The 72,089-nt window shown below is 43.6% G+C and overlaps 1 protein-coding gene across 3 annotated transcripts; it reads right to left on the minus strand.

Annotated features, from left to right (window-relative positions):
* Positions 1 to 26,068: 26,068 nt before the first annotated feature.
* Positions 26,069 to 58,017, minus strand: GPATCH2L (G-patch domain containing 2 like). 3 transcript variants are annotated; one of them, XM_059819774.1, is made up of 9 exons: positions 57,359 to 58,017; positions 50,943 to 51,007; positions 47,389 to 47,565; positions 45,609 to 45,688; positions 43,524 to 43,591; positions 42,567 to 42,621; positions 40,480 to 40,565; positions 31,447 to 31,538; positions 26,069 to 26,245 (listed from the first exon to the last, which is right to left on the minus strand). In XM_059819774.1, the coding sequence occupies exons 1-9, from the start codon at positions 58,015 to 58,017 to the stop codon at positions 26,073 to 26,075; spliced, it is 1,455 nt and encodes a 484-aa protein (XP_059675757.1). In that variant the 3' UTR covers positions 26,069 to 26,072. The 3 variants fall into 3 exon arrangements, with proteins under 3 accessions (XP_059675757.1, XP_059675756.1, XP_059675758.1); XM_059819773.1 differs by lacking the exon at positions 42,567 to 42,621 and adding an exon at positions 42,674 to 42,713; XM_059819775.1 differs by lacking the exon at positions 26,069 to 26,245 and adding an exon at positions 29,031 to 29,152.
* Between the last annotated feature and the right edge of the window lie 14,072 nt (positions 58,018 to 72,089).

A 72,089-nucleotide genomic window follows, 5' to 3' on the forward strand; every position in this document is an offset into this window, starting at 1 on the left:
TTGGTGCAGAGGGGAATGGCATGTGAGAGCAGGCAGGGGATACTGGGCCAAAACCTCATAGACACTACTGAGAAACATGAGTATGTTCATCTCTGCCCTGTCACAAAACTGACCTGCCCCATGGTTAAGCAGGCTCAGAGATGACTAACCTTGCTGACCGTGACAGACAGGTTTCTGTCTGTAACAACCAAGAGCCAAAGGGCAGTTTAAGTCTCAGCCATACCATGCTTGCTTGTATGATACATGCTCCAAAGTCATCTCCTCCTTTACCATGTTCTTTCACCAGCCATTTCTGGAGCAGCAGGGCAGAGCCCTGCGCTGGGCTGCAGGAGCTGGCCGCACCAAGAGTTAACCAGCTGTGGCTGCTCACTTACAGGTTAAAGAGGAGACCACCAGCACAGGCAGGAGGAAGAGCAGCAGGGAGGGGAGGGGAGGCAGTGGAGACCTGGCGAAGCACTCTCCTCTCTGCTCTCTCTCTAGCGGTTCTGCGGGCGATTACTCCGGAGCACCCAGCCATACCAAAATCAATAAACAATTTCTACGCAGCCCAGGGAACTTTGCCACACTTAATAAAAGTCTCCAGTCACAGTTATGGCTTCATTTCACCTTAACGTCTTCTTTAACTGTCCCTTCTTTTCAAGATCAATTAGAGGCACGTGCAATGAGAATAAAAAACAAAACAAACAACAACAGGGGAAAAACCTAAAAAGCAAGGTCAAACTAAGCAGCCCAGCTTTCTCCCTCCCCTCACCACTCTCCTGAGGTGAACATGGAAATACAGGGACTGACAAGTAACACATTGGGACACCTTGTTTACACATGCTTATGCCAGCCTCTGGTTCTGGGCACAGATCAGCAAGACACTAGCCTTATTTAGGAGAGCTGGAGTATTTGGCAAGACTCAATTGAGCCTGTAGAAGACACCTTTGTTCCCTGCAATTTCAATGCAAATTCAGCACCCCTGAAAAATTCCAAATACAGACCGTGAAACTCTACCTATCCTCAAAAGGGATACAGCACAGGCACCTTTAAGCAGATCTTCATCTTGTGCTGGGATGATCCAGCTTCTCTGTCCCAATCATGCCTTGGCTTCTGACGAGTCATCCAGAACCCTGCCACATCCTCTATACTCCAGTGATTTATGAGAGGAAAGGAGTAATGAAGGAGGGTAACTTCTGTCAATAGCAATTGGGGGCAAATACCTTTTGGTCTCTTGTCCCACTTTGTGAATTGAGGTGTTACTATCACTTTGATGTTGTGTATTCACAGAATCACAGCAATGATAGGGGTTGGAAGGGACCTCTGGAGATCATCTAGTCCAACCCCCCCGCCAGAGCAGGTTCACCTAAAGCGGGTTGCACAAGAATGCATCCAGGAGAGTTTTGAGTATCTCCAGAGAAGGAGACTCCACAACCTCTCTGGGCAGCTTGTTCCAGTGCTCTACCACCCTCACAGTAAAGAAGTTCCTCCTCATCTTTAGATGGGACTTCCTATGACCAAGTTTGTGCCCGTTACCTCTTGTCCTGTCACTGGGCACCACTAAAAAAAGACTGGCCCCATCCTCCTGGCACCCACCCCTTAAGTATTTACAAGCATTAATAAGATGGCCCCTCAGTCTTCTCTTCTCCAGACTAAAAAGACCCAAGTCCCTCAGCCTTTCCTCATAAGAAAGATGTTCCAGTCCCCCAATCATCTTTGTAGCCCTTTGCTGTACCTTCTCCAGCAGCTCCCTGTCCTTCTTGAACCAGGGAGCCCAGAACTGGACACAGTACTCCAGATGCGGCCTCACGAGGGCAGAGTAGAGGGGGAGGATAACCTCTCTCAACCTGCTTGCCACACTCTTCTTGATGCACCCCAGGGTGCCATTGGCCTTCTTGGCCACAAGGGCACATTGGTGGCTCATGGTCATCCTGTTGTCCCCCAGGATTCCCAGGTCCCTTTCCACAGAGCTGCTCTCCAGCAGGTCAGCCCCTAACCTGTACTGATGCATGGGGTTATTCCACCCCAGGTGCAGTACCCTACACTTGCCTTTGCTGAATTTCATATGGTTCCTCTCCGCCCAACTCTCCAGCCTGTCCAGGTCACGCTGAATGGCAGCACAGCCTTCCGGTGTGTCTGCCACTCTTCCCAGTTTTGTGTGATCAGCAAACTTGCTGAGGGCACACTCCATCCCTTCATCCAGGTCATTGATGAATATATTGAGCAGGACTGGAGCCGGTACTGACCCCTGGGGAACACCACTTGTTACAGACCTCCAACTAGACTCTGTGCCACTGATCACAACCATCTGAGCTCTATCTACCAGCCAGTTTTCAATCCACCCACTGTCCATTCATCTAACCCACACGTCCTAAGCTTGCCTATGAGGATGATGTGGGAGATGGTGTCGAAAGCCTTGCTGAAGTCAAGGTAGACAACATCTACTGCCCTCCCCTCGTCTATCCATCCAGTCATGCCATCGTAGAAGGCTATCCAATTGGTCAGACATGACTTCCCCTTGGTGAATCCATATTGACTACTTCTGATAACCTTCTTTTCCTCCAGATGCTTTGAGATGATGCCTAGAATGAGCTGTTCCATCATCTTTCCAGGGATGGAGGTGAGGCTGACTGGCCTGTAGTTTCCTGGGTCTTCCTTCTTGCCCTTTTTGAAGACTGGAGTGACACTGGCTTTCCTCCAGTCCTCAGGCACCTTGCCTGTTCTCCAGGACCTTTCAGAGATGATGGAGAGTGGCCCAGCAATGACTTCTGCCAACTCCCTCAGCACTCGTGCGTGCATCCCATCAGGACCCATGGACTTGTGCATGTCCAGTTTACTTAATTGGTCTCTAACCTGATCCTCCTCAACCAAGGGAAAGTCTTCCTTCTTCCTTCTTCTGTTACCTCCAAAGTCTGGGACTCCTGAGGGCTGGCTGGAGCAGTGAAGACTGAAGCAAAGAAGGCATTCAGTAACTCAGCCTCCTCTGCATCATATGTCACCATGGCACCTGCCTCATTCAACAGCGGGCCCACATTTTCTCTAGTTTTCCTTTTGCCTCCGATGTACTTGAAGAAACCCTTCCTGTTGACCTTGACATCCCTTGCCAGGTTTAACTCCAAGGAGGCCTTGGCTTTCCTTGTTTCATCCCTGCATACTCTGACAGCATTCTTCTAATCTTCCCAAGTGGTCAGTCCCTTCTTCCACGTACTGTAAATTCAGATTGAAAAGTATTAGAAAAGTTGTCTGTGGTTTTTTAGTAACTTGTCTGAAATAGCTGGCTCTGCACCTGAGACATCTGCTCTTGAACAAAATATGTGACAGTCACTTTGTGGAGGGCCTGGCCCATATGCCAGACCTTCAGTCCTTAAGAGGCTTCCTGAATTCAAATGCTTCCTCAGAACCCAGAGTCTCTGCCCTAGCTGAGCTGAGCCCACAGGCCACCAGAGCTATTACAGACACTAACAGCTGAACAAACTCTTTCATTGTTTTGCAATGTTTTAGACCTGTGCAAAGTAAGATTCAACAACTCTATGCCCCTGATGCCACCACTGCCTTTAGGTGCTTAATCAGAACTGTATAATGGAAACAGACTGAAATACTACAACTCCTCAATTCTTCTTACTGCTGCAGGAATCAGCAAGGGAAGATCCACTTTGCATTCATCCCATCAGACATGGGAAGGAGTCACCAGAGAACAACCCAAGGGGAAAGAGCAGCTGGGGGGACTGCCCTGTCCAGGGAAGACTGCTGAACTGCTGCCACTTGGTAGCTTTGGTCCAGGAAATACTACTCCCACAGGTAATAGTTTGGCCTCTTAGATTTCTCTTAGAAAATGGATCCTCCCACTGAAAACATCGCTTTGAAGCACAAAGCATGGGGACTGCAGAAAGCAGCACAACACTTACCACCATGCCACTGTCACAAACAAAATATCTCCCCAACTCAGGCCTCAAATCAGAAGGGCATCTGTACTGAGCCTGGGTCTCTTCTTGTGTCTCCTTCACTGGAAAAAAGAGCACAAGGGAGGAAGTTTGGGGATAGGCAGACACCATTTCTCTAGCTGGCTCCCACTGCTTTGGTAGGGCACATGGAGAACTAAATGCATGCACACGGTCAGCAGGGCAGTCTGGCTTTTGAAATTAAAATATCCAAAACAGGTGAACAATAGGGTAAGATATAATGAACAAAAATTTGCTCAGTCTTCAATCCAAATCATATTTCTCTGATAATCTCTCCTAAGTGTGGGTTTTGCTCCCCAGCTAGATCTCCATTCCAAACACATATACCTCTTATCTTGGTTCCTCTTCTTCCTGCCTATACATGCTTTCATATATGTATCTTCCCTGGTGACTTTCAATGTGCTTTAGCTGGTATCCTGATGCCCTGGCTCAGGTCCTGAAAATTAAGGACAATTAATTCAGCAATCTCTCTTTTTTGCCATTTTATTTCACACTGATGTCATCACAGATCGTGTATCATTCTGCCCTTCCTCTCCTTTACTGCTTGTGGCCTACACCCACATATTTCCCTGTTTGGACAGTACATTCTCTGGACAGTAAATGCTCCTACTTGAAGTCTGTAAAGCCTCAGGGTCAGCTGGACTTCAGTATTGACCAGAACATTCTAGGGACTATAGTAGTACAGAAAGTGAGGAAAGCCTGAGTTTACAATGATGCCACAGGCTACAGAAGTTGCTCAGGGCATCACCTTGGTCCATGGATTACTTTGCTGAAAGAACACTTCTTACAACTCCCAGATAGAAGTACTAGTTTTCCAGAAGGCCACCCAGGGACTTTTCTTCGCATGACCTTTACTGGAGGAGTTTAAAGCTCTTCAGCCACTACTCACTGGACACTGTGCAGGTTTTTCAGCATGCTCACACCATGGCAACTCTAAAATAACCCAAGGATGCATTGGATGGAGTGAAGCATTTCAAAGCAGGTTATGCAAACCTGCGCCTGGTTATATCCTCATAATTTGAGGCCTCTCAGGGAACATTGAGATCACCAATATATTAAAGAACACATCAGAAACTAATAGGGTGTTAAATACTTCCAACTGAGAAGAGCCTACATGGCTGGGAGGAGACAGCTCCAGTAAAAGACTGTATGCTGCTGCATCACAAGCCTTCAGCAAGAGCAATGATTTTTTTGCTTGCAATATTTTACAGACTGTTTGAGGGTAAAGAAAATCTACCCTTGTTATTTAAATGCAAAATATCTCAGTGATACCCTGTGATAGGGAATTGGTCATCATCTTTCATATTTAATCTTGTGCCGTGGTTCTGCTGCCTGTATGAGTGGGTACACATCAAGGCCTAGAAACTGCGACCTACAACAGAATGCAGTGACAACCACCCCATCTGTAAAATAATAGAAAAATACTGTTTGAGTAGCTCCTGGTTTGGTTGGGAGTGTTTGGAGGAAGAGAAGGGGGCTAGACCAAATAGACATGGAGGACAAATAATGAAAGCCCTAAATTAGTCGCTGCATGGAGCCACTAAAAACATCACTTGAAACAAAAGAATTCAGTGAAAGTATCACTGGGACAAAGGTGACTGGAGGGATGAGATCTCAAAAAACCATCTGCTGGTTGGAGTCAGAAGAGAAATTTCTCCTCCACTGACATGTTACTACACATTTATTACACGTCAAGTTTATATCTACCTTGAAAGCACCAGTTAGAAGCAAAACAGTCTCTCAGGCTGTGAGAAAGCAAGCTTTTCATTAATAATCCACAATGCCACCAAGAAAAAAAAAAAGAAGAGGCACACAGCATTTTCAGAATTGCGCATGATTCTCACCTGCCCATTCAACCCAGTTTTGTAAGCCTACACTACAGGTGCAAGTAAGCTGATTTCCCCTCCCCCGCCCCCGATGTCCAAGCACTTGGGTACATCCAAGCAAGGTCAGGAGATGACCATTAGCATTAACAGTGTCTCATCTCCATAGAAGCAAAACCACCTTCAGGGACTTGATTCTATGGTTTCTATAAAAGAAAGATCCTCCAGGAGAAAGGTAAGAAGCCATTAACCACAGGCTGTATAAGAACCAACTTCTGCAGTTGTTTAATGATGAGATCTATCGTGGCTGAAGCAATTTTTCTTTTTTGGAAAAAAACAAGCACTTTATATAGACGATTCTTCCTATGGTACCTCCCGAACACTTGATGGTTTCCTTATTCATCAGAAAACCTGTCTCTGTGCTGAGCAACTAAGGGTCCTTATCTAGGGATGGGAACGGAGACCTAGTAGGAAGCATAGAGCTGGATCATGTAGCCAAACTGAATAACATCCAGTTCATAATGACCTATCATAATCCTGTGCCAGGATATGGGGAAATGGACCAAATGGTTTCCCAAAGGGAAATATACATTGGAGGGGGAATGGTAAAAAAGCTCAGACTGATTCCAAGCTTCTGAGCATTGCATTGCATCCCCTGGGTCCCCAAGAGGGAAATGAAGGGGCAGCTTGAGAAACAGATCCCTTTTCCCTGATCCCTCCACTGCTGGCAAGGCAGGGAAAAAAAAAGAGAGCACTAGAAAGGTCTGGAATAGGAAAGATCACAGCTCTTTTTCCCCCTGCCAAAGTGACAGCCCTAAGGACCCGACAAAGCAACATATCTGCTTGCCTTACTCTTTCAAGGATCACTTCAGCTGTGGCATTGTACTGGGCATCCAACTGGGATCACCTCCAGTGGCACTTATGCTTCAACTGAGAGAAGGAAGGACTTAACACAGGAATGCCCTGATGCTAATGCTTTGCCAGAGGTGCATTAAGAACTCCAGGTTGCCAGGAGGCCTGACAAACATAAAGTCCTTTGGGACAAGGTCTTTTGTGCTTTTTATGGGCTGATGCACTCTCACAGCTAGAAGTGGAACTGATAACCAGCAACACAGGTCATTGCAGCACCTGAAAATGAGACCCATCCAGCTCTTTAAACCAACCTGCTTTAGTGCTTTCCTAGATGGAAAAATAGTCCAATGTCATGCTCTTTCCTCAAACCCCAGGAGCAGACAGAGGAACTGTATTTCTGCATCTGAGAATTACTCAGCACAGCCCACCTCTGCCTTGGATGGCAACAGCATTGCCTGGATCGCCTCCCCACAAGCACAAGAGGGCTGGAGAGTCAGAGTCTCTCTTCAGCTGTGGGGGAACATAACCACTACATCTGTGTGCACCTAGGCATGCAGAGCTCAAACAGTACTGAAGCATTAGCACTGCCCTCACAGGATCCGCAGGGCCTGGCTCCCCTGGACCTGGCAGATAAAAGACAGACCTTTTTGGATCTGAGTGCACACCTCAATCAACCAGGCCTATTTTGGCCTTCTTTTTTTCTTTCTTTCTTTTTCCTTTTTAAATGGCAGTTCTTTCCCTTCTGGCTTCACAGAGAACTTCAGGACTCCAGAATCCTTCAGCACTCCCTATCTGACAAATTTTCACCCACCTTACCTACTAAAAGTGGACAACAAGAACAAAGCATCTGTGTTCAACAGGGCAGACAGATTTGTAAAGCTAGATGGGGCAGGGCAAGCTGAGAGTTGTTTGTTTGTTGACATGACAGTGAACTTGAGGGTGGGCTCAAGAGACAAAAAGGTGAGAAAGAGTGACCCCTGCATTGCCCAGTGTGTCCCTCATTCCTTCTGAGACAAGTTTATCACTCCTTTGAGATCCTCAGTTGGCCATCTCATCCTTCTTTAGTGATTCAACTGCTTAGCAAGTGTTCCCATTAGCAAACCCTAAGCCTCCCGTTCGCAAGTGGCAGCCTGCTGCAGAAGGCAGCTACTTCACCAGGCACTAACACCTGACGGAGAGAAAATTCCTGTAAGCAGATTCCTGCGACTCAAGCAGCAACCTTGACCAGTCACTTGAGAGCCTTGTTACATCCATAATGATACTGTCTCCACCTTTCCCTTCCCCCCAGCATGAAAGATGAGTGGTTGTGTGGAACGAGTCCCCGAGCTGTGATGGGAATCCGTCTCGCTTGGCTGCAAAAAATATATATATCCTGGTATGGCTGTGATGAATCCTTTCATTATTCATCTGCAATTGCCCTGCTACTGCTGCTGTTCCATTCTCACTCTCCCTCTTTCTTTTATAAATAAAAATGGAAACAGATTAATGACAAATGTTGACAGTGATTGCCTTTAAACAGCCACACCTGAATGTGGGCTATGGGGGAGGAGCAGTGGCAGAGCAGCATCAGAAGGACAGGAAGACCAGGAAAGACTAAGAGATGGGAAAAGGTAAAAAAGGTAAAGATGCTCACTCCAACTGGGCTAGATGAGCAGTGACTGGAGCAAGATATCTTTCCGGTGATGTGGACCTCAATTTGCTCCAAAAAATGAGCTCTGGATTAACAGAGCTATGTATCCAAAATATTTGAAATAACTAGCAGTAATCAGTTGTGTTGTCAAAGATACCCTGGAGAGAAGTTTGCAGAGACTCCAGCAAAATATTCTGAGGATGAAATGGCCACTCACAGAGGAACAGTTACATGCAGCAGTCCCCAGTGATGAATAAATAGTACCTGATAATGCTGCTCATCCCACTCCACTGCTGGAGAGCAGTAAACATCAAGGCTCTAGTTTGTGCAACTGCCAAAACCACTTGTATTTTGGGATTGTGGCTTAGATGGGCAAAGACAGTCTGTGACCAGTAAGGCCACAGCTTGACACAGTGAGTGCATGCAATGGAGGCAAATCTGGCCTCATGACACCCTTCTCTGTTCATTCCTGCTGCATGAAAAAAGAGGACAAGCGTTTTACTGTTACCACTTCTCTATGTGCCTCTATGGTCATACCAGTGACTGTAGTCTCCTCCTCTAGGTCCCATGCTTCCTACCTCAAGCACTGCCTATCCACCTGAAGATACCACGTCTGCTAAAATCACCCTCTACCTAACCATTTCCAAGGCTATCTCACCTTTCTGCCATTGGTTACACCTTCTAGCTAGCTCCTCATTCCCATCAAACTGTTTGGCATTGCATTTGAGAGCAGAGATGTGCATGGTCTCATTGCTGCTTGCTCCTTGCCAGACTCCCACTTAACTAAACCCATTTCATCCTTCCCTCAGAATTGCTCCTGCTCTTTTGGTGCCAAGCCACTCTCCTGTCCTCCTCAAAGCACACTGCTCCTTGGACTCCTTTCAGCAGCACAGAAGCCTGTGCCAACATCCAGTGCATAAACAAAGATCAGATACATGAGAGGAGAGAACACACTGTCAGCGTTTAATAACAAACACTAATTGCAAATAGGGGAATGGAGTTCTCCATCCCTGTTCTCTCAGCAGCCAAAAGCCATCTGAGCCAGGAGACACGGCCATTCACAAACAGGATCCGTTCATCGCTGAATGGCCCCCTGCTCAGTATCTGACTGACTGCCACCAGCCTGCTTGGTGTCTGACTGATCCACTGAATGGACAGACAGCCTCTTAGAATGTCCCTCAGCAGTGCAGAACTGTAAGGCCTTTAGGGACGCAATCTCAAATGCCTTTCGCGCCTGCCACAGATTTGCCCTATAACCCTTGCAAAGCTTTTACCTTCTCTCTGTGCCTCTTGTTTTCCTGAGAAAATTGCCTTACATCCCAACCCAGAAGGCTGTGAAGCATGCTGTTTGTGGGCCTCAGCATTTCAGTACTTCTATTGAAAGCTGTTGCAAAGGACAGATGGCTTTTTTAGTAACATTCTCATTCACCAGAAAGGCTGGTTCTCATCACACGCAACATGGTGCGGAGATACTTAGTATTTTCCATCATTTTGCTCCATCATCCATTATTCCGTCTAGGTAAACAAATCAGCCCCCTGAACAGAAGAGATCCACATGATAGACATTTTGGGTTCTCTAAAGCAGGTAAGTCCCCTCCAGACATAATCCCTTTTTAGGATGCATATGCAGTTATGTCACAGGAAATGTCCCTTCTCACCTCGGCTAAAGGTGGTGTCAAAACCCCTAAAGAGCACCTGGGACAAAAGGAGCTCGCAGTTCTTGGGGAAGCAATTCCACATGACTTTACAACCCCTCGAAGTACCTCTTGCAGCTTTGGATTGAGTGGAGTTCCTATGAGCTGCTGAATCCCTGGAGAACATGGGGTAGTGGGTACAGGTCTGTAAGCAATTGAGCCCAAGTTAAAAGCTTGGTGCTGCCAGTTGGGTGAGTCTCTCCCTTATTCAAACCATTATTCCCCAGGACTTTCTCCCCAGCCCCAGTCCTGCCCTTATACCTTGGGCTGCCTCTGGCACTTCTCACACACATCAATTGAACCAAATCAACTGATTAAACTAGCAGAAATCAAGTAATTTTTTGTAGTTAAGGGGGCTGACATGACTCCAAGGGGTCCAAGGAGTGAAAGGTAAGCAGCAGAAGCTTACAGCCAGGCATGGGGAGATGATGGGGTGGAGATGGAAGGAGTCAGCCCAGGCAGCCTGGTCCAGTGTCTCACCACTCTCTCAGTAAAGAAATTTTTCCTAATATCCAGCCTGAACCTCCCCTGGCGCAACTTGAGGCCATTTCCTCTTGTCCTGTCACTAGTCACTTGGGAGAAGAGACCAACGCCCACCTCTCTGCAACCCCCTTTCAGGTAATTGCAGAGAGCAATAAGGTCTCCCCTCAGCCTCCTCTTCTCCAGACAAAACAACCCCAGTTCCCTCAGCCGCGCCTCATAAAACTTGTGCTCCAGACCCCTCACCAGCTTCATCGCCCTTCTCTGGACACGCTCCAGCACCTCAATGTCCTTTTTGTAGTGAGGGGCCCAAAACTGTACTTTGTTGATTTTAACCTACACAGCCCTTCAGGGTTCAGAGTCTCAGTTCCCCCAGTATCGAGCCCTCTCCTCAGGCTCTGGGGCCAGTAGTTGCATAGTTACCTGTATAGTTACTTAGGACAGACTCATGAGAGAGTTCCAGCTGTTGCCTTGTAAACTTTATTAGCTTTGATGTTGTTTGTTGTTTTCCAAATGAATACCCCGCATTAACCCACATGAAGTTTTAGCCCTCCCAACACTGAGCAGATTTGAACCCTGTGGAAAGTCAGAAGATTTGGAGTCTATTGACCTTCATACACCATTGCAAAGTCCACCTTTCACTCAAGCTTATGTTTAATGAGATGACATGAAGTGCCTAAGTAATGGGATATAGTATTCATATGGATATAAACTGCCCAAGAAAAGGCCTAGTCCAGCCTGTCTCTTTTTCCTCCTTTATACTGCCCCTTGTGTCTCACAGCTTTGCCCCTTTGCCCTTGTTCTGACTCTTTCCTGATCCTCCCATCAGGTGACAATTTGAATTTTAAAGCCATTTACACCCCAAAAGGTGCATAATCAGATTTTTATCCTGTACTTTTCTGATGTGACTTTTTTATTATGACATCAAGTACTGACCCATAATAAGGATGTAAATGCCCACTTTAATGTCTATTACCAGTATCTGCAGATGCATATAAAATTATAGTATCATCACATAACTACATATTAACCTCTTGAGCTCCATGACAGACAAACTCTCCAGGGAACACTGTATTCCAATTTTCAATTACCAGCAGTAGTTCAGTGACAAGCAGTAGGAGTTGTACTCATCCATATCCTAAACACTCAAGGTACTTGCAGAATGATAGAGAGTAGCCACGTTCTGAATACAGCAGTTCTGGTGCTTCCAGTTGCCAGCTATTTGTGACAAGCCTTTGGGTCCTTCCGAGGAACAAATGCACAGTTACATTTAAGTATACATACAGGTGGGATGTAGCTTACCTGAAAGAAATTTGTGGTTTTCAGCAAGGTTGTTTCTCACTCACATGGTAGTGCATAATCATCACTTTACCCATAGCAATTAGCAGAGAGAAGATAAGGTGTACAGCAGTATATGGCGTGTCATCTTTTATGCTTCTGTTGAGCAAACAATGTGCTTTGCTCAGAAAATACCCATTTAGCACAGGTGTAAAGGTGCAACGCATGAGCAAGGAATGATGTGGTCCACAATAGTTTACTGCAAGGATAAGGATACCACAACTGCAGCTACCTGCCCAATATCAAGATGGTATTCGTAGAAATTCAAACATTCTGATTCTCATCTTTCAGATTAATAGCATCTGTTACATCAGAAATCAAGTATTCAGCTGTGAACAGAGCCTGCCAACCCACGTTTGACACAAGAATCCTACAAAAACTTGGAGAGGGAGGTGGTTTGGGTTTTGTTGTTTGTTTTTTTTTTTAAATGCAGTAATTTCTCTAGAAGATCTAGACCTGAGAGTCAATGGAGAGAACAGAACAAAAAGTAGGATAAGAAAGACAAAAGATAACAATATTTTTTCTTCATACTTTTCCCCTTCTTTCTGATACAGCTCAGTCAGATGATTGATTCTGGTTCCACAGAGGGTCTCTGACCCAAGGGCATTCTTCCCAAAATATACACTAAGATTTCTGATACTTTAAAACTCTGCTGAATTGGCCATTAACAGGCAGCCTATCATTTGTTAAATAACAGCCAGGTTTTCTACACTGGACAGTCATTACTTTGGAGTTTAGGGAAGAGAATCAGAGGACAACACTTGAAACATCAGTGCAAGACACGAGTCAACAGTCATATCGTCCTATGATGTTCAGGTAAAAGTACGTAAAGTATAACTGCTCAAGAGCAAGTTTTCACCTACCTATTGCTCTTTCTCGAGTTGCAGTGGACAAGCTATTTCACAGCAGATCCTCTGTGATACTATGCGTTTGGGCTGCTCTTCCACTTTCAATTCCTTTGAACTCCAGGAATCATAGATACTTCGAGAGATAAAGCATATTTTTGGAAGCTAAAATACCATATAAGGAAACCCCAAAGTGAATACATACCAAAAATTCCTAGCTCAAAAATAAATAAAATCTATCTAGCTATATATACACACATATCTGGTTACCGACAAAAAGACTCAAAAGTGAAGAAATGAACTGCTATCCTACTTTGTCCCTCTGTGCATACACATTACAGTAATGCCAAAGCAAATGATCACACAGTTTATTTACTATGAGACTCCAGCTTTGTACAGAGCACAGAACACACACCTCTGGAGAGGTGAGGGCCAGGAACTGAAGGAGATTGGGTCTGACTCATTTGCTGCTAAAGACAGAAAGGACAAAGCAGGAAACTGTCAAGGCAAAGTTCTTGCGATGAAAACATTTGACCAGCAGCCCTGGAGAGATGCCTGCTTGGTGCAAACTCTCTGGTATCTAAGAAGCCACAGACAGACTTCAGCAATGAGGACAGTGCTCCTCACCTCATCAGTAATTGTGGCTGGATTTGCAGGGGCTCTGAGCACTCATAGCTGCTATGAAACTTTGTAGGAAATGTGCTCTGAACCTATGAAAGGCTACAAAGTAAGTCACCCCAAATTGCCAGTGCCGGGGTATCTCACCTTGGGCCCCCCAAATTCAGAGATAACTCCTAGTTTTTGCTTCAGTCATTCTGACTTAAACTCCCCATCTATAAAATAAGGGTGACAATAACATCCAAATTCTCGGCACATAAATAAATTCATTAACATTCTACACTGCCATAGCAGGAGGTACCCTGAAGACACTAACAAGGAAATTACTTCTTCCCTCTTTAGAGTGGAGCCTGGATGGTGTGCAGTAAATAAAGCTTGAAGTCAGTCTAAATGAGGAAAAAAAAAAAAACCCCAAACCCAAGCAGCTGCACATTCAGAGAGCCTCAACCCTCCTACACTGACTGAGGCAGGAACCTAGTGTGAAAGGGGGCAGGGCGGGGGAACAGGACCTGACACACAACCCTCAAACCCAACAACAAATCATGCAACTACTTGACTGCATTGTACTGTGCATGCAGAAGGGCACTGATTACAGCAACACTGGCCACTTGAATTGTAGCCTTGTTTGTCACAGAAGCACAAATTTTCCAGTTTTCTTTTTTATTGGGGGCGGGGTTTTAAAGAAAGTACTTGTTTAAATGTCTGAATAAATATGTAAACACAGGAAGCCTGTGGCTTAGAGTCATGCAGCCTACCACTGTGGTCAGGAGGGTGGGAAATGCCACCTGCCCCAGGGTAGCCCTGTGGTAGCCCCTGCACTGCCAGAGTGCAGGGCAATGGCCATACCTCAAGGTCCCTCTCCTCTGTCCTGGGAATCAGACCCTGCACTCCTCACTCCCACTCCTTGCTGTCTCCACAGTACCTGAAAGGACCAGCATGGGATAAAAGGTTCACAAAAGCTCCCCTTGCTGCTCTTGTTTGTATAGGCTCCTTTCACGGGGACACTGGACAGCCAGGAAAGAAAACACAGGACTCGCCATACAACACTCACCATTAAAAGCATCTTCACCTCTGGCTTTCTCAAAGCGGGGATGCATGTTTCCCCATGGTAGGGGGCTGGGTGAGTCCAAGCACTTGCAAATTGTGTGGTGAAGCAGGATGAAGAGTTGTCCTGAGGCAATGTTGGTGAACCTCTTGGGAAGGGAAGCTGGTGCCAAAACTACTAGAAAAACCATCAGTGTCAGTGCTGGCGCTAGTTTAGCAGAACCACTGGTTTGCCACCACTGCCCCTGCAGGCAGCCTGTGAGGAAGAAGCTATGACACTTCTCAAACTAAGATTTCTCCAACTAGGTGCAATTTTAAAAGTGTATTTTGCAAAATCCATGTGTCTCATCTGCCTAATAGCAACAACTCCTGACTAAGATCTGCTCTTGTTCTCATCTTTAGATACCTCCCTGTTGCTCCCCCACTAGAAATCAATGAAATTAATGTCCTTTAGTATTTTGAAACTCTATACTATGTTTCATTAAAAAACTATTATCAAGTATCTGCTTTTACTGGAAATTGCTTTACTTCAGCAGAAAACAAATCTTGTACCCCCCGATTTGAAATACCCTTATTAGATGTGAGAAATCCTCCGTCAGTACATAGCAAGTCTATTTGTATTCATTTGTAGTTTCAGTTGATTCTCTGATCTGGAAAAGTATGAAGCAAGCATAGTCTGAAAAACATCCGAATAGATAAAAGCCACCACAGTCAGCCTTGTTACTGAACTTACCACCAGTTATTCAAACTGAACTGAGAAAATTCTCAGTCCTTGAGTGTAAAATTAAGGACATGTGAACAAGAACCATTCAGCCTTTTTTTTTTTTTTTTTTTTTAATAGAAATGCCTCCAATTATCAAATTAAATGCTTCATTCCTCAGGAAAAAAAAATTCAAATAGGTGGAAGACTGAACCAGCTCATAACAATTTTTAGCTATCTGACATTTTTGACTGTTACCCATAGTTGATCATGTTTGCCAAATCTGGGCACTTCCCATAAGAGAATCTATTGTTAAGAGCTCTTTTCTCCTTGCTCCCAACAAAAATCAGCACATTTCACCAGGAACACTTCCCAGTTCTCACAGGCGCAGCTTGCAGATGAGAGGGGAAAATCATCACTTTTTAAAATTGGACCCCCTTCTTCCCTCCAATATAATGTTGAGAACTGGAAGCAATTTCCAAAGGATCTTGATCTTTTTATTTAAAAGCATTCAATCAACTTGGGATCTAATTTTTTACAATTTATTCCTTGGAACAGTTAATGTTGAGGGAGTCCTGTTTTGTTCCTTCCACCAGTGTGCATAGCTATCAATACTGGGACACAAATATATGCAAAAGAAAATTCAAAGTCCACTGCTCATTTGATCTTTGAAGCCACTGCTATTGTGGTAAAAAAGAATGATGCCAATCTGTCTTAAAACTATGTTAGCATTGGCAAAATGACTAGATATCCATTAAACTATCAATTGAGACTGACCTGCTCATTTAAATGAAATCCCTTTTGGGACTTAGCAGATCTGAAGCAGTGACTTGGAAGTGAAAGGCTACTTAAGAAACACTGGAATTGTTTCAAATTCCAAACAGGGAGCATCTTGCTTGTCTAGAGACAACATCATGACAAACTGAGAAACAAACAAAATCATTGCAAAAAACCAAAGAATGGACATGATAAATCACCTCAAATCCTTCACTCAAGTTTGCAATTCAAAGGAAGAAAAGCATAGTAACCCCCTATAGACCTTCAGGTTACAGTTTATACTTAAGGAAACGGTCAAGGAAGTATGCAGATTATGGACATTCCAATACTCTAAATCTAGTTAGATGTCAGTGAAGCATCTCTTCTCCCACTCTCAACTCAGTTTGCTTTATATCAGATAAACGCTTCTTTCACATATTGATTTATTTCCAGTTTTTATAATCAGAACAAAGATTCTGCAAGAGCCTCGTTCAGAGAATATGCATCATGTTTAAGACAGAGGAATACAGGCAAGAATCTTCCTTATTTACATGTTACCCCCCAAAACAGAGTCCTAGGAACCCAGAGTCCAATCCCTATCACAGTTAAATCTTATGACCACATAAAATATTTGCGACATGCACAACATAGCTTTTTAAAGATTTTGAGTACACCTGTTCGTGAACTATCTCTAGGTAAGCCCTCTGGGACAGGAGGAGTAAGCTAGAATGCAATTGATAGTAGCTTTGGCTAACTGTCTGGTGTTGCTAAACTTGAGAGAAAATTCAATCGCTTCTGCAGTGCCCAGAGGCTCTGGTCAGGCCAGACCAGTCTCAGTTCATGGCACTCTTAGAAGAGCTTCCAGCAATGAGGTCTCACGTACACCAATCTGGGCAACAAAAACAAATGCTAGCATGGGACATTAACACTATGTCCAGGACTTCAGATCTGAAGCAACAATTCAAATGTGGCATTATTCCATCAATGGAATTTTGCATTCATTTTGAAACAAAGGTACAGCGTAACATATTTTAAAGTTGAAAAAGCTGAACAAGTCACTGCTCCCTAATGTTAGAGAACACACTACCAGAAAACTGCTTCTGCCAGTCACACCATCTCCTCTCAGATGAGTGCAGAAGAGCTCTTCCACTTGGAGAAACCTACTATCTGCTCCTTTGGTGTTATAGTGAAGGGTACAGGCTACCAAAAGGGCTCTCCTACAAGGAGGCATCTTCCTTATATGCCATGAGAGAGAACAGCAGAAGCAACTGCTATAGTGATTAAGAAAGATATTGCATACTTTTTTGGCAAGTATCCTATCAAGGTAATAAGCCCATCGATGCTCTCCCTCATTTGTTTCTGATTTCAGTGCAATGTGCAGGCAGTTCATACAGCTGAGCAAATGAAGTGAGACAGAGCTGCTGAAGCTGGAAACACTACCCCAAGACAGCAGAACTCTAGCTGCCAGTACAGCAAGAAAGGGGGAATCCTCACCAAGGATGCTTTTCAACTGAGTGATCGTGTAGGCTGTGAAGACTACATACTCGTATGTCATTATACTACTCACAAATAAACTGGCATGCAGAAATGATGCTTCATTTCAGTTGGCACATGTAGATTTTTTCTCATCTCACCTTCCCATGCAAATTTCATAACAATCTTTTGGTGCCACTATAAAACTTCCATCACCATGACTTTTCCCTATATTTGCCAAAACACTTCCCATTTTTCAGCAAGTCTCTATACTGTAGAAAAAAAGTCCTCTGTCTTCTCCAAGGTTCTAAACCTGAAGCAACTGTCATTTTGCGTAGATTGACCTTCATTATAAAATTCACCATTCAATGTCTTTTACATGCCTCTATATTTATTTCAATGGCTTATATTTGCCTACAACATTCCTTCCATAAAGCTGTTGTCTTCAAATTGAAGCCTCAAGATACACAGAAGCTACCGCTTCCCACAGTATTGTTCCAATGATTAATCTGTCCTCACTGTTAAAAGATCACACCCTATTTCTAAGTTGTCTTTAGCTTCAAGTTCATTTTTATGCCCATCTGCTCAAGACAAGAGACACTTTATTACCTAGTATTCTCATTTCCATGAAGGACTTTCTACCACACAGGCAAGACATCTCTGATCCTCTTCTGATAAAACTAAGCAGACTGAGCTCTTAAGTATTCCAAATTATAAAAATGGTCAGTCCAAAATACTGCTAATGGAAATGCAATGCATTTTGGAATAATAAAAAAGAAGATTATTCTTACTTTCTAGGATCTTGTGCATTGAAAAACAGTGAAAAGAACTTTAGATTCAGAGTCGACTGCCTGAATATAATTTTTATGGTAGTGTTACAGCAGTGTTTGGGCAGCCAGGGCTAGCATCATGTTTGGATACACGAGTATATGAAGCCTGCATAGCAATAGGGAAGCAAGTGTTCCTGCTTCTGTAAAGAATACTCTAAGTGTACACACCAGAACTGAATGCAGATGGATGTGGAATACTGAAGATTTTCATGCAGGAGCATAATTAAAGGTTAAATGACAAGTTTTACAGTGTGAAGCTTATGAACAATGATTTATATGGATTAGTGGATTACATAAGACTTATTGACTAGATATAGGTAGTTATACATGACAAAGAAGCCTAATTGTAAAGGAAGAATAGGACTTTTCAACCTTGCTGAAAAAAAGTATAGCGAGAAACAGTGTCACGATGTTGATACTAGGAAAAAACTATTCCAAAAGAAGATGCAATCTCCTTATAAAGAGGGTAATTAATATGAAAACTGATTACCAAGAACGATGAGCTAATCCTTACTTGATGTTTTTAAAGTCAGATTACATGCCTTTCTAAAAATATAATTCAATCCAGTCGCAGAATATATACTATAGCCAAAAGATTCGCAAAAGTTTTCTCCAGCCTTGAAGAAAGAGTTTGTAAATCTTTTTGAGACAGGACACTGGGCTAAGAGAAGGTAAAAGGAAAGTATCGCTATATAACTACTTTGTCCTTACAGTACAGATGCTTTGGTATAATTAAGACATTATGTTCTCTATGCTGAGTTCAATCCTTGTACTGGGTAAAATTTAATGGCCTAAGATAATCTTGTCTTGCCTTCTGTATAGCAAATGGCCCCTTATGCTTTATATGCCTTAAGAAGCATTGCTGTAAAGTATTTTTCCCATATTTGATGGTACAAAAGCAAGATGTCTCAAGCACAAAACACAAACCGGAATAGAACGCAGGTGACAAAGACACAGTAATGCAGTATCACAATGAGAACAGAAGTTTGTCCTCCTTTTCCTACCAGACTATTAAAATACATTTTCTGAACAAATGACTGGTAGTGTCCTTCACTTTTGCTCCACTGAAGCGTTCTCTGGTTATGAAACTGTTCCTCAAGACAACTAAGCAAAGTTCTTATCCACTTTACATAATTCCTTTTTGGTACCCAGGCACACACGTTGTTTTTTGTAGCAGCATCTTTCTTCAGCGCAGAAGGGGTTACAATAAAAGAGGCACTCAACCACCCTTCTTGTTGCCCTTCCTCCAATTTCCCTTCTCATCCTCTGCCCACTGAGCAGGTCTCTGCAACAGGCATAAAGTAATAGCATGAACTTCTACAGTTCGAAGGACAGCACTAACCGTGTCAATGTCATTACTCAGGAATGCTGGCAAGACACACCACTGCATGCCACAATCATGAAGCTAATCTATCATTCAGTAGCACTAGTCCCAGCCTCTTATGAGTTTCTCTCCAGCTACTGTTTTGTTGCCTTCTTCACTCTTTACTGTACCTTACCTTAAAATCATAAAACCATAAGGCTAGAAACTACATTCTTTTAATTTGCACTTCTCCAGCACCTACCAAAATTGGCATTAAGCCTCACTAAAGCTCACTGGAACTACTGGAAATGTGTAAAGAACAACTACTAAATGTACTCCTCCCAGCTCTCGATTTCTCATTCGCTCAATGTCCATCTTCTCCCTGTACATAAAGACACACTTTTGCAAACAGGGCTTTGTAAGACTGGTCTCTGTCATCTGTGAAAAATTGTGGCAATTGCATGAAGTCACTAATGACAGGAAGGGGTATGTATCATGTCACCTTTCAAAAACAGCAGGAAGGAGGATCTGGGGAATGACAGGCTAGTCAGCTCTACCTCAGTCCCTTGTAGCTTTATGGAGCAAATTCTGGAAGCCATTTCCAGGCACCTAAAGGACAAGAAGGTGACTAGGAACAGGCAGCCAGATTAAATGAGGGAAAAATCATGCCTATGAACCTGACCGCCTTCTACGATGAAATGACAGACTCTGTGGATGTGTACAGGGCAGTGGATGCTGTTTACATTAACTTCAGCAAGCCTCTTGATGCAGTCCCTCATAGCATCCTTATAGCCAAATGGGGGAGCTATGGACTGGATGCCTTCCAGTAAGAAAGGTCAGTGAGAAACTGGCTGAATTGTCAGGCTCAAAGAATAATGATCAAAGCTTTGCAATCTGTGTGATGGCCAGTTATGAAAAGCATGCCTTAGAAGAAAATGCTGGGATCAATACTGTTCAGTGATCATTAGTGATCTCCTGGAAAGAGACAGAACATATTATCAGCAAGATCAGAAATGATGGCATGTTGGGGAGGGGAGCCACTGATATGCTGGAGAGTGGGGGTACCACCCAGAGGGACCTTGACAGATTGGAGGAATGAAGAGACAGAAACCTCATGAAGTTAATGAATAGAATAGAATATTTCAGTTGGAATGGACCTACAACAATCATCTAGTCCAACTGCCTGACCACTTCAGGGCTAACCAAAAGTTAAAGTATATTATTATTAAGGGCATGGTCCAAATGCCTCTTAAACACCGACAGGCATGGGGCATTGATCACCTCTCTAGCAAGCCTGCTCCAGTGTTTGACGACTCTCTATAAAAATGTTTCCTAATGTCAAGTCTGAACCTCCCCTGACTGATGCTGCTTTGAACCATTCCCATGCATCCTGACACTGGATACCAAGGAGAAGAAATCAGCACCTCCCTCTCTACAGCTTCCTGAGGAGGGGAAGTAGAGAGCAATAAGGTTGCCCCTCAGCCTCCTTTTCTCCAAACTAGACAAACCCAGAGTCCTTAGCCACTCCTCATAGGACATGCCTTCCAGCTCTTTCACCAGTTTGGTTGCTCTCCTCTGGACGCATTCAATTACCTTCACATCCTTTGTAAATTGTGGGGCCTAGAACTGCACACAATACTTAATGTGGGGCCGCACGGACACTAAATACAGTGGGATAATCGCCTCTTTTGACCAGCTGGTTATACTGTGTTTGATGCACCCCAGGATGTGGTTTGCCCTCTTGGCTGCCAGGGCACACTGCTGACTCATACTAAGCCCACTGTCAACCAGCACCCTCAGATCCCTTTCTGCAGGGCTGTTCTCCAGCCACCCCTCTCCCAATTTACACTTGTGTCCAGTGTTACTCTGTCCCAGGTGCAGAATCCAGCATTTATTCTTGTTAAATTTCATGCCATTGATGATTGCCCAATGCTCCAAACTATCTAGATCCCTCTGCAAAGCCTCTTGTCCCTTGAGAGGGTCAACAGCACCTCACAGTTTACTATCATCAGCAAACTTGCTAATGGTGCGCTCAACTCCTGCATCCAGATCATTGATAAATATATTGAACAAAACTGTCCCTACAATTGAGCCCTGAGGAACACTGCTGGTGACTGGTCATCAGCCAGAGGAAGCCCTTTGAGCCCTGCCAGCCAGCCAGTTCTTCACCCAGTGCACCATGTACTTGCTCATCTCACAGCTGGACAACTTGTCCAGAAGGATGCTGTGAGGGACAGCATCAAGAGGCCTTACTAAAATCCAGAAAAACTACATCCACCACCTTCCCCTCATCCACTAGGTGGGTGACCTTATCATAGAAGGTTATCAGTTAGACAAGACTTTCGAACCCATGTTGACTGTGCCTGATGATTGCATTGTCCTTTAAATGCCTTTCAATAGCACCCAGTATGATCTTCTCCATAATTTTTCCAGGTACTGAAGTTAGACTAACAGGTCTGTAGTTTCTTGGGTCTTCCCTCACGCCTTTCTTGTAAATTGGAACAACACTGGCTAGCTTCCAGTCAGCAGGGACCTCCCCAAACTCTCAAGACCCTTGGTAGGTGATTGAGAGGGTTCCAACTGTAACATCCACTAGCACCTTCAGTACTCTGGGATGAATCCCATCTGGCCTCACGGACTTACAAACATTCAACTGATACAACTGGTCCCTTACAATTTCGGTGTCCACAAATGGAAAGTCACTGTTCCTGCAGTTGTGCTCCTCCAACTCAGAGGACCGGGCAGCCCAAGGACTATCAGTATTATTAGAGACTGAGGCAAAAAAAAAGCATTGAATGCATCTACTTTTCTTCACCCCAATTTGTCAGGTGACCATCTTCAACAAGTATTGGTCCAATGTTTTCCTAGATCTCCTCTTGCTGTTAATGTACTTCAAAAAGCCTTTCTTCTTGGCTGACACAACACTGGCCAGTTTCAAACCTAATTAAGCTTTGGCCTTTCATGTTTTCTCCCTGCATATGCAAAACACAGCTCTGTAATCTTCCTGCAAAGCCTGACCTTGCTTCCAGAGATCATACAATTTCCTTTTCCTCCTGAGTTCCAAGAGGAGTCCCCTGTTCAGCCAAACTGGTTTTCTGCACCTCTTGCTTGACTTTCAACACAATGGGATTGCCTCCTCTTGTGCCTTTAAAAGGTGGTTCTTAAAAACCGACCAGCACTTATGGACCCATAAGCCCTCAAAAGCAGATTCCCAGGGGACACTGCTAAATAGTTCGCCAAATAGTTTAAAGTTAGCTTTCTTGAAATCCAGGGCAGCAACTCTGCTGACCAATTTTAAACCATTCAGTCATTAAACCAAATTCATTCATTCAACCATTTCATGATCACTGTGGCCAAGACAGCCACCTACCATCACATCTCCCACAAGTCCTTCTCTATTCACAAATAGAGTCTAGGAGGGCATCTTTCCTAGTTGTCTCACTGACTATGTGTGACAAGAAGTGATCTTCAACATACTTCAGGAATTTCCCAGACTTGCTTGTCACAGCAGTATGGTATTCCCAGTTGAAGTCTGAGAAGTTGAAGTCTCCCATAAGGAGAAGGAGAGAAGACAACTGGAAAGAAGACAAACCTGGAAAAAGACTGGGGCGTCCTGGTGGACAAGAAGTGGAATATGAGTGAGCTGTGTATCTTTGAAGCAATAATCACATACTGGACAGCCTTAGTAGAAGCACAGCTACCAAATCAAGGCACATTATTATTCCTTTCTACTCAAGCAAACCACATCTGAAGCACTGTGTCCTTCAATGTGAGTACTCTGTGAGTACTATGTAAATTAAGGAATCTGCCTTAGAAGAAAAGAGACAAAACAATGCACCTAGTTCATTCATCTAAGAATGCTGCAAATATTCAAATCTGTATCAAGCTACTGAAGTCTGAAAAGGAATTTTTATAAATACCCTGGAGTAACAAGTTAAATAATTCATTTAGCTTGTCTACCACTCAGGAGAATCAAATTTGGTTGAGAGCCTGACTGACCTGCAAATGGATTCTAACCTAGAAATAGGAAAGACAGGGCAACTGCAAGAACTTGAATCTCCTGGCACTTCCAGAAAGTTGTCATGGCAGGAAGTATGGCTTACCAAGATAAGGTCTGCCACAGTTACTCCTCAGTAATGCCACCGGTACATTCAACCTTTAAAGGCAGGAAGGCCTCCTAGGAGCTTACAACCTAAGTAAGGGCTTAACCAGATGAACAGTGTTACTGACCTCAATAGGAAAATCTGATAAATTCTCTTTCCCTGCCCCCAGAGAAAAATCATGTGAAGTCTGGCAACACCCCCCACCGCCTCAATGAATGAGATTAAGGCCACCGATTCCCTAACACCTCAAACACTGCTCTTACAGAAGTTTTAAAACTGTCCTGAGACCACAGAAGAAACAGAACTACTCTGAACAATACTTAGAATGTAGCAACATAGATCAGAATTGGTTTTAAAAAGGGGAACACAATGGACAAAATTTAAGATTTTAGCTGAATGCTGAGTAATCTGAGTAAGTCTGTTGAATAGACTCAAACCAAGAGAGGTTGTGGAGGATCCTTCATGAGGTTAAAAACACTCAATTGCACAAATGCTTTTTTAGGGAACCACTCCCTGTCACTGAAACAGCACGCAAGTTAGGTTACAAGGCTTCCAATCGTAAAATATATCTGCAGGTTGTCAGGAGGATGTGATCACCTTTCCCTTTCACTGCGTTCATGAGTACTAGTCAAGCTACTGCTCTTCAGGTTTACCTTCTCTTTGTATGTTCTAGATTACAGGCCCTCCAGTGCTGAGACTTCCTGTGCTACTTCTTAAGTACCATTGCTCAAAATAAGTACAAAATAAGACAATCCAATTACTACTTTAAAACAGAAACACTCCTCTCTCCACAAAACCCTTACAGCATGTCCCGTAATCCAAACTGACCTCTGTACTCCTTCAGCAAGGTAAAAAGCCTTTCCCTGTTCTAATTAGTTCTAAAATGTACCACTACCACCAAAAAAAAAAAAGTTTTTGAGAGGGATTTACATAGACAGATCTGACAGTTTGCTTGGGCTGCGAAATATAAATCCAATTTGGATCTCTCCCCAAGAATAAGTAGGTATTAGGGGATCAGACACGGACAGTGTGTCTGTAATATAACTGTATTCGTCAATCATGATTTAGTGAGTCATTCAATTTTTGTTTTGTATATGTTATGATCATTTAACATTTTAATACAGAGTTAAATATAAATCACTGCTTTATATTCTCACAATCAAATCTGTCCCTCAGCTATTTGATTTATAAGGAAAGCAGAACACTGCAAAACCACTAAAACCATGCAAATTTTGTTACCTACTTAAGAGTACTAACTGCACCTCCGCATTCAAAATGAATTTTACAAGTTTAAACAGTCCTGTCTGAAAGCTTCACCCAGTGAGGAAAGCAAAAAAGAGTTCTATGCATAGAAATATATCCTATTTTTAAAGGACTTCAGAAACCATGAGGCCACCTGTTCCTTGACACATGCTATGTAGGTATATATTCTAAAAACATAGCCAAAAAATAAGCTCCAGACAGAGTAATTCAAGAAAAGTAAGTGGAGTGTGATCAAGAATTCAGGAAAAGAGAGAGAAGAAATCACTCTCCATATATTCTGCAACACAGAAGGTAACAGTGGACCAAGTAGAAGCGCTATGAAAAGAGAATCTCTCGTGTGTGCTGCAGAGTGAAGTACAATCGTCAGTAGGTGGAGCCTACTGGAGCTATATCCAGTAGATATAGCAGACAATACTTTCTTAAGGGCGGGAAAACATGAGACAGAAGTGGTCTGCTCTGAAGTCAGGTGATACTTTAAATGGCTTTTTTGTTCAGTGGCACATTAACTTCAATGGCAAGCATACTTTAAAAAAATTACTGTTAGCATTTCTAACTCATACACCAAGAAATGGAAGTTTTGTATATCCTCTACCATACTCCAAGGATATTCAAAGGCCCAGTTTCCTTTCCAGGACACCAGCTTGCACATTTATGTCCAAGTAGTTCTCCCAAATCCTTATCCAGTAGGAGATTTAGGAAAGAACATGCAATACACAAGCAAGACTAAAGACATTCAGAACAAGGGAGAAGGAAAAGGTCTAATGGACCATGCTGCCAGTGAGTCAACAGCAATTTCGGAATGGACAAGCACCGTATTTGCTTCACTAGAAGCAACATGATTCGAGTCCATTAGCACAGGGCCTGAAAACATTTTGCTAATACAGAATTAGGTTCCAAGTTTCAACTTGTTTTTATTCCCTCCTTGTGCCCCAGCCAAGAAATCCTCCTGGTCTGGAAGAAAGCAGAGGGAGACTTTCGCCTCCCTGAGAGGTAATGGGACTTTCACCCAAAAAATGCCAAATGCACAAACAAGCAACATGTCCAGGGGGTGAATAAAGATTTGAAAACCCAAAAGAATCTGTACATGACCCAGCACATCTGAGCTGGCATCAGGGAAGGAGATGAATGCATAATAAATACAGCAATAGCAAGAACATTTTTAAAAGCCACTGCAGTTCCAACACTGATTACCTTTTTTTTAAACATAGATTCACAAACATGATTTAGGTATGCGGGGCACGCAGATCAGCCTGGATGATGGCACGCATCATGCACCAATACTGAAGATGTCACTACCGCCACACAAGACGTTTGGTGAAGACATACACCAGAGTCAAAGACTTCCAAAATCCAGCAAGCTTTTACAGTTGCAATGCTTCCTTTTAGCTGTATCCAGGGCTCTTCTCTGGTGGCATTTTAAAAAAGTTACTGGAGGCAGAAATAGTGGCTTTCTCGGCTGCTGGTGTTTTCCCTGTCCACTCAGAGTTCTGGGATCTCAGGGATGGTGTTGCTGTTAGCTCTGACTCTGCTGCATCCATGTGGACAGATACAGTTGCTGGAATATAAAATTGCAGGAAAGGGGGAACAGAGGAAGAGAGTAGAAAAGGGCAATAAAAAAAAAAGTTAGAACAAGTGACTTCATGGCAAATGCCTCATATATTATTTCTGATTTATGAGTTCCTACAAGTTCCCTCTCCAAATTCCTTTGAAATAAAGGTTCCTGATAGCATTAACACCTTTGCTCTAATGATTCTCACATTCAGAACTCCAAGTTCCCAGTCTACCAACTAGTTCCCTTAGTTAAAGTTCCTACTGAAGATCAAGAGCTTTAGCTGTCCCATATTTAAACTGAATCAATTCATAATCACTCAACTGAAGATAACTTGATCTCACCACAAAGACTCAATTAACCCTGTATCTGAGAATTTTGAAGTCTCTGAAGGCTTGGCAAATTTCAGGTTGCAAAGCCCAGTTAAAGAGGAAAATATACCTCTCCTCTTTACCCAGTAAAGGCAGTACCATGAACCTCCACATATATCCAATATAGTAAATCAGCATATTATAACAAGAAGCTACTTGCTAAGCTAGGTTGGAATCCATTCTCATTTTCTCAGTACAACCATTGCTTCAAAATGGGACAGGCTATAATTAGCAAGAGAGATTTGCAGATCCATAGCTCAACCTAACAGTCACCCAAATTTCCAGAAGGATTGTCAGAAACCTAGAGATATGAGAGCTTAATCCCATTCTCAGTATTCTGAATCACTCAATCCTCACAAGCAGAACAGGGCAGGATAAAAAAAGAGTAACTGCCACAGGAGTCTTTGGGGCAACCAGAATTTTTCTGAACAAGTAACTGCTTCAGTACAAAACATCTCTTTTTCATTGTATTCTCACAACAGATAATAGTTGTTTATGTGTTTTTATTACAAGTTGTGTCTGCTGTTCTGTAGTGGATGAAGGATAAAGAGGCCACAACAAGCCTCAACTAGAGGACTGACTGCTTTGAAGTTTAAATAAAAAGCTGGTTCAATGCTTGAGGTTCCACACTCCAGTAGATCTGGAACCCCAAGAATCCTGTTCCTGTACATCCAAAGCAGTGAGTCATTCCCATACAACCACAACACAGCTGATAACAGTACATTGCATATTTTACCTCTAGCCCATCAACTTCCTCCATCTGAAGGTCATACGAAACATGCAAAAAAATAAAAGTAAGTCAAAGTCCTTAAACTGGTAATCACCACCAATACTACACTATGAGACCCTCACTAGCAGCCTCCCCACTCAGGCTCTCCATCTTTGCTCACAAAAAGAAAAAAAAGGACTGAACCAGGCTTCTTGCTACGGGGTACCATCACACCATGACAAAGAGCGGATGCATTAGCAAGAAACAGGAGAGGGAAAATTCACCAAATTTCTACTACTCAGACTGTTCTCTAATAACCAGTTTCAGAGGCTGCTAACTGGCACCATTTAGAAATAACTATTTTTCACAAGCTGAGTGTAAATAACATGCCAAGGCAGACAAAAATCTATTTATGCAGATTTTTACCCCAGACTCACTGTAATACCTGAATAGGATGCCAGTTACCATGTGCACTGCTACATATATAGGGGACTGGACCACATAAACACTAAAAACGTCAATGTAAAGCTGTACAATTGTTCACCATTTATTTCACAACCATCTATACTTATGGCCTATTCCAACTAACAGCAGACATGACAGTTTTCATCAGATCCCTTTCAAACCAGAGAATAACTACCATGAGAATAACATTTTTAACAGTATTTCTCAGTAAAGCTCTACTGTGCTACTGGGGACATTATTCCAAATCTATTGCACTGCAACAGAAAGTAACTAAACACAAGGATACTACCTATGCCTTTTGAAGCTCCTAAGTATTAGACCACTGAAAGTTCGAAGGACCTTTATCACTATAGACTTTCTTCTCCCTAGGCACTGGCTGTTGGTCACTGAGTTGGATTAACTTCCAGTCTAATCTAGTACAGCCAGTCTTACTTCCTCCAGATTTCCTTATTCGACTGACAAACTACACCAGCCATATTTTCGTTCTTACCTGGTGAAAGCCTCGTGCTTTAGGGCTCACAAACCGCTCAACTGTCAGAAAGCACTAACTTTAATTTTCAGTCTCTCAACATTTGCATAACTTTGCCCAACTTAATTTTGATAACAGTCACCTCCTGAAGTGCAAATGAATTCTGAATTTTCTACCTACTTTTTGTTGCTCTGAACAGCCATGCCTTTTTCCAAAATGCTATTCTTTAACAGCTATCTCAGTTATGGTATCTAGGCCAGTTAGCCTCAAAGGGCAAGACTAATACCAGAAGTTTAAAGCTATAACAATACAATAGAGACCTAGGCACTTTTGCTACAGTAATGCACGTTTTTTGATGTTCATACAAGGGTCTCTGACAAAAGATGCTTTACCAGAACCCATAAATACAGTCACAAAAGTACGTGAGAAGACATGAAATAAACTTAGTTGGCTTGGCTCCCAAATAAACATATCTCTAGTTCCCTTCTCTCATTCCTGCAGCTAGAAGGGAGATAGCATCCACATCTCATATGCCTTTTAATAGCATCTTCTGATTTCGGCCAAATTCAACTCCAAATTTTGTGTGGATGGCAGCGGGGGGGGGTGTGTGTGTGTGTGTGAAGAGACAGCGGAAGATTTGTAGCTGCATGTTTAAGGAAGAAGCTAAATTCATCACAATGACAGGGGAGAGTGTTGGCAGAGATTTGAGCTATTTATTCTTTTAGGAAAATCCTATAAAGAATGACACGAGGAAGCCTCTATCTGCAGTCTTGTTCATCACACCAGTGAGGAGTCCGATAACAGATGTATGCAGTAGTGTGATTTAGTGCCGGGAGCTGGCCCCTGATGTGTATTAATACAGCAGCAAAGCGGAACGAGCCCCTCTTCATCACTCATCTCTATAAAAGAGGTGGAATCCTAGATGGCCCGATGTTCGGCAGAGCAAGCCCATTTGTTCTGCTGACTGATGGAGCCAGCTCAGGCTGTGTCCTTCACCTCCATGGGGCACTCAGGTTGCAAAAAAGGAGATCACTGAAGCAGGACCTGGTCAACAAGTGAGACGAGAGCAGCTGGACTCAGCTAAGGAGCTACTTAAAGGTGAAGAAATCCAGCACCCTGTGTGCCTGCGTTCTGATTCACCTGTTTTTCACCTTTTGCAGAAGTAAAATACCACAAACATAAAAAGCCTCTGTAGTGAGAAAATGAGGCTGCCATGATTCCTCAGGTACAGGGGAACCCCAGTATAACACATCTATGTAGGGGCGAGTAGATGCATGGCAAGGGAGAAAAATCTCTCTCTCTCATCAATGTCTAACAAGCATAAGAGTCTTCAGTTAATTCCACAATATTGCCATGTAATCCTATGTATTTCTTTAGGCATTAGTAATTCCACAGTCAGATCACCTTTAACAGAAATAATATTAGATTTCAGAAGATTCCAAGTTACATACCCAGGTTGTGCTCCAGCTGCAATTGGGAGACTGCTGTAGAAAGTCAGCTAGGACACAGCTTCAGTTACCCAATCATAAAAGTTTCTTTCCGCAAGTCAGTATTGTAGCAAACCCTGCCCCATAGCTGTTAACTTTGCTGGGGATATTTCCAAACAGGGACTAAGGAAGAGATCCTAAGGAAGAGATCTTTACCACTTCTGACCCTTAAAGACATTGCAGCACTTTTCTCTTAATGATCAGCACCAACAGCCTGTCCAGATTCCAGTAACTATACTCTCCTTCCTTATTTTGTAATGCATACACTAAATTTTCTCTCCCTCATCCCTTAAAAAAAATAATCAAAAAACCCCTTTCAAACCTCTGTGCTATTTTCCAGTGCTGAGTTCCACTCCAGATGCAGATTCAACTCTTCAAAAAGTGTTCACTACACAATTTGCCTAGTCAGGCAAGTACAATTTACATAGTATTTTGGAACATGTAGGCACAGAAATAGAAGCTCTGCCTGTAGAAAGCGACCAGCAATGCAGTACAGAATACACTCTGAACAATAAATAAATGGACAGGTAACAAGGGACACTATCATTCATACCAAGAAAACCTAGTATCCCAGAATTAAAATTCTGTGGCTACGTATGTATGATTTTACTAACCTTCTCACTACAGAAGTTTGAATATCCTAGCATGGAATACTCAAAAGCCAGGAAAGAATATCCTCAATAAACAGTCAATAACAGATGACACTTTTGCTGAGCAACAGATTCTTAATTTAACAGGTCTTTATCTTCTTTTTAATACAGAACCTTTCAGACAGTCTGTAATCCAGATCTGTGGCCTGGAGAGCTAGCACAGCTTTCTTCCCTACTTCATTATTCAACTGTCTATCCACCAGCCCAAGGAAGAAATCAGAACTTCATTCCTCCTATTCATCATCAGTTCCTTTGGCCTCCCCCAATGTTTTCACATCACTATTTTTCCTATCATTTTACCCACTGCCTTGTCACTGGACTACAACAATAGTTTGTTTAATAAACTGGTTGGAAGAACATGCATCGCTTGATAGTAGGCAAAATATTTCAAGAGGGCATAGGGTGAGAGGCCAGAAAGAAGTCTCCTAAACCCCTCTGTGTTCTGCAAATTAAAACTTTTTCAGATTCTGATGAGTAATCAGTCACTTTCCAGAAATATGCCACATGAAAATAAAACAGCATTTTAATCACTACATCCCCAGAGCAAGAAAAAGAAAAAAAGTTACTATTTTCGTGCACAAGAGAGTAAGACAACTACCAGGGAACACATGGTCTCACCCAGTGATGATACAAAAATTGCCAGATTTCTGCTCCTGCGAAAGTGTCTAGAAACACCCTGAAAAAGGGCACCAGAGCCACCAGCTAATGTCAGCCCAACACTGAAGGAACACACTGTTTATACTGATCACCCCCTTATTACCATGTACTGCATAAATTTAGGAACAGTGGAAATAACACCTTATGAAGAAACAGATTATTGCACACTGTACAGTGAAGCACTGTAAATTATATTAACTTACCATAGCTGCATCATCAAAGAAGATTTGTTTAGTAGGCAGCTTTTGATGCTGTGCAACCCCACGTGATATTCTCGCTCACACACATTTCATTAGTTTCAAATCAAGGTAATGCTATTTTTGACTACTGTGACTCTGGCACTCTGCTCAAGAGGGACACGACTTTAGAAATGCTGGCACACAGGTAAATGCAGGTTACCTGATGTTGGGCTGGACACAGAGGCTGCAGCTGGCTTTCGTTTCCTCTTGATGTCTCTTGAACATGGTGGTCCCAGGTGTACATTTGCTTGCCTATAGAGAAATTAAAACAAATCAAACTCTATTCCAGTATCACTTTCCCTTAAGACTCTGGCCAATCACCCCCCAACTCCCACCTTCCCATCAGCTTTTTAACTAGTAGGCAGCGCAAATCAAAAGCCTCTCATGGAAGTTTTGCTCACATTCTTTGTTAATATACCATTATGCTCCCATTTCTTTTAAGAGCTCACACACATAAACTGCTCAGAAGAATAATTATTTCTTAGCCTTTAAAGGATCTGGTTTTGTATTAACTTTAAAATAACTCTTTGCATAAGTAAAGATGTGATCAAGCAGTGATATGACACATGTCCTACCATTACTTCTATAAAGCGTAACAAATGTCTGCAAGATTGCTCTTCAAAGAAATTGCATGATATTTGCTTCCTTATTCAGAAACTATTTTGCAACCTATTTAGTATTGTAGAGTCATCTTAGAACGTACCTATATTCCAAATATCCATGCACATTGTTTCCACTACAGTAGTAAGTTCATAAAGTTAGGAATGCAAAACTGTCTCATGCATTTTCAAAATTATGATTTCCTTATTCAAGTGCTGTGAAAACAGCTGAATCTGGCTTATGGTAATACAGCCTTTCTGCACCCGTAAACTGGCTGAAAGACATAATCTATACTGGTAATATCAGCTGTTAAGTCTGAAGCCTACTGATGACCACTTAAGTTCAAGCATTCGCCAATTAAGAAGAATCCTGCATTATTGGGACTGACTGAAACTGAGCACTCCTCCAAGTTCTAGACATAGGAAGAAGAGGATTTTAATTCAGAGAAGACAGACTTGGCAGCAGACCGGAGAATTTTCTCAAATACAATCCATAATGAATACAAATGCATAACTTAATAATGATGTTGGGTTCAAATCCCTGCTTTGTCCAAGACAACAGAGTTTCTTTGGCAAGTTCCTTGGTTACTCTCTGCATCAGATCTGACAGGCAAAATGCAGAACTAAAGTGCAAATAAAATCCATTAGAGATTGTGAGGTGCTTACATGGCGTAAAGATTAGAACCATATAAATGTTGATGATTAAGTGATGAAAAGTTTCTGTGTATTTAAAGCTTGTTATTTTGATTTAAAAAAAAATCCAGAAAGTTTAACAAACACATTTATCAAGTACTGAAATCTTTTACAGATAACAAGAGTTCATGGCTTCATATTTCCATGCCAAAATCCATTTTAAAAAAAAACCAGCATATTTATAATATATACAATTTCAGATGCTGAATTTATGCAAAACCAAAGTTTGCTGTTGTAGCTATACAGAACAGTGTAGGGAGAACAAAAAATTTCCTATACCAGCCAAGACTATAAATTGTTTGACTGCTACTAGGTCTACCTACTTACCTGTAACAAATGCGCAACCACAAAATAAGAAAGAAGTATCTACCATTCTGTCTTCTCAACTAAAATTCAAAAGTTCTCCAGAAGAAGTCTACAAGATCTCTCATCTAAATCTGACATTAAGGAATAGTTTCAAAAAATTTTGAATTGTGCGAAGTTTCACTGACAGTAAATTTTTCAAATCTGGGAATGCATATTAATATAACCAGACACAGAAGTCTCCTGAAAACATGAACTAAAGGCTTTCAAAAATACCAGCACACCTATAGATTGCATATTCAAATCTTGTGTTTGTACACGTAAGTGACCAACCTCTAAGTGACTTCACATATGCCAAAAACTGCTTTTGTACATGATTATGATAGTGGCTATATATCATTTTAGCACAGTTCTACCATGTATTCTGAAATATGCAGGCACACATAGCCCAAGGAAAAGATAATCTCAGTCAAGTGGAACTTCAGTTTTTTATTTTGCATCAGCGACACAGTATTAGATTACTAACTAGATGACTATATAATTATATATAATAATCCAACTCATTTTATCACATAATAATAAGGTTCCCTTTTTAATTTTATGAACTTACACCAACAATGGACTATGAAATAAGTTGGTACTATCATTTCCAAGAAACTTTATGCAATTTTTCCCAGTTCACAAATGTTACAGCTGGATTTCAAGTAAGAGCTCCTGACTCTCAGCTCTATGCTCAAACCTCATCTACCTTTACCTCACAATTACACAGAGGGTAAAAAATAAGAAAAATGAAAACAGAATATGAGAATCTCAGAATCCCTTCTTGTAGTGAAAGTAAAGGCAAATCATACTCCAGCTGGAGACTAATAGCAAGGACGCTGCATCTAGCCGCCCTGCCTTTAACACACAAAGGCTCAGAGGTCATAAATTGTCTCTGTAACATGTATTTCATTCAGGTTTATCCCTTATTGATCACCCACACTTCAGTTAGTAAATCAGGAACCTATTGATTACTCACTGGCTCTGACTGACCTGGTGGTAAAAGTGTCAGTTTCAAGTGGCTGGTGCACTTTACAGGCACCATAAATCTGCATAGAAGGAATCTCCAGGTGGTAGGTACCTTGGGAGAGAGAGGAGCAGAAGAATGCACAGAAGGATGATAGTCCTCATTAAGACATAGACAGAAAGGGTGCCTGAGGTATAATTTATGAAATATGCATTTTTGTAGATACCACACTTTTCAATCTAAGTTTCTAATCAGTAGCTCACATACAGGTGCTATACCTGTAAGCAAACAGAACTGGTGAATCCCAGTTTAACAGCAGACTCCTAGAAACACTACCACCAGGAAAGTCAGGTCATGGGTATGCGCAGCACACAACATTGCAGTGGACAGGGTGGACTATAAATTGTGAAAGTCTCACTGACAGGCTGCAAGCATGAAGTAGTTTTTCTGCCAAAGTTGAATTTTAACAACTCTTCTGAACAGTTTAAAAATTACTCTGAAGTAGAATAGAACAGGGCTGAGAGGAAAGGCTGACAGAAAATGCACATTCATGCATTGTCACAAGCCCCCCCTGAAGAAATCTGAAGCACAGAGCTTTGTGGGATGAAATATCTGGGCCTAAACTGAGAAACTAGAATGGTACTTGCTCTGTCCTTACTGGCTTTCAATCTCTTCTGCTAGGCTTCTATACTTTCTTCAGTGTTGTCCAAACAGTAATGAGAAAATAATTGCCTGGTTACTTTTGGACTATAGCTGGTTGATCGTAAGAAAAAAAAAAACAAAGTCGCAGTGCTCAGTCACAGTTGGATCTGCTAGGTGACCAGAGACTAACATGAAAACCTAGTTTACAGTCTAGGAGGACTGAAATTCTAACATAGGAAGAGAAAAAGCAGAACACATCTGGAGAGAGAAAGCAGGATCCAAACTGCAGCTATGCTGATGGCTGCAATATATCCAACTCACACTGCAGCTTCTCACTGCCAGGAGTTACTGAATGAAAAATTACATATGTATAGAAAAAATGGTTTTATATGAAAAAAGTCTATACTGTCTTTCTGATAGTGATGATTTTTTTTTTAATCACAAGCCAAAGGAATTATCCAGGAAATATGGATTTGTCTCTTGTTCTTAACATAGTACTTAAGGTACCTGATTCTGCATGCAGGTCATGCTGGAGAAAAAGCGGGCTTTGCTATGCAGAAAGCTCAGATTCATTGCTGTCTCTAATGTGTCAGAAGTAATGCTTCCTTTCTTTCCTTATCCACATATTTATTCTATGACTTTACTTATTTATTTTAAAATGAACTGTAATTGCATGAACCAGACTCCTATTTCACTCCTACAGTTTGAGGTGACCATGTGCTGGACTATAGGGTCACAGGAGCTTGCCAGTATTTTACATCTACCACAGGGTTTCAAGAGAAAATTAGGATTGGCAGTACAATCTGTGGGAGACAATACAGAGCACAAGCAGACACCAGCCCACAAAGAACCTTACTGATCAGCATTAGGCCCCTGAAACCTTCACTATCTGTGAAGAAAAGTCTAGATTGTAAAGTGATGTCTACTCTCTCAAAATTCAGGGTAAAAACCACCTCAATCTCACAAAGGAGGTCTCTGAGAGGACCCTAGAGAGCTAACGGTCACAGTCTGTGGCCTTCTTGGAGGCAGGGGGCACATGACACACTTGGGGGTGTATGCCTCTCACTGTAATGTCACATCACCCAGCTTCTCTGCTGAGAATCTTTATTCTAACCCTATCCTTGGAGAAAGCAAAGCACTTGGATTACGTAGTGAGAGGCAGCCATTAATCTACTGTCATACAAACAACGGATGCTATTATCCTCATGTTAAAGTAAATGCTCAACAGAGACAGCCTTCTAATAAGGATACTACTACTAAAACTCCACACAACCCAGCTGTTGCTATATTCCCAGTGAACACAGGCCAAATGTAAAGCTTGCTCTCTAGGCCCTGAAGTGTTACCTGAGGCTGTTGATGGTGGCTTCACAAAATTAAGAGTAAAAACAGAGTTCGTCCTCCTCTTTGATTACAGAGCCAGCTGTGCACCAAAGTCTGATGGGCATGTAACAGGTGTAAATCAATACAAGTTGCTCATCCAATCTGCACGCAAAACTCCTGTGCATGCCAGTAGTTCTCGCTATCACATCACACCGCAGATATTTCCTGTGCATAGCCCTGCAGAGCCTCATGGGAGAGCTTCTAGAGCACATTTTCGGATTCCAAAAATCACTAACACGTCAGCTCATTTCTTAAATCATCCAAATCTCATAGGTCTTCACAGCAGCAGTCTGTTCCCCAAGTAAGCATTCTAATGACGTAGCAATTCCATTCCTAAAAGTCTGTGTGTGGCAAATGCAAGTGAACACATTTTCTTCAAGTTTTCCAGGTAAGCATTCTAAGCAGAGACGATGTGATCCCATATATTGCATTCTCTATTTTCATACTGAATCACATTATATCTGTGCCAGAAAGAGTCCTAATATTTGCCAGACCTGCTGAGTACACAGATTTGATAATGGCAACATGCTTTATAGGCAAAGCAAGCAATAGCAAGTAAACAAAATTCTGAAGCCAAGGGGAATTTATTTTTCACTCCAGAGAATTAGGATTCACCAAAATGGGAGTATTAGGCCTCAGACAACTGCATGTGACACTAGGTTGATAGCTGCTGTTCATTGCATGCCTGTCAGAAGAATTCAGTTATATCCGCAACTGCAGTATTAGCCAGGCTTTAGTAAAGGAAGACATGAGAGTGCTCCAGCTAAATGGAAAAAGAGTTTTAAAAAAACTAGGGAGAAAGATGCCTAAAGCAGTTGACAGCAGACATTTTTACATAAAGACAATTCCAGAAAGATGAAGATGTGTGGATAGGTTGCATGGAATGAACTGGATACTGTCCTGGTCAAGTGGGACAGCATGAAATTGTGAACATCCGTTCATTCCTTCAGCTGCCTCAGGAAAGGCCTGACATTGCAGGCAATCCCTATACGTCCGCATGCTTGGGTAAGAGGCAGAAATGTCAGGATCTCTGCACAGATACAGAAGAGAAAGAACAAGATTTACTTTAATGAGCATATTTCCAGAACTGGAACTAGCATTAAAGATATTCAAGCCTTTTCACTCTAACAGCACCACCAAATCCAAGGTATGGAGCAAGTGGCAGTCTACTAGGAGATGATCACTTACCCCTTTAGATCCTTATCCCGGGTTCCAGACAAGACAAGAGACTTGCTTCTAAACCCAATTAAACTCTAGGTTTACGGTTAATATTAACTGAGAATACATGCAAAGCGATTTTCTTTGATTCATCTGTAATGTTCAGAGGTGTCTCTAACATAATTCTTCAGATCTCCACCTTCAACATTTACTTGCCATCTGAGGTCCACTTTTCCTATGACCTCCAGTGGGAACATTTAATTGAGTTGTTTACCCATAACCCTATTTCCAAGGCTAGGCAAACAATAAACAGGATTAGGGACAATTATCTTCTACCTTTCTCTCTTATTCTACCTGCTATTCAAACTCAAATTGAAGGGAACATTGGCTCTAGGCTCTTCTGAAACTCTTACCCTGCCTCAAGGAAATAACATTCCACCAACCAACAACCCGTAATGTCTTCCCACCAATAGAGCCACTGAATAACCAAATCTAATAGATATTCCACTCAAGTCTGTACAAAATCCTCTTAAGTAGAAGGAGTTCAAGAAGAAAATTCTGTTCAGACCACTCCTTTCTCCCAGAAAGGAAAATGGGCAGAGGGGAAAGAGGGGATCACTGGGGCTGTCCATGCAAGTCTCTACTTGCTTGATTTTAACAGCCTGCATCATCAAGCCGAAACCTTAACAGACAAGACATGATTAGCAAACGCTTTGTGCTCTTAAAGGAGAGTAATTATAGGCATGTGAAAAAAGGAAGATATCCCTGAGGTACTCTTTCTTGCATGCCTCCCGAGAGGCAGCAGGGCCATTAAAAAGTCCATGATGAAGAGGAAAAACAGCCTGGGAACAGCCAGGAGGCAATACAGCAAATTAATACACCAGCCGTCCCTCGGGAGGACTGCAAGAAAGCAAGAAACTCCTCGCTTCACAAAATAAAATTATACCACTAATGATAACAGTCACCACACACACAAAACTGCTTCTAATGATGGGTGTAAAATTCCCAGTGCTGTGCATACGCTTTGAATGAAATCTCTTCCTATCACAGACATAAAGCAAGAAAGGTACTTTTGGTAGTGTACAATTTATACAGCCTTTCAAATAAAACTTCCCAAGGAACCCTCCACATAGAACCTCCTCTTTGACACTGAAAAGCGTTTCTTGAACACCCCCAACTGTGCTCAGTATTCTGGCCTTCAGCTCTGCTTAAACGAAGCACTGGGTTACCAGTCTTCAAGACAAAATGCACTTGCAGATGAACTTCACCAAAATACACCACTGAGACAAAGAAAATGTTTCCTTGGGAGAGAAAAGACTCCACCTGGTAAATATACCCCATATGGCACATTCGTGATAGCTGAAACTACACAGAGAGAGGTTTTGCATGGCACCGTGGGCATCAGGTTGAAGAAACTGGATGTCCACAACATCAAGACAGTTTCTTCTCTAATACATTTAATATCATTCTCGGAGGATTAGCTTGCCCCACCCCCCCCAGACCATTCTGACAAATTTCTGAGTAAAGTTTCTCCAGGATGAGGTGCAAGCTGTTAGGAGCTTAAAGCACAAGCTACTGGAATTGACTCCATCCATGGCAAAAGAGGAAGATGTTAACTGGGGCAATGGCTGAAGAGCGCTTACAGAGATCACCTGAACCTCCTGTAAGAAAATGGGCTACTAATAGGCTTAGCTCTTGAAGCACCTAAAGAACAACTATTGTCAAGAAAATGTTTCTGTGAAGGAACAACTTCCTTCTGTGCCCTTGGCAGCATCTTTACATAAAGCAAGCACCTTGTACTGAAGAGCACAAACCTTGCCACATACATGGGGCTGCATAACACATTCATTCTTTCCATATTTCGTTCTCCTATACAGATTTTTGAGCACATTTCACACTAAAATAGGAGCTACTTTCTCAGACTCCAAGCAGTTAAACACAGCCACCTCTGGGATGGGACAGCTTCTCTGCCAACATTCAATAACAATTCATTGGGGATTATGTTTGTCAGGACACCAGTTGCCTATTCATTAGAGGAAGGAACCAAGCATACATTCATTGATTAACTAGACTACATATTCAGCAAAACCAAGCAAACATGATCCTTCCAGGTTTAGAAATCCTTTGCTATAACCAGTAGCTTTGGAAAGGGCCTTCACTGATCATCATAAAGGTAGAGACTTTGCCCTGTTTGAATTTGCGAGCAGTATTTCTCTAGCTCTCATTTCCGGAAGACAAACTTCTGCAGAGCGTTAAGTAAAACACTTCAGGCACAAGAAAGGTTATCCTAGTTGTAAATGAAGAGACCAATCAATCTTCTTGCTTCAAGGGCACAAAACATCCCCACAGTGGGGCAAAAGCACAGAAAGGAACCAATTTGCTGATGCACAATCTTCTGAATTCTTTTTATTCTCATCCAGTTGAATGTTTAAGAGCTGATTTCTTCCTCCCTCCCTCTTTCCAGCTTTAACATGCTGGCTAGAGCAGCATGAGGTCATAGTGTAACATCACAAAATCCCCTGCAGAAGCCAGTGGGTGGAGAGGCTTTGCTGGGTGGGTGCCAAGCTTTCGTTCAGACACATAACCTCAGTACATTTTTCATGCTCTATTTGCTAATTAACAAGGGAAAGAAAACCATGAAGCTGAAAGTCCAGAAGTTTCTTTCAGATTTGGTCCTTTGTACAAGCACATAAGCAGAATTGTATCCCAAGCAAGGCTTTGTCTCCTTGCACAGGGAAAGAGCTCAAGGGCACCTTACCTTTAGATAGTCACCTGCAGCGCAAGAACACAAGTCACCTCCAAGGCCAACACTTGAATTTAATTTAGGATTAGTCAGCAGAAGGTGCCTGAATAGCATATTAACCCCAACTATGCAGACTCAAATATACCTCAACGTTTGGCCAGACCAGATCTAAATTTCAGCTACAGCAATAGAGAGAGATATCAAGCCATTAGAAGTCACCTCAGGTGAGCTCTGAATCTGTTCAGAGGGTCTATTTTAGGCACCCAGAATACCAAAATGCCTCAGCATGTCACCCATACGTGCTTGTCAAGACTTTCCCTCTCATCTTGTTCCAATTTTAATAGTGGGCAACAATACTATGCCCATTTGTACCTATACAACAGACCTGCAGGAACTCAATGCACAATCCAGAACAGATCACATTTATTTCTAAAAGCACAGTATGTTCTGCCTGTTTGTCATACACCATTTCATATACTTTAAGCGCTTAGTGTATTGAGACTCTCAAATAATCTTTATCAGTATGCTTTATGCTAAGTTTGAACACAGGCCTCCTAGGGAAAAGTGCATTAACTTCCAGGTTCATGAGTATTGTTCAGACCACATAGTACTACTGAAGATACGGGAGGGAAGTGAGACAACCCCAACAGAGCAGAGCAAGGGAGTTACCTGGCAGTGCAGTGTGCTGGTGAGCATCTTCGGTGGGAAGCATCAGCAAGCACATCCAGAGAGTACAGAGGAGATAATGGATTGAACTGGAAAATCAAGAGATTTTATTTAAGCAAAGCGTTAAAAGAAATAGTCTCCAGATACAGCTGCTCAGATCTATTCCCTATAGTTGTTCCTACAGTATCAGGAGACCTTTCTGACACATCAAGGGGTGAGACTAGGTGAGAACTGACTCACTTCGGACAAAAGGCTAGCACATGGTGCAACAGCAAATCTCATAACCATCTTCTCATAACAGACAGCCTTATAAGCACACTCCTCTTTCAACTCGCATTATTACAAATGTTGGTTGACTAAGAGCATACTCAAAGAGCTCTACTGCTGCATGTCATGGGCAAAAAGTCTGCCCCCCTTTCAGGAAGCCCCTTGTCTACCTTCACATTGTAGAGAGAAAAGTCACTGTTATGAATGGTGCAAGCACAGAACTTGCCACAGAACAGTTCCAATATTCCCTATGGTCATATGTATCACTGAAACAGACCTCTAGAAGACTCAGGCCCACCAGGTTCAGTTCACAGTGAGCTCCCAATTCTTCCACAGCAAGTGAGCTGCTTCTCCTACTCCCAACCCACCTCATAAGCTTTCTTTGCAAACTGCTTAAAAAAATTTCTGAAAGACTGCATGGTCAGGCTAATCTCAGATCATTATACATCCATACACTAGACAAATCTTGAAGGCATCAAACCTGTGCAAGATAGCTTGTTGTAGAAGATGCAACTCAAGAATTTTTTTTAACAGTCAGAACAGAAATGGAATAATCTAGTCAATCAATGCATGGATCAAACTTTGCTCAATATGCAAATAGAAGGTTTAGACTGGTAGTTTCTCTGGGGTACCTGCATTACACTTCCATTCAGCATCTCCTCTTTATTTATAATTCACACCACAAGCAGGAAATTCATTTCCATCTGCTTTGCAAAGTACTACACCAATCTCCAGAACACTTTTCTTGTATTACTAGGATTACTGATGCATTTTTAAATAAGGACAAATGAATAATCCACAGCTGTAGCAGGACTCGTCATAAAAGCTATCTGCAACTCTAGAACTCAGTGCTAGGCCTTTGCCTTCAACCTTTCTGAGAAAGAAAAGGCACAATGCACCACAAAGCTGCTGCTACCGGGGAGCTCGTCCTTAAGTTGGACTGTTAGTTTACTGTCAGTGAAGTAACACTGCAGTTGCACAGTAGGGGAGAATTCACCAGTAACCCTCTGTAGCTGATTCAAGTTCATTAAGAAGAACAAAAGTAATTTATTTTGGTCATTTTAAAGCTTATGTAGTTATCATTCTTATCTTTAGCAACATAAAAGTGGTATGTGAAATGTTCTCATTAATGACAGAACACACAATTGCACGAAGGCCTGAAAATTATTTCTTCCCATATATGTGTTTTTAGTCACCTGAAGGGTAAAACAAATTTCAATCCTACAGCTCACCAACCAAAAACCAACTCGCAAAGGAATAGAAGGGAGTGTGCATGGCTAGGAACACTATTACAACATGACTGCTCAAATGGAAGATCCTTTTTGCTGCTATCAAGAACCTGATCTCTTATATCTTAAGTAAAAAAAGCCTCCTAACACTGAAGCTTACTGAAAAATATAAAAGTGCATACACAAGAGTTTCAGTTAAAAGAATGCCTATTTCTCTTGCTTATCACCTCTTACATTTTCCTGTTATGACTGCTATTTAACTACAATCAGCTCACCATTTTTTTCCCTTCTCTGTTGATAAGACCATCAGGTAGAATCCTGAGCCAAACAAGACAAAACAAAGCATTTAAAAAGAGAAAAATGTTCCAATTCTTATGTAATTTTGAGAGGCCAAAGTTCCTCCTGCCAAGAGGCATTTTCCCTCCCACTCACTGTCAGAGAGGAAGGCCTACACTAACCTGAAACAGGGAGATAAACAAAAGGGGTTCCTGAGCTATTCAGCTTAAATAGACAATATAATGCTGGAGACATGGGTTGTATTCAAAGCCCAGAAGACATCAGTTACCAAAATGAGAAAGGACAGGGCTGTCTTACCTCATGTGCACAGGCCACAGTGTGTGGGAAATCAGAAGCTGGCACTTTGTTCTTTCTAGAGAGAAGGAAATCAAGAAAATAAAAAAGGTAGAGCAGAGTCAGCTTACCTGGTTGCGATCTCTCTTCCCCATGGATGGTAACCAAAAACTGGAAGGAGGCAGAGTCGGAAGGACAGGTGACAGCAATGCCAAGGAATGAGCGAACATGGATGGGGGGGAAGGAGGGTTGGGGGTAAGGAGAGAAGGGGAAGCCAAGAACAAAGATGAAAGGAGAAGGAGAAAGATTAAACATCAGCAGGACTCATTAAAAACAACGAATTTCAGATCCAAGGAAGAAAACTGGATACCAACAGCTGGTGAAGGCTGGACCCACTGTACTACTGTCAAGAGGTGCCACCCTTACCTATCCATTGCCCAACAAGAATAGCATCAGAGGGATGCCAAAGGATACGCACCATGACTATTTCTGGTGCTGACTACAATTTAAATACACTAATTGGGGAAGGAGACAGAACACCAAAGAAAGAGAAAGCAATTTCATAGCTGCCTTGTCAGCACCATTTCTGCAGTCTGGGTATCTGCCCATAGCATGACTCCACACAGAAGCTTTTTAAATAGCTAACATATACTGCTCAGTCTTCTCATATTGTGCAGAAGATCTGTAGTTATTGCAATGGCACATTATAAGGGAGGGGGAAAGAAAAAGTTGACTGTAACCAAAAGTGCATTTGAGCAGTGTCCACACACAGGGACAGCCTTATAAACAGAAGGGAAGTCAGCAACTGAAAATAAGAAAATGGAGAAGCCATCATTAGAAGACTGTCTCCCATTCCACAGGTCACTGCATGCTTAAGTTACCACCCAGCTCTTCATTCCCTTCAGTCCCAGGAGGGACGAGGACACTTATAGTTCTTCCTCCCCTCCCAAAGTTCTATGTAACAGCTGTTAAGGGCCTTACTCTTTCTGGCGCGGATCACTAACAATATGACCTAGCCTCTCGGTGCCCAGAGTGCTCATGGAGGTCTCCTGAAACACAAAGACAGGTAAAAGGTTGCAGACTCTCACACAGTGAGCAGACATAATAGATTGCTCCTGCCAATAAGAACAGATCTTATTCCCCTGGGCCACATCCTTTCCTCCTCAGCCCACTCTCAGCTAAACATATTCACCCTCTCCTTTTAGAACCTCAACTGAGCTGATTTAACTAATTAGAGTGGCAGAAAACCATTCAGTTTTATTTTTGGGGCTTGTTTTTTATTATTTTAGCAATGATATTTGCTTGCACAGGGGTGCACCAAGGACTGGACCAGTACAAAGTATGCAGGACAAGGATGCAGTTAAGAGCAGGGGAAATGGCTGATAAGTGCTTATTTCCAGGTTGCTGGGGTCAGCTGGGCCGGAAACAGGCTGAGAGACAGGACATCACACTGACCCACTAACAATGAGGATTCACCAAGCACAGGTGAATGAAACAAGGAGTATGCATGAAGCTTTTGCCCTAGGAGAAAGGACTTGCTCTGGGAGCACATTTCTCCCTGTGAGACACCGCCCTGCATATGTGCTTGATGCTGGCATACACGTACATACACAGCCTGAAGCACCAGCTGTTCATATCTGCATAGCAACTACCTCCAAGAAAGAAATATACTTTGCAGTAAGGGTCTGAAGATGAGGCTTTCACAGGTAAGATTCTTCACAATTTGTGCCAGGTACATAGGCAAAACACACTCAAAGTTTGGGGGGGGAGTTGTAGCAGCAGGGGTGAAAGATGGGCTATTTGTTACAGCAGGAAAATTATTAAGTTAAAGTGCCATAATGTTTAAATTTACGGTTTATTACTGTGTAAATTACAAGCCGTACTTTTGGTAATTAGCAGCTCGCTGGCGGGGAGCTCTGAATGAAACTCATTATTTATGATTACAATTTGGAGAGAGATGGGGAAGGGGGAGCAGTGACCTCCGCTGCAAATGACAAAGATCCCTTTAAGGTGATGAAGATGAATTAAACAAGTAAATATTATCCTTCTCATTTGGATCATTAAAGGTGCTGCCGACAGGCCCAGCCACTTGCAGGTGGCATGAGGAGCCCTACCCAAAGCCAGTCTCTTGCCAGCTGAGGATTCATATTTTTAAATGCTGGTTACAGCTAAGCAAGATGAGTGGAAAAGAGAAGGGGCAAACAAAGATCTTTCATGTGTGACTGAACAGAAGGAAGAACTTGCAGTCCTCTAGACTCTGGGCCGCTCTAACACACCTTGCTAACAGGCTCTCTAAAACGAGTCAGCTCGGAATATATGCCAATATTTTCAAAAGCACAGAGCACACCCCAGTAAAAGTAAAGCCAAACACAGCCAACACCTTCCTTCTCAGAAAGGTCTTTTATGACAAACAGCAGCACTCAACACTTCAAGATCCAGACCCAACCAGGTATATCCCTCCTGTTTTTAGACAGGCATCTGCAAAGTATTGCTTATTCCCTTAGAAACAGGACTAATATTTTGTTTGTTGTTTGCCCTACATATATTAAACCTAATCAATGGCTCTGGGCAACTTTATCTGCATTGTTGCATATACCCTTTTATTATTCTGTCTCCCCACTAAAAATGCAACTGCTAAAACCACCTTCCTTTGCTGCCATTCGTATCAGTCTGCTTCCCTAAACTTTGGCCTTCCTTCACCTTTGAGTCACCTCTCTGACCTTGTAGTCTCAGATTATGAGCATGCACAAGTCTCATGACATCATCATTTTCCCCTACGTTCTGTCTAAATCTTCTTGATATTTATGCTGTCATAGATCTTCAGACCTCCTTTCATACTGCTTTTAGCACTGATCAACTGTCTTTGCCACTCCAAACCTGCCTTAAGATCCACTTAGTCAATCACCTTCTGACAGTCAAAGTAGTTAAACAAATTAAACAATACATGAAACAAAAACTGTACAGGGCCCCTTTCTGCAGAAAACAATTCGCATGATATCTTGCAATAGTACATTAGGACTGATCAGCATTAGAAATGCAAAATTATTATCCTGCAAAAGGGAATACCTTGCCAACAAGCCTCCTCCGACCTTTTCGGAGACAACGGGCAGCAGCTCCTGGAAGGCGATTCAGGCGAGCGTGAAATCCTGAAAACCAAACCCAGAAAAACTGAGCAACGAATACAGAAGATTCTTCCTGACAAAACCACCAGGAAAAACAGTTAGTTCAGTGGTCAGATCAGATCCTCTGTCTCTTGTTTCTCAACCTGCAAGAGGTAGATATGCCAATTTATTCACAAATCGAATAAAATCCCTATTTAAAAAAAGAAGACTCAAAAATGTAGGCAGCTGGTATGAGGCCTGTCAGCCTGACCTCAGTGTCGGGGAAAATTATGGAGAGGTTCATCTTGAGGGCGCTCACAGGGCACGTGCAGGACAACCAAGGGATCAGGCCCAGCCAGCACGGGTTCATGAAAGGCAGGTCCTGCTTGACCAACCTGATCTCCTTCTATGACAAGGTGACCTGCCTAGTGGATGAGGGAAAGGCTGTGGATGTTGTCTACCTGGACTTCAGTAAAGCCTTCAACACTGTCTCCCATAGTATTCTCCTGGAGAAGCCGGCAGCTCGTGGCTTAGACAGGTGCACTCTTTGCTGGGTTAAAAACTGGCTGGATGGCCGAGCCCGGAGAGTCGTGGTGAATGGAGTCAAATCCAGTTGGCGGCTGGTCACAAGCAGAGTCCCCCAGGGCTCAGTTTTGGGGCCGGTCTTGTTTAATACCTTTATCGATGATCTAGATGAGGGGATCGAGTGCTCCCTCAGCAAGTTTGCAGACACCACCAAGTTGGGCAGGACCGTTGATCTGCTCGAGGGTAGGAAGGCTCTACAGAGGGATCTGGACAGGCTGCATCGATGGGCCCAGGCCAATTGTATGAGGTTCAACAAGGCCAAGTGACAGGTCCTGCACTGTGGTCACAACAACCCTAGGCAACGCTACAGGCTTGGGGAAGAGTGGCTGGAAAGCTGCCCAGCGGAAAAGGACCTGGGGGTGTTGATTGACAGCCGGCTGAATATGAGCCAGCAGTGTGCCCAGGTGGCCAAGAAGGCCAACGGCATCCTGGCCTGTATCAGAAATAGTGTGGCCAGCAGCAGTAGGGGGGTGATTGTGCCCCTGTGCTCGGTGCTGGTGAGGCCACACCTCGAATACTGTGTTCAGTTTTGGGCCCCTCACTACAAGAAGGACATGGAGGTGCTGGAGCGTGTCCAGAGAAGGGCAACGAAGCTGGTGATGGGTCTGGAGCACAAGTCTTATGAGGAACGGCTGACAGAACTGGGGTTGTTCAGTCTGCAGAAAGGGAGGCTGAGGGGAGACCTTATCACTCTCTACAATTACCTGAAAGGGGGTTGCAGAGAGGTGGGTGTTGGTCTCTTCTCCCAAGTGACTAGCGACAGGACAAGAGGAAATGGCCTCAAGTTGCGCCAGGGGAGGTTCAGGCTGGATATTAGGAAAAATTTCTTTACTGAGAGAGTGGTGAGACACTGGACCAGGCTGCCCAGGGAGGTGGTGGAGTCACCATCACTGGAGGTGTTCAAGGAACATGTGGACGTGGCATTGCGGGGCATGGTGGTGTTGGGTTGATGGTTGGACTTGATGATCTTAGAGGTCTTTTCCAACCTTAGTGATTCTGTGAGTACTTTAGTATCCTCTCCAGTAGTGCAGCTATTTTTAATTGGATGATTAAAAAAAGATCACTAATATCACTTTAATTTGCAGCACCTATGAACAGAATCTACTCTTGCCATCGCATCAAAAAGGTCTCAAACACATGGCACTCCTTATGGACCTCACCTCTCTGAGCTGGCCGTGAGGGCAAAAGGAACGTGGAATCTGAGAGCTTGTCCAGGCCAGAGTCAATCCGCTCCACTTCAGGTCGGTGGTCAGCTCCCCACTTGGGAAGAAGGTTGGGGACAGTGAATCCTGGAACACATTCTCCTTCATAAAACCAATCACTTTGCTCATCATCTCCTAAAGAAATAGGATGGAATTAGGCACAAGTAACATCAATGTGCCCTGTGACACTCCCACAAAATACTACAGGTAGGCATTTCTGGATGTGAAACAGCTGAAGTCTCATTAGGAATTCCTTCCTGAAAAGCCTTATATTTGTATTCTGTTTCAGTGATCTGCAGTAACTATGGGGCCTCACTAAATGCTTTAAACTATCCAATTCATCAGTCTACAGAATTTCCCTATAGAACAAAGCCCTCTTTATAGACCTGCCTAGGGCAGCTTTAGCACTCTGTTGCGACTGCATCTCATCAACCTTAGTTCAATGTTGTGTGATGTCTTATGCACAACTCTTTCTCTGAAGTAATTACTGTGACAGAGGTAGAGGCCAATCATTTGGCACACATTATAGGCTGTCACAGGAGAGACTTCACAACAGGAGAAGACCAGGCTCACAGAGTAAGCAAAAGGAGCATACTCACTGATGAGAAAGATCCCTAGTCTCCTAAGACAGCAGCTAAGAGGAAGACACACAACTATGAGAAATGGTCACTCTGAGTGTAAGTACTAACCATGCTGTAAGTCTGTCTCAATCAAAATTTCTTCGAATCTGTCAGAACTACAAACCCTCTGCAAAAACTAGAGCAGCAGCAACAGAAGTCACGACCAAAGTCTCCATAAAGCAGGCTCACTATAACTACTGCAGTTGCAGTCTAAAAGTGAACTGCATCAGACACCATTCATAGTAAATCTGCCTGGCCAGAAATCCCGAGAGCAGTAGCATGTGAGCAGCGTAAGAAAAAAAGCAGAAAGAGGGCAAAGAACCTGACACACTTAGCTTTTCAATAGCCCAACTAACAAGCAGTCCCATGTAATTGCAAGGTACTTCACCTTGCCTTAAAAAACTAACACACCTGACTTAGGGAAAACTCTCATTTGCCTACCATTAAGTCTCAACTCAAGCATCCCCACTTACTCTCCTTTCCTCACCAAGTTACATTATTCCCTGATAAGTCCATTATGCCTACCCACACATCTTGCCAGACAAAAGAAAAAAAAAGAATACAAGAAAAAGAAAAAACTTCATCCTAGTAAGAATGCTGCAGTCTTGCACATAACAGAAACAACACCCAAAACCAACTCCGATCACTAACAGGTAGGACAGCCAGAACACTTCATCCCAAAGCTCCTGACATTGCTTTTATTTCTGTGATATGTCAGTTGACCTAGCATGCTTGTGACAAATATATTTTAAAATATAAATATCCCTACCCACCTTATAGTAAATTAAAACTAAGTAATGTTGGATAGTTCTTCTAAGTGATCATAATTTGTGCAAAAATATCCCTACAGTTTTGGATCTACGAGCACAGTGCACTGTCATATCTCAAATCACTAATTTTCACAAGACAAATGTTAACAATCAGAATCATATGCTAATATACTGCAGTAACTTTCACCATGAGACACCCCAATCCATTTAAGAAAAAACCTTACAATCAAATTATAAACTAGGACCATTCCCTGCTCACAGAAGTGCACTGGTGGCTGGAATTGCAAATACAACATATTTAATTAGCAACAGCACAAATATTACATGACATAACCTCAAAAGAAGGGGGAGAAAAACAGCAGTGTACTTAAATGGAATGCAATCTTAAATTTCCCACTATTCAGTTTCAAATTGTACTAGCAAACTATTTCTAAGATGATGATCTGTGATAAAAAAAAAAAAAGTGTTGTGCTCTCTCCATCTCACTTAAGTGGAGAGCTGTTGTTTATTATTTACTTTATGACTAGAAATTATCCAAAAAAAGGAAAGGGAGATGTTTCTTATTTAACCTGAACATGCCACAACAGTTTTTAACATAACTGTAAGCTAAAACATATTGGCCAGAAAGCTATTATAGTATAAACTGTTTGAACAGACAGAGGCCTGATGACTAGGATGTCAAATCTCTTCTAGTACCTAGACAGAGAAGGCAGTAATTGGATTTTATTAATTTAAGTAGTATATTCTACATGCTCTTGTATACTGGGTATCCTACTTCGCAGCCAAAAGTTAATGCCTAAAACAGGGTACAAAACCAGGGCAAGTATATAGGGCAAGCATATAGACAACTGTGTGTATATATATATACTTATCCAGTCTACATCAATCTTGCCTCAGGTGTTGAAGTAAAAATTCAACACTTCAGTCACCACTCTGCTTCATCATCTGATATGCAAGCGCTCACTAGTTTCAGCTCCCACAGAACAGTCATCAGTGAAAAGAAAGGACAAAAGATTTGACTTTTCTGTTGCTTTTGAAGGATGGGAGGCTGGAAACAAGTTATTTTTCAGCAAAGGTCAAAGCTGATATTTGAAACTCCTACTCTTAGGGAAAGTATTATAGCCACCTAAAATCACAACAGATCAGCCCTACAGCCTAACATATCAACAGAAAACACATAAGCATATTTGCTATCACTGTGTTGCCTGACACACAGATACCTGGGTCAGTAACAGGCTAGTGGAAGCTGCATTTCCTACTGAGTTACTGATACTACTTGCCTTAGCACTCTCATATTCCCCGAAGAGATCTCATCCAAATCTTAGCTTATGAAATGTGACAGAATCAAGAGTGCACACCAGCAGACGCTGTGCAGAATTACAGGTCTCCAGGGTCACATTCCACCTGCTCCAAATATAATAGTCCTGAGTGGCTATGTGCCGACTACAACCTCTTTCACATTTACTTCTGCCATATCCCCCATAAACTGGGCACAGTGCTGTCACTGATATATAAAACCAGATTACACCCCACACTCAAACCTCCTAAGAAACCATTTCTACAACAGACATTGAAAATACTCGGCTCAACCAATGCACACAAGAGCAAGGGAGGAAGGTGTATTTAAAGAAATAAAGCCTATCACATATTACTGTTGTCTTCTTAGCGCAGTCCGTTAGGCGAGTTGTCAGTATTGGGGGGTTTTTTTCACATCACTTCTTCCTCCCCATAGAGGAAACAACTAACAGATTCAGGCACTAATGGTATGTAGACAACAATTAAAACACCTATAGAAACAAATCATAAGCTCTTCTCCTTCATTATGGAGAGCTCTAAAACTTCTCTTGTATTTCTGTGCCTTTCCATAATAATAGCTTCTTATATTTCAAATGTTATGGATGTGATATACAAAGTATTTCAGCAGGAAGAGTGTACCGTTATCAAAATCACACCTTTGTAGCCCTCAGCTCATTTCTTAACTTCTAGCCCCTCCCAGTCACTGGCCTTTCTCCCATACTTCCCTCTCTGTCCCTCTTCAAGCATAGATCTTTCTTCGTATTTTTAAAGAAAGTAAGAGAAAATCCCCAGCAACATATGAGGAAAATCACAGGACAGTTGTTACCTTGGCGGCCCTCATCATTGGTAAACAGGCCAGTATCACTGCTGCTGCATACACTGCTGGTTTCACTGGAACAAGAACAAACAAAAAACCCCATTGTTACAACTGCAGCAGATACAAAACAAAAAACACTTTATTACATTTTACGAGCTTCTCTGAGCCCAAAATGCTTCACACATCTGACAGAAAATGGATTTCAGACACACAGCTGGCTCTAGCACAAGACATAATTGCTTTCTGTTAAAACCTAGCAATGCTGCATCACTTGAAAAAGAGCAGAATCCTGTATCTAGTCTAGCTCTAAGTTATCAAAAAGTAATTAATACAATGGCATTTGCCTCGGGTAGTAGAATTAATAACCTAACTATGACATTGTCTGGAATACTCACTAGGAAATAAAGTGCAGTTAAAAAACTCTGTCCTTGGGTCACTTAACAGCTACTGAAAACACTCTGAAGTTTTTTACTTCAGACTCCTTTTTTCTCAAAAATGTTATACAGATACATAAAGCCTCCTTCAATCTACAGCAACTTTTATTTTATTTGGAGGCAAGAGCAGCTGGTACATTCACAACTCTCCAGCTAAATATCTTAGCATAGCATGACTTGCTGCTGCTGAATGCAACCTTGTTACAGCATGCTTTGCATTTCTGAAGCAGTTACAGGAGACTTAATTCTTGAACCAAAGAATTAAACCAGAAATTACTGTGTAGAAAGCCGTTAATTGACTGTAAAGCTGGATGAGTATTTGTAGCAGAAGTACATGCTCAGATCAGTCCCAAGCATCTGATGGTTTTAATGCTGATATTAAATCAATCCTTGGACACTTCAGGCAATACTTCCTCCGATTTAGCTGAGAGATATCAGGACAAGCAGAAACTACTTACTGCCCACCCCCTTAGTACTAAGGCCTTAGATGCAAACATCAGGTATAACTCAGCACTAGAATCAATCTCTGATCAGGGTGTGCTGTTAGAAAGCATCTCTGGGTCCCTCTTTTCCAGCGAAATTGGATCATACTAGACACTAGTATCAACTGGAGACCCCTCAATTCAAAAGGCTGAATGATGAGGGATCACAAGGTGCGTCACCCCAAAGAATTGCAGGCACATAATAAAACCCCATTTTATGAGCATATTATTGCTCTTAGAAAATGCCCTCCAAAGTGTAGCCAAATCAACTCATCATGCTAGATATCTAAAAAATCTGCACCTTCATCACTGTATAAAGACCATTTAAACTTAAAGGATGAACAGTCTGTACATCATTCTCACATTTCAGTACATAAGTTTATACCAGATTCCAAACCAATCCATTACAAAGTTTGGCCATCCATTCACCCTCCCACATATACACCATAGCAATTAAGGCCAAGGACTGAGAACCACGAGTCATTCGTTTCATTCCTAGCTCTCCTACCAACTCACTGTATGACCCTGGGCAAATCTCTTAGCGTGTCTGCTTTCCCTTTTGAAAGCCTGGATTAATAGTCCTCACAAGCAGCAGATGCGAGGATTGAGTGACTGCTTCATAAGGGTTTTAGCATCCTCAGAGGAAAGGTGCCTGAGAAAGGAAAAAGCATTAAGTCAAGATTCCAGATCACATAAAGAGTACTTTAAGCATCCTGTCGTACTGAGAGCTCTTTAGTTCCTTATAGATACACATTACTGCCAGTACTTCACTGGAACAAACTTTCACAGATCTCACCTTCTTCAACACCCCTTTTTACACTTCAGGGCTGAACACAAACTAGACTCCTACACAAGCCTTTCTGCAGGTCCAGTAAGCACTGATTAATGACCTCCACTTGCAAAGGAGGCTACTTACCTTAACCATGAAATAATGAATGCTATTGATCCGACAAGCTACTGCTATAGAGTGTTATTGATCACCCAATCTTTGGTTAAAATGGTCCTCATTTAGCAATTTCACTGTCGCAAACACCTGGAGCAAAGCATGCTTATAATTAAATAGTTTGGGGGAGTTAAAGTGAGAGGTGATGGACAGAGATCTCAGGTTTCCCCCATTTATTCTTTCGCCTGAGCTATTGTTTGTGTCAGGAGGGATATTGATTTTCTATAAAAATAAGAAAACAAGAGGCACTGAGGGGCTGCAGAAGGTCAGGCTGGGCTGGAGAAGGAGGGGAAGCTGAACACTCTGTCTTTGTCACTTGCCTTCCAAGAGAGAGGAATTTTTTCTTTATGGAGAGACCGGCCTCCAATTCATCAGCTTAGGCAGGCTCTTGGCTGCCACTGCAGGCTGTCATCGAAACAGCTCCCTTCCAAAGGGTAAAGGGACTGTACTGCACACTCAGGATGAGCACTGGTTACACTCCCAGGCCAGAATACTGCACTGGTTTTGGCTGGGATAGAGTTAAGTTTTCCTCATAGTAGCTCTATGGTGCTATGTTTTGGATTTGTGACCAAAACAGTGTTGATAAAACACTGATGTTTTAGTTATGGCTGAACAGTGCTTAAACAGTGCCAAGGTCCTCCCTGTTTCTCACACTGCCCTGCCACTGAGTAGGCTGGGGGTGCACAAGAAGCCGGGAGGGGACACAGCCAGGACAGCTGACCCCAGTTGACTAGAGGGCTATCCCACACCATGTGACATTGTGCTCAGCAATAAAAGCTGGGGAAAGAAAGAGGAAAGGGGGACATTTGGAGTTACAGCGTTTATCTTGCCAAGTAACTGTTACACATGATGGAGCCCTGCTTTCCTGGAAATCACTAAACATCTGCCTGACGATGGGAAGTAGTGAATTAATTCCTTATTTTGCTTTGCTTGCGCACACAGCTTTTGCTTTAGCTATTAAACCAACTTTATCTCAACACACAAGTTTTCTCACTTCTACTCTTCCCATTCTCTTCCTCATCCCACTGTGAGGGAGCGAGCAGGCAGCTGTGTAGGGCTGAGCTGCCTATCCGGGTTAAACCACAACAAATACATCAGCATCAAACAGTGAAGTCACACAGCATTAGTAGGTCAGTACAATCCCCAGTTTGAAAAAGTCACATTAAGAGTTATGGCACTTGAGAGTAGATAGACAAACTGCGCACCTCTCACTAGTAAGCACATCATTCAAAGTGATTTTTCAGACAGCCCTTGTACTATGGTTTGTTCTGCCCTCAAGACAAACCCAGACCTTTCTGGGAGTACTCAGCTTAGACCACAAAGAGAAAGAACTTCAGCACTCAATATATAATTTGCCTTTGCTTTATTATGGCTGCAAGGAATCTCAAAGGATTAAGGGACAGACCAGCATGTTACTTCTAACAGTCTTAGCAGTTAATTGTCACCTTTGTACAAATACACAAATGGCTACTTAAACTAAGACCATTTGTTTCCTCTGTTGTTTCCACAATCATTTATATATCAGGCTTTGAGTCATCTCATTACCCAATTTAGAACCATCATCATTCCCTCATCATGTTCCTGCACATCCTTCCTTCTCTCAATTTGTATTCATCTCTTGCCATGTTTGGCAAACAATGTCAAAGATTCTATTTCACCCATGCTTTGAATCATGACACTGCAGCACATCTTCCTCCAGGAAAAGACTGGGTGCAGTCCCACAAGCAAACTATAAAAACTACCTCGTCATTAAGGATCCATATCCAAAGCTTTCTCAGTGAATGGGAGTTTATCTACTGAATACAGTAGGGTTTTGATCTGACTTAGGACAAGGAGCCTTCTAGAAACTAGAGAAAATGCTGCATATTTTAGTATTTACAGAGATTCATTCCTACATAACAAAGAAAAGCAAGTGTCAGTGGAGGGGAGGAAAAACAAAGTGAAAAAGAAATCAGTTCTGAATATACAACTTAGTTTGCCTAAAAACACATTAGTTTTATGACAGTCCCCACTGCTAGAGAGGTGAACAGTAGTGGAACCAATTCAGTATCAAAGCGTTTCGTAAATCACCAGATCACCACAGACTGCTTCCAAGTCCCACGAGCTGTATCAGTGACTTTCCCTCCCATCAGCTTGTGATGACAACCATACAATTCCCTCTCCCAGGCATCCAATTTTCTTCTCCCTTCCTCAGGATATGCCCTTGTTATACATCTGTGCAAAGTACTTCTCTTACGGTACCAGAAAAAAACAGCTAGAGCAGAGCAACAGTGAGGTAAGCACAGCCAGTTTCACTCTGCTGCTAGCAGCAAAGTGCTATATTTAGAGCAGCAGAGACCAAAGCATGATCCTTCGCTGCCATGAGGGATACTCTGCAGTGAAGAGGGTTGTATGTATTTCTCTCTCCAACTTTGACCAACTAAGTGAGTCAAGCACAGATCACACATGTGGTGTTGGGAGAGGTCAAATATTCCAACCCCTGGATTTCCAAAGAGAATCCCAAGGATTTGGCAGCAGATGGTAAATGTCATTTGATGCAGACACTTGCACAATAATTAGTTTGAGAGCAAGGAACAACTGAGACAGAACGAAGTGATCTTCCAGCATGGTCCTCAAGTAACAGTTCAGACAAGGCTGTTTATTTACTCTTTCAAAGGCTGGCACAAATAAAGGCTAGATGAACGCCTGCTGGTTTAAGTTCAAGTTTGACATGATGGAACAGACTCTGACTGGTGGAAAAAAAACCTCAAGGAACACTGTCCATCACTGCCACATCAAGTAAGAGTATCTCTCAGTCCATCACCACTGACATGCAACATTCAGGGGCTACTCAGCACATTCCCTTTCCTTGACTACCAGCAAATATCTCTGGAAAGATAAAAGTGCTTTTAACAACTTGTAGCAAAAAGGCATCCACCAGTCTCTTGAAAAGGCCCACTTTGCACCCACTTTTTAAGCAAACATTAGTCGCTTTTTAAGGAAAAAAAATTACCACTTTTTTGCTATTTTGCTACTTCCACCCTGTAACGGTTACATACAAACCACACTGATTCAGTAAAAATGCAATAGTGGTCCCCTAGATCAGGACAGTGAGGAAGTATTACAACATATGCTTTTCACAGTCTCCCAGAAAATATCACTCAGAAGTTTGCACTTCCAGCTATTATCCACAAAACCCTCAATAGCCTAGTGCCACCTGTCCACTCTGACAAGCTGCAGGAGCTAGACAGCCAGAACACTTAAATGAACCTTAACATATGCACAATTATACTGGATCAAACAATTATACCTTCCAAATCCACTGTCCTCTCTCTGATAGTGCCTATTACAGTGGATGCTTGAGGAAAGAATATGAGAGCATGACAAATACAGACTGACTGTTTCCGCTATACATTGCTCCAGCTTCTAGCAGTCAGCAGTTTAAGGACTTCCTGAGCTGGATCTTCCATCTTGGCTGTAATGCTTAATATCCACTAAAAAAAAAAAAAAATCTATGCTCCATATCCCCTTTTGGACATATTTAATTTTTTATCCCCAAGATGTCTCACAGCAGAGTTCCAAACCTTATGTTTCATGAAAAATAATACTTTTTTTTTGTTTTAAATGTTTCCTCAATGTCTTCTGCTTCTTACACAATGATAATTAGCAAATAAACAACCCTATTCACTTTCTGTATGCCATTCATTAAGTAAACTGCTTCATTTGATTCTCAGCAGTTGTTTCTTTTCTAACCTGAAAAATCTCTTCATACAGAAGCAGTTTTATAAGCCCAAACCTTCTATGGAGAGAATAAAAGTCAGACTCAAGGAGAAAACTTCCTGAGAGTGACACACAAACAAATTCAGACCATAACATTTACACTTCTTGTTTTCATCTCTTGTATAAGATTCTGCCACAAATTCATCAAAGTTCTCCAAAACTGGACATGAAGACATGCCAGACTCCACTGTTTGCACAGGCTTATGCTGTAAGTATTAATTCAGTTTCCCCCGACTTCTTTATCATCTCGCTACATTTTCCCCATAGCTACCCTTTCAGGATCTTATTCCAGATGCAAAGCAGAGATGTAGAACTGCAAACAAGATGTTTTGCCTGAGGTTCACACAGTAACTGCACAGAGGGTTAACAGTCACAATGGGAGATCTGTCTGTTCTCTGTCACTACTTATGGTAAATTCTGAAGACAAGAAACTGAGATCAGTTCATATCCATCACACAACACAAATGCCAACAGTGGATTTACTCTCCAAACCTCAGGCCACAAGCATGCCACTTTGTAGCTGCAGGGCCACAGACATTTCAGAGGGCTCCTTGTGTAACAGGAGCGAGAAACATATCAGTTTGCCAACTTTTCAAGGAACTGTTTTGGGTCACCAGTACAGCATTGACAGGAAAGACTTGGAAAATAATCTACAGTTTAGAAGTAGCTGAGATATTTCTCCTCTTCAAAAAGAAAACAGCAGTGAATAATTTTGATAAGAACTTCTAAAAGCAAGGCACAGGATTTACAAGCAGCTGCAAGCAAGGCGGCCATTTGACTAGCACAGGGAAGAAACCAAGATCTCACCATTCTGACATGTTTTCATCTGAGCCCTGTTTCTGTTCATCAGCTTCACACTCCATCCGCTCCTTCCTTCCCCCTTTGCTGAGGAAGGGCCTGTTCTCTCCTGATTCACAAAGACCATGACTGGATGATGTCCAAGGGGCATTTTCTTTCCAGCGTGAAAGACGCTGTTTCTTGGCTGACTTGAACCTGCAGCCCCTCTCGTAGTTCCACTCTGACACCCTGAGCTTTTGCTGGAGACTGGCAGCCACCTCTGATGTCACACGTTTGACCTTCCGTCGGCGCCTGAGAGGTCGGCAGGGCGCGTTCTCTGTAAAGGAGTCTGACTCATGCCACAAGTGTTGCTTGCTCCTCAGGGTGGCACTGAGAGCTGGGTGTCGTTTGACCACTGCCATGTCATCAGAGTCACTGAAATTGGCTGTCAGCACCTCACGGCAATCCTTGACAGCTTCATCCAAGCTTGACTCCGAGGCCTCGCTGTAGCAGCAGGCATGCTCTGCCTGATGCGTGAAGTCTGAGCGTCGTTTACGACCCCGTCTCTTGCGAAGTTGACGCCGCTGCTGCCGTGGGCTTAGGGCCATCTCTTCCCATATCTCATCCAGCTTGTTTTGTTCTGAAGTCTGCTCTAAGGCTGAGGCCAAGTCATGCACCAGTTCATCCATTGGCAATGCCTACTAAAAATGACAACAAACAATTAGCACCAGACATAAATGCTGCTACCAACACATCACTACACAACAGTGTGCTATAGCCTTTGTAACATTAACCAAGGTACACACTTACTTTGGAGTTGCCTGGGAGAACCCAATGCAAGACAAATGCCGCTTTGTGGGCTAACACTCACTCCTTCCTTTTGCAGGGGTTAAATCCCTCTTCTAACCATGGTAGCAGAGATCTTGCTACTGAAGCAGATGGGTCAAGTGCTCTGTGTCTGAAAGGGCCTTAAGGTTGCATCTTTGGCATTGAAGCAACATGCTCTATTACATACCTTAAGGGTATGAGAGCTTGCAACTCGTTTACTACCTGGTGTTGGTAAGCCACAGAGAAGGATTAGCCTGCTCAGCAAACAGATCCAGTCTTCCAAAAAGTAGACAAGCAGCAAAGCTGAGAGTAAAACAGACGGTAAAACACGAGTTTGCAAGCCAGCATCACTTCAACAATAAAACAAGGTGTGCGGGACCCTGTGCTCCTTAGAACAGGGTGTTTGAGACCGAGCCCCAACTCCTACTGCCAAGAAATCCCCCCCCCCCCCTTCCACCTCAGGACTGTCAGCGAGCCAGTATCAAACTCCTGGCCAAACCCCTCATCTCACAGCCTCCCTCTCCCCACTCGTGCCTTGCAGACGTGCCATTTTTCTCCCCACCACCTACGGGGCTCAGAAACACCCGCACCCCCATCCCGGAGAAGTACCTGCTGCCGCAGGCCGCCTCCCTTAGCCCCAGCGCCCTCAGCGACCCGGCCATACCGTCTCCCTCCTCTGAGGAGAGGCCGGTGCTTCCACCGGACGAGCCCCGGCCCCACCAGGAAGCCCTGCCCTCACCGCCCTCCTCACGGACCCGCCGGGCCACACCCCGACCCCAACTCACCGGCCAGCGCCCCGCTCCACCAGCCCCTCGTCAAGAGCGCTTCCGGCCTCCCCGGGCCACTTCCTCCTCGCCCGCCCCGCCTGAGGGGCGGGTCTGGCGGCGAAGGGAGCGGGGGGGTGGCCCGGCCGTCAGGCCGCTGCGCCGCCGGATCGGCCGCTTCACGGCCGGGCCAACCCCCTCCGCCCCCCGCCGCCAGACCCGCCCCTCAGGCCGGGCAGCGGGGCTGACTGGGAGCTGGCCGCCCCTCCGCCGATTTACGCAGTGGTTGGTGCCGCTGTTGGAGCCATTACAGATCATTTACCTGCTAACAGTGCAGCCCTTGCCATATGCTTACCCTTTAGTTGCTTGGTTATATTATTTTTCTTAATAGGCAACCAATAAACTCGGTACCCGAACTCCTCCATTTCACTGCTGGCACACTAACTGCCTGTATCAGGATGGAAATTAGTTATCTCCTAAATTAAACCTCTCCGCGTTATTCCCCTCTCCTTAAGCCTTGCACCTCTTTTCCTGTCACCGTTTTACACATCATCGGCAGCCATCAGAGTAAAGCCAGGTGCGACTCTGCCACCACCCAGTTTTGCTTAGCATTTTCTTTTATTTCTCATCTTTCATGTTGGGCTTTTGTTTTTGTTTTTTTTAACCCAGGTGACTGCATTCGTATTCAAGCCAATACTTGTTCATTTTTCAAGTACCATTTCAGGAGGCAGCATAGCAAAGGCTTTGCCGAAATCCAGATATATTATGCTCATGGCGTTCTCTTCACTAATTTTGTAAATTCAATCAGAGAAAGTAATCAGGTTTGTCTGACGTGATTTGTTCTCTATAAATCTACGCTGCTGCTTATTGCTTATAGATCTCTTATCTGTATTTTTACATTTTTTTCCGCCTCTATTTATTCCATCATGTCACCAAGAACAGAAGTTACTCTGAAAGGGTGGTAATTGCCAAGAGCACTGCCTCCTCCCTGCTCCCCCCCCGCAAAAGACTGGTACTGCGCTTGCTTTTCCTCAGTCCTCTGGCACCCTCCCTAGTTTGTCAAGAGACTTCAAAAATAACCGAATCCTTGAGTTTGCCATTGATTCCTACACCCCAATAGGACAGTCGTCGTTTCACTTCACCAAGCTTTCTACGTGTTTCTCTACCTAGTCCTTTATGTCGGTCTGAGCTGTTCATGTTAACATTTTCATTACTTTTTAGTTCTCTGAGAAATTTCCTTGGAAAAGAAATATTAAAAGAAGAAAAACAGTCATTAGGTATCTAATTTTTATCCCATTTCCAATAGCTGACTTCATTTAAGTTACTTTCTGCGCACCAATTTGTCTGTAAAATTCTGTCCTTTTGTCTTTTTAACCCTTTCCGTGGCAGTAACTCACCCTACTTCCCTGCAGTATTTTGTTTTCCCTGCCAGTTTCCTGTTTCCAATACAGGGGTTTTCTTTTTACTCTCAGATCTGAGAGCCAATCCCTCCTAAAATCTAATCCTGTTTCACTGCTGCAATCCTTTTTCATGCTTCAGGATATAAAACAGCTACAAAATGTATGGGTTAGAGAGAAGCTCCCCTGATGGGAAGGTTATTCTGTAAACATCCACTTCAGAGCTTCTTACCCCTTCGTTTCAAGCACTCAGCACTGGCTGCTGTTCCAGGCAGGATAACAAACCAGACAAACAATTGTGTACGAGAAGTCCTGTGTTCAGATGTCCTGGGGAGATGGCACCAGATGCCCACTCTAATTTCTCTTCTTTTCCCTTCATTTTCCCAACTAGTTCTCTGCTGTTTCTGTTGGTCAACAAACTGTTTTGCAACTGGTATAAATTGTACTTCACCCGTCCAATTTTTTTTGCCATTTTCAACACTTCAGACCAAATTTCAGCAGATGTTGGCAGCGTTTGGCCTGAGTAAAGACAACAGACTGGTGCGCAGGGTTGATTTTCTAAGAGAGGGATAGGGCAAAAGCAAAAGACAGGGCGAAGCTGCTTTTGCAATTGCAAGAGTCCCGAGAACTGAAAGGGTGCAGCAAAGGAGTATTGATGTGCACAGGGAAAAATCAGAAAATTGGGAACAAGAGTTGGAGAAATAAAACGGGGCAGTTAGGGTAATCTGGGTTTGAGCAGTTTATGGTATTTCTGTCCTGTCTAACAAGGTTAACTCTGACACGGGCCAGTGACCACACATTTTGAATCCTTGCCTGCATTCAACTTCATCCTGCATCCCTGGCAAATTATTTACGCTCCTTGCAGTTTGCAGGTTCCCTGCGTGGACAATGGGAACTGGCCCATCTTCTCAGCGTTAGTTTTGCTCATGAAATGCTCTAAGGATACAAAACGTTCAGCACTCTTCTCCCAACTGGATTGTTATCCATCACCGGGCTTTGTACACACAGGTTTCTTTTTCCTGCCCAGAGGCTACGGTCACCAGTGCTGAACTGTTGCTGGGCCTGGAGGCTGGAGAGGAGGTGTTAGTGGTGAGAGACATTTCCGAGGTGAGCAGGAGAGGAAGCTCGGCTGGATGCTAACAGCGCATCATGGCAGCGCCTTTGCCCAGCTCCCTCTCCAGCAGGCAGCGGGAGAGGTATGGCCCAGGAGGACAGGGAGAGTAGAGGGGTCGTTGCTCTACCCTAGCAAATGCTCTGCCTGGTCCCATGGTGCTTCTCAGCAAAACCTTCCAGGGGTTAAAAGGAAAAAGAGAGAGAGAGACAGAAAGGGGACAAGAGACAAAGGGAGGAATAAAGTCAAAAAATGTGCCGTGAAGCTTCTTGCAGCAAAACGAGGAGAAAGTCATTTCCAACTTCTTTCATCTCACAGATGAAGCCACTAAATAAAAGGGCAGCGCAGAACACAAGGGCTTTTAATCTGTCTCATCTCCTTCATAATAACTGCAAATTTTCCCTGGGCTCCTGGGAGTGAGCCTCTTTCCTCTGTCTTTGCCTTATCTCCCCCCTCCATATTTCACAGCCGGCTCGGCTCCCCTCACTCGGCTGCCCCCGGCCTAGTCTCCAAGAGGCCTGTGGGAGCCGCCAGCTCCCAGGGCCTCATTGTTCCCGGCTTGGGAGGAAGCTCAGGGAGGGAATTGAAGGCAAGTCAAAGGGAAACGGCATCATCGCTGCTTCATTAATGGGAACCTTTCAGCAGAAAACATATCAGAGCGAGGTCTTTTCAGAGGCAGTAATTAGCAATTTGGAGCCTTCCCCCCTCAGGAGATGCAGCTGTGATCTAACAAGTGGGAGCAGTGCTCGCCTCCTTTTACGCTTCATATTTATTGTTTTTCATTTTCTCCATCTTCCTCCCATTGTCCAGCCTCCTCCTCGCTGCCAGATAAGGGCCCTTTATTAATCACTCCCTTTTAATTCTTCATTAATGATAATAACTTTCTCTGGTGCGCAGAGAGGAGTTAATCTTTCCTGGGTATTGAGAAAGGACAGGGCTGAAAGGGAGGGAGTGAAGAAGTGCATGGTGGACAAGGCTATACCGCCACGTTTCCCTCCCACCCCGCCACCCGGAAGGAGTTTCTGAAGACTTTGGCTGTCAAGCTGTGAGTTGCCCATTGGAAAGTCTCCAAGCTGACAGTTTGGCCAAGCTGTGTGGGTTTGGTGGGATGTACCCTGGCTCAGAGGTACGGCCCTTACCAGAAACAGGTATTCTTGGGCCGGAGGGAGAGACTTCCTCCGCGTGTCTTTGCAAAAAAAACCTCAGCATCTTGGTGTGACCAACAGGCTATATCTACTTGTCTTGTAAGAATGCTTCCTCAGACATCTTCAAAGCCCAGTTTCCCAACTGCCAACACTGTCCAAGCTTAAACAGCACCCGAATGTGGAAAGAAATGGTATCTGGGAGGCTCTGCATATGACAAGATCCTCCCTGGTGCCTCCCCCCGGCAGCTGGCACAGTCCATGCCTTGGATTGCTCCATCTGGAGGTGCCAGTCCACCAACATGGATATCTGTGTGAGGTGACTGCCACCAGGCTGGCTCAGCATGGGCAGCCCAGTGACAAAAACTGGATGAAGATGGCAGAGAGGGGAGGAGGCTATCACACAGGCTGTGGCTGTGTGCGTGGGGCTACAATCAGTGAATAACAGCCACAAAAACATGGCTAGGGAGGACAGTGCCACAATACCCAACACGCTTACAAAGCTTAGCTTCTCTTCCTAGTGTTATGTACCACTGGCTTCATGGGAACCCCTGCTAGTAAACGCCATGCAACCGATCTTACCTTCTAGTGGTAGCCTCAGCCCCTTCTGGGTAGCTGGGCATGCCAGTGCCCCATTAAGAATATTTTACTACTACCAAATAGGAGGAAAAAAGTGATGAATGTTACTGTCACCAGGATAGGTGGCTCCACAGCCTCACTGAGAAGTGTCAGGTTGGCAACAGTGGGAGATGCTGAGGGAAGGGAACAAACAGCTTGAGGAGAAACCAGGAACTTCAACGCAGGAGCTCAAGCTCATCGGTTAACTGCGGAGACAGCTCTGTGGCCTTCCATCACACAGTGGTCCCATCCTAGCTTCACAGCCCAGTGTCATTCCGTGGGTGTTGCGAAAGAAACTGGCCACAGTTCAAATTAATGGCTCCCATGGCCCTGGAAGCATGAGTCCCCACATACTCACCTGTGACAGAGGTTATGACAACACCATCAGTATCCTTGCATGTTGACCTGAGGCAGTTGTCCAGCAGCGCTGGGAACTGGGGGGAGAAACCAAGCTGCTGAGGGAGTCAGGGCAGGTCGGGGAGAGACAGAAAAAACCTGAAATTTGGTGTTTTCATTTGCTGCTTCTTTGATGTCATTTGCAGGGCAGCTATCCTGCCTGCATTCTTTTACAGACCATGGTAGGTATTTTTTTCTTTACAGTCAAAGCTCTTTCTCAGCCCAACATTGGGACTCTTGCCAATGGCTGGGGGACAGAGAGGGTCAGTTTATTTCTGGTTACTGTTCTATAAGCATCAGCTAGTGTCTCCCTAATATGCTCTGTTTCTCAAGCGTCTTTGAGGGTGAAGTGAAACTCAGGCCTACATTTATGTTCCTCTGAGTAATCTGCTGCCAGCATCTTTGGTGTTCATTTAATGTAGACTTTGAAGGATTCCTAATAGTCCAAATAATCAGGGATGACCCATGTTTCAGTGTCCTGTGACAGACCTGTGCTTAATTTCCAGTGACCCTAGTACACTGTGGGGAGATGTCTAAAAGAACTTTCTAGCTATGAACTTGAAGTAATATAGAAAGTGAGGCTGGTCTGTCTGTAAATGTTGCATTTTAACATTCCAGTGGGTCAAGCTAGTCCCGTTAAATGTGGGCTGGCTTTTAGGGCTTATTGTTTGCCCACAGCATCTCTGCATGAGGCCAAAAGACTTCCCTTGCACCCAGCAAATGGAAGAAGTTTTCACACTTAACAGCAATAAATGAATTTTGTATTTTAAAACATGCATCTTCTCTTTAGACTCAGTGAACCAGATCTTCTCTGGTCTAACACTGCTTCCCTGCACTGGCAGGCCAGCAGGGTCTATCAAATCCTCTCCTTCACCCTTGCTGCCTCACTAGTCATAGAGATGCTCTGCACCTTCTGGGACTGCTGACTGCCTTCACACATCTGGCAGAGGATGGACAAAGTCTGCATGGTGGAGACAGAATGAGCTGAAGTGAGGGGAGCCAGGAGGTTTGTGGAACCTGGTGCATATGAGGGCCACCCTCCTTCCAGTATTGTATGCTGAGCACTGAATAGACATGCAGATCCTACCTCAGTCAGGATTCATGGGGACTTCGTGACTGCTAGCAGTCAGCTGAGCGATGACCATGTGCGAGGTACATGGTCGAGACTTGTGACAACGTGCCACCCCTGCTGATATGGCCAAGTCAAACTCCTGATTGCTGTAGAGAGGACACTGTAAATATAGGTGTGAGGCAACATAAAACAAACATGATTATTACTGTGACAGGCGAGAGACAAGGCATCACAGATGCAGAGTTCCTCAGGAAAGAAATTTGAAAAATGAAGATAAATCAGTTTTACTTGGATTCTTCCATGGAAATGACATTTAAATATAGTAAGCAAGATGTTAATAATGCTGTAACTTGGAAGCAAGAACTAAATAAAAAGAGAAACTGAGCGCAAGCAAGGCAGGAACTGAAGAACCGCTAAACAAATTATAGGAATCCCCTTAGCCTTGCAACTGATGGCCTGGTCATGATAAGACTCATGTCTTATCTAACACGTTTTATTTGATGATTTGCTTTATTTGGCAATAGATCAAGGACTTCTGTAGGACTGGAGTGGTCTAGGTTCTTACTATGGTGCCTGTTCACCTGCCATTGCTGGTGTAACAACAGTGGCCTCTGAGCCACCCAGAGGGGCACTTGGCCGTCTCCCAGCCAGCCTCAGGGACCCAGCTAAATCCCCTGCCTAAGGATGCTTTCATGTTCAGAAAAGAAATACATTTGCCATGGCAGCAGAGAGCTGGAGTGGTACCAGTGGTGCTGATGAGGGCTGGAACATCGTGGATGTTAATGTCGGGTGGCAGGAACTGAGTGCTCGCTTGCCCTCAGCAAGAACAAGCGGTGTTTCAAAAACTATAGGCCTCAAAGCAAGCCAGCACAGCCAAATGTGGGCATCACCCAAAAGGACTGGTGAAGCCTCGAGGAGGCTGGAATGATGCCTTTTGCAGTTATAATGACTCCAGTCTTCTGGAGTCTTTTGCTCCTCTCCTGCTGTCCCTGCATCTTGCAATTATCTGCCTGTTGCAGTGAGATCAACTGGTACACAGGAGAGCAGCAGGTCTTATATAGGGCTGCAGGGCGTGTTACAAGTCTGCATAAAGTAGGCAAGCAGGGGTTGCCAGAAGGCCTCATCGGATGCATTGTCATTCCTTATTCTAGGGGAAGGTGAAGGTGCTCTACTCGCTGGGTATTTCAGCCAGGGGCAGACTGGAGTTGCCCTGCAGGTTGGCTGGCTGGCATCTGTAGGTTGGGCTGGGTCAAAGGGCTTATTTTTAAACATGGAGCTATTGTGCATATGGGATCTGTAAGTGTGTAGCTTTAAAAAGCAACCAAAAGGACAGCATTTTCTGAGTCACAAGTGTTACTGGAACACAGTTGCATGCAACAGAAGACGGATCCCTGCCCCAGGCTGCGCTTAACCTCCCCCTGCCCTTCAGACCAGCCTCCAGCGAGAGCTCTTATCTCCATGTACTTGCTCATTTCTCTTACCACTGCTTTCTTTCTGCACAGCGTATTTGCCTGTTCCTTGCCTCTTGTTGCTCAAGACCCGAGTAGATCTGCTGCAAGCCTCTGCCCCTTGAGCAGATCCTGCTCACTGCCTTACCTGGCTCTTGCATGCTGGGTGCTGTGGCCTTCCACAGCCATTCCCAGCACTGCACCTGGGCACCCCCTCCTCCTACCCCGTGCTGTGGCCCGGAGAGCCTGCGGTGCTGACATTGCCAAGCCTTTCGGAGGGTTGAGAGCGCTTCATGGTAAGGAAGAAGGCGGCAGTGTGGATCTGCGGGGAGGGGGAGGGGAGCAGCCTGACAATCCCCTTCGAATTATAAACATATCCTCTTTAAATACATTTCTAAGGATAACATTTGTATTACTGCGTCCTGTGGCTGCTGATAGGGCCCTGCTTATCGCCTTGGTCTCTCCTCCTTTCTCTGGGCCCTGCTGGGAAAGGTCCCTATCTGGAGCCGAGCTGGCAATCCTCCGCCAAGCAATTGTTTCAGTCCAGGGGAAAAATTAATTTCTGCCTATCGTTAATTGAGAGAATTGTGTGGAGAGCTGGGAGGGGGGCTGGCTTGCGGGGGCGGGGGGGGGGGGGAGTGGGGGATGGAGTGGGGAAAAGAGATGGTGTTATTAACAGCATCCCTTTCATAACCAAATACCCTGATTTCCATCAGTGAGATGAGAGGCTCATTACAGCAAGAAGGTGATTAGAGAACTTGGAGGAGCTATCAGGCTAAGCAGGAGAGTGGCCGGGAATTTGGGAGGGACTCCCAGTAGAAGGGCAGCCGCACTAACCAACCATCCCCTCTCACCCTCACTGCCATCTCCTCCACCCCTCTTCTCCCTGTCGACCGCAGTGACCCCCTAACAACATCTCTGGAAAAAGCCACGAGGAAGTTCCAAAGATCAGCTGGTTTAGTGGCTGGAGAGATGCTTTACATGGTGGCAGAGGCTGCACATTCATAATCAAAAGCCCACCGAAGTTGTTCAGCTCCTAAAGGCCCAGCTGACAACTCACCTTAAATGCCTTTCCCTGATGGCCAAAGAAGAAGGTGCCAAAAGTGTTGGCCTCCCTCCCAGCCACGTGGGGAGGTCATGCATGGCCATTCAGAGTGTCTCTCATTACCTGATTCCTCAACAGGTGGCTAAAAACTAGGACCCCTGACTGTCTTACTCACAGAAATGACATACAAGTGGAAGAAAACTACCACAGACTGTACTCTTAGCCAGCTTTTGCACCACTCTTTCCATGCATGTCTCCTTCTGAGCTATTTCCCCTATTTTAGAGGTATCACTGTTGTGATAACAGCCCACCAAGCCCCCAAGACATCTCATGCACCGTGTGTATGTCTTCATGAATTTACTGTCTTTCAGCTCACAATCACTCCCGTTACAAACAGATACAGAATCCCCTTGATTCCTGACATTGCTATAAATAACTTCTCCCCCTTCGGGAAGGTAAGCAGCCTTGACAGTTCACCCAGCCTGCATAAACACTAGGGGATGGGACTAGGATAAAAAGTTGAACTTCTCCTACCTTGCATGTGAATGATGCAATGAAAAAAAACCCATCACTTTCATTTTCCTTCTTTTTTCAATATAAACCTTTGGCATCCCAGACAAATTTGCAGTGGATGGGAAGAGAATAAAGATTCTACTAAATTAGAGTAATCTATCTAACCCATTACTCCCATAGTTAATACTAGTTAATGCTTTAGTTACTAGGATTGTTTTTGTTGTTAGACTATTGCCAATGCTGTACTTAAGACTGTCAAAAATCCTGTTCTGAGACGAAAAAGGGGTCTTTGGCAAGGCCCATACTGGAGAGAAAAGCTGCAACAGAGAAGTCAAAGTGTCACCTGAGGAGCTGCAGGTAGAAAAAAATTACAGGGACTGAACTCTCCTACTCCTTTGACAAAAGCCATTCCTCTAGGTTCAGGATGAGGGGCAGACTGTCTCACTGTATAGACAGCAGGAAACTCAATCCAGCATGGCACTTGCAATAAATTGATGTGAAAACAGAAATACTTCTAGAAGGTAAATGGGCTACTTCTTGTCTAGATCATGAAGGAGAATGTGAAGGCAGACAGAAGTGCTCAGTGTCACAGTGTATGGAGTTCTGCATAAAGTAGCACAAACAACCTCTCCTAACTCCCACCCCAGACAGATCTACCTCTTCTTAGCCTAATCCTGTCTCCCCATGACCATGTGTTGAGCTCGAGTAATCTCCAGCTCCTCTGGGAGATCCAGACCAAAGCAGACCCTCCACACAAGTCAAGGCCTCCCATTTTAGCACCAAGTTTCATTGCTGACAAGTAGAGGACGTGTCCAGGAATATATGGTCTCTTAGAAAGCTAGCTGGAGGGCAGAGTGGTCACCAAGATCCATTCAATCCTTAGCAATTTCTCTTCTATTCACTTATCCCCATAGGGCAATTACTGGCAAAGAGCAAATCATTAACAGACAATTAAGAGTAGGCCCAACGCCAGACTTCTTAGAAATCTTTGAAGCCAGAATGATTTGTGAGATTCTGTATATTTACCCTTTCCTCTTTAATGAATTGTCCATGTCTTGCTGATTTCTTGTGCAAATCACCAGTAAAATGGAAATGGAGAAGAATGCTTGTCATAAATAGTTTGTGTGTTGAAATTCTGGGTTACTCATGTCATCTTCTTCTAAAGATGCTGAGGGCTTAACCTTGATTTTCCAGTATCACCAGTCAACTAATGAATGAAGAGGAAGATCCCATATTATTAGGTAGCTCTGCTCTAATACAATTGATAATAAGGCCAACATAGCCTTCATGCCAGCCGCTCAGCTAATCCTATCTCTGGCCAGAGGGGTTCTGGAGGCAAAATACAATAGCATGATAAGCAGCCTGACCCAGGGACTAAGCACTCAATCCTGGGCAATTGGACACAAATGCCTTCTCAGCAAGCCTTAAACAGCTGAGACTCCACAGAGGCTACTGTAAGCTGGTAGCCTCCAGCTTTGGATACCCAGTCTGAGCTATTGTTCTGCACACACATAGCCCAGGTTGCCTTTAAGTGGGGAGGCTAGGCCTTGCATCTCAAACCAAAAATGATCAGGCATTTGCAAAAGCCTCCACTACTAGCTATTTTCTTCCTCAGACAGTATTCTGCCACCAACTTTGCAAGGCTGCAGCAATGAGGTCTGAGGAAGAGCTTGTATGGTGCTTCTCATCCTCTCTTTCTCTGTGCAGCCCATCAGGAAGTAGAAAAGGGGGAGACTGCATGCTCAGCCTCCGACTAAACCCATCCCAATTGATGTCTCTGGAGTGTCAATTATAATGACTAGAGTGGAATGAGACTGGGAAAGGGGACAACTGGAATATGGAAAAGGAACAGAAAGAGGAGGTGTTTGGGGGGAAAAGAGCCAAGGAGTGACAGTGAAACAAGGACAGTGACTGAGATAGCACAAGAAGATGGATGGGAAAGGGAAGAGAGGATTACAGCTTCTCAAACAGGAGAAAATGCTGAAAAAGGGAAAAAGAAAAGACAGAACTTAAATATTACAGTGATATAAAAGCAACCATTTCATTAAATGGATCAGTGAGAAAACAACATGGAAGTTGACAGATGCTATACAAAGAGAGCGAAAGAAAGCAAATTAACAGAGGGAAGGTGGGGAACCAAACGAGACAGTACATGCAGGTTCAATGCTACAGAGCTAAAATGACCAATGTTCCTATTTATTATTACTTTCTTGGCCATCACCTTGTATCTAACTTCTCTTTGCCTCTGTGTTTCGTCTGTCAGCATGGGCTTCAAAAGGGACAGCATGATTATTTTGACCACATATTTCTGTATTATCATGCATTACTCTAGATCTTATAATGAGTCAGCTATAAAAAAGAGTGCATAACTGAACCCCACTAAAGCATGTGGAAGTATTTCAGCAAGTAAGAAGAAAGCTCCCTCACACACACAGAGCCTGTCCTGCTGAAACCCTTCCTGGTGCTCGCACTGCTTGGGCACTGCTGGGTGGTGTAGAGGGCCAGAGAGTGGTTAGGTGGAGCCCTTGGAGAAAATGGGGTGAAGGTGAAAGAGATGAAAATCAGTTCATAGGGCAACTCCAAGATGCTTTGATGATCGCTGGTGTCCCAGGGAGTCCCAGGGCAGGGCAAGGTGGGACAGACCCTATGCTGGCATAGGGAGCATGCACTTCCCAGCATCTTTCCTCCAGTTTGGCACAGAGAAAGTGAGATTAGCCAAACTCATGGAGTGAAAGGGAGCATGACACCTGTACAAAAAGGGACAGGCAAACAAAGAGAACTGCAAGCAGAGAATATGAGAGAATTGCAGGAGGAAGAGTTTGAAAAACAGAAATGTGACTACAAAGAGAGGAGAGTAAGGGTGAATTAGACAGAGAGAGATGGAGACATGGGCTGTGTTTGGAAGAAAGAGCATAGGGGGAGAAAGGAGGGGGCAAAGTCCGAGGCACTCAGCGAGTTCAGAACAATCTCCATTCTCTACAGCGCTTTCTGTTTAAAAAAATAAAAAAGGAATGATGGAGAAGGGGAGAGAGTCAGACAAGTTTAATGATGTGTGTTCAAAGCTCAGATTGGAAAAATGACAGAGAAAAGCAGCCTGTTTCGGCTCTAATAAATTGTTCTTTGCTGTAAGAGACGCCTGTCGCAGCATTAATACAGGGCCCTAATACACGGGTCAGGGTTAAGTAATTTTCTCCGGCAACTTAAGCGAATAATGAAGCTGGCAGCGGCTAGTGGCGCAGTGGGAGAGATGGCCCAGGCCGCCGGCACTTTGTCTTCATTTATTATGCCAGCTCTCATGATTTGGGTACTGGCTGCAGCGACGGGAAGCCTCCGCCGAGGAGATATCGCTTCATTTCGGCAAGGTAATGAAAGCTGGGATGGGGGGAGGATAAACCAATTTGCTGGCTGACATGGGAAGGAGTGATTTGCAGACCTGGGTAAGGGAGGGGGGCAACCAAGCCAGAGGAAGCACAAGGCTAAGCCAAGGGGGGTGCTCAAGGCCCTTCCCTGAGATAATGGCACTGTATGTTTGTGGGGAGGGCAACAGAGCAGGACCAAGCAGGAGAGGGTGGTGGGGCTGGAGTGCAGTACACGTCAGGACCTGAAGGTGTGGGGAGTAGGGAAGAACCACCAGGAAGAACAGTGTGGGCAGGAGAGGCTGGTGGAGGAGGAAGCAGCAGGATCAGGTCCAAGGGCTGGTAGAAGTGGTTGGTGGAGTAAAGATGAAGTAGAAGAACATGTAATGGTGGGATGATGGAAGACAAGCAGAGGGCAACCGTGTGTGGGAAGGCAGGCACAAGAAGCAGGGTGAAAGGGCGAGCAAGGGATGTTGTCCTGGCACTGTGGGGAAGGGAGACCCTCACAAGCAACTTGTCTAAGGCATAGACACTAAGGAACTGCAGTTCTGGAGCTCACTGAAGTTCATCCCCACTGATCCCATTGCTCTTCTCACAAGAAAAAAACTGCAGATGAAGTACAAGGCAATGCTGCAGCCACATCCCTCCCAGGAGAAGGGGGAACTTCTATCCCCTGCACTCCATCCCCACCGCGTGGGCATAGGCAATCCATCTCCAAGCCTACTTCTTCAAAGCAGATTAGCAATGACCAATTTTGTGGCTTAACTCCCAAAATGTGGGTGTCACTGACCAGGCTGGGTATATTGTTTGCATGCTCACAGTCCCCTCTGATTACCCCTGCACTGCCATCCTCTCTTCTCAACCTGGGAGGATATATGCTTAGCAGATAGGATGCCATCTTTGTCCCCACTTTAAAATACCTGCATCACTCAGAGCACATCCCTACCTCCTTCAACACCCATGCTCCCCACTCCCAAAACAGCGAAGGGAATGGAGGCAACAGAGCCCTGGCAGAGTCAAGTCTGGGACTCTTAGACTTTCCTTCCCTCCCCCTCCTCTCGATGTGGGTTA

This window comes from Gavia stellata, chromosome 7 (genome assembly GCF_030936135.1).
Source record: "Gavia stellata isolate bGavSte3 chromosome 7, bGavSte3.hap2, whole genome shotgun sequence".
NCBI lineage: Eukaryota > Metazoa > Chordata > Aves > Gaviiformes > Gaviidae > Gavia > Gavia stellata.

Bases quoted from the DNA above. Each gene is read 5' to 3' on its own strand.
- GPATCH2L (XM_059819774.1), bottom strand. From the start codon at position 58,017: ATGGATGAACTGGTGCATGACTTGGCCTCAGCCTTAGAGCAGACTTCA. The intron at 51,008-57,358 runs GTGAGATCTTGG...TTCTTGTTCCAG, and splicing joins GATGAAAACATGTCAGAATG to TGAAACCAGCAGTGTATGCA. The intron at 42,622-43,523 runs GTAAGGCCCTTA...CCTTCTCTCTAG, and splicing joins AGTGATCCGCGCCAGAAAGA to AAAGAACAAAGTGCCAGCTT.